Source organism: Aethalodelphis obliquidens, unplaced genomic scaffold (assembly GCF_003676395.1).
Source record: "Aethalodelphis obliquidens isolate GAN/ISIS:26980383/991018 unplaced genomic scaffold, ASM367639v1 scaffold8, whole genome shotgun sequence".
Taxonomy (NCBI): Eukaryota; Metazoa; Chordata; class Mammalia; order Artiodactyla; family Delphinidae; genus Aethalodelphis; species Aethalodelphis obliquidens.
Window position 1 is genome coordinate 59,486,798 of NW_020837952.1, and position 69,733 is coordinate 59,556,530.

The 69,733-nt window shown below is 50.9% G+C and overlaps 2 protein-coding genes across 6 annotated transcripts in view; both read left to right on the forward strand.

The window, feature by feature from the left end:
• Window positions 1–13,650: 13,650 nt before the first annotated feature.
• Window positions 13,651–32,590, forward strand: PNPLA3 (patatin like domain 3, 1-acylglycerol-3-phosphate O-acyltransferase). The gene is made up of 8 exons (XM_027108261.1): window positions 13,651–13,837; window positions 16,474–16,706; window positions 17,879–17,944; window positions 22,671–22,880; window positions 23,942–24,002; window positions 27,678–27,893; window positions 29,011–29,143; window positions 30,353–32,590. Exons 1-8 carry the CDS (start codon window positions 13,651–13,653, stop codon window positions 30,492–30,494), a joined length of 1,248 nt encoding a protein of 415 aa, XP_026964062.1. The 3' UTR covers window positions 30,495–32,590.
• An 11,669-nt stretch (window positions 32,591–44,259) lies between these two features.
• Window positions 44,260–69,733, forward strand: part of SAMM50 (SAMM50 sorting and assembly machinery component) — a 32,194-nt gene continuing 6,720 nt past the window's right edge. Inside the window, exons 1-12 of one of the 5 annotated variants that reach the window (XM_027107908.1) lie at window positions 44,260–44,471; window positions 48,986–49,096; window positions 50,522–50,623; window positions 51,441–51,528; window positions 54,531–54,637; window positions 55,116–55,246; window positions 55,484–55,571; window positions 57,941–58,069; window positions 58,568–58,639; window positions 59,414–59,500; window positions 62,022–62,092; window positions 65,032–65,099. In XM_027107908.1, the coding sequence (XP_026963709.1) occupies window positions 44,451–44,471; window positions 48,986–49,096; window positions 50,522–50,623; window positions 51,441–51,528; window positions 54,531–54,637; window positions 55,116–55,246; window positions 55,484–55,571; window positions 57,941–58,069; window positions 58,568–58,639; window positions 59,414–59,500; window positions 62,022–62,092; window positions 65,032–65,099 (1,075 nt within the window). In that variant the 5' untranslated portion in view covers window positions 44,260–44,450. Of the gene's footprint in view, window positions 44,472–47,481; window positions 47,609–48,985; window positions 49,097–50,521; window positions 50,624–51,440; window positions 51,529–54,530; window positions 54,638–55,115; window positions 55,247–55,483; window positions 55,572–57,940; window positions 58,070–58,567; window positions 58,640–59,413; window positions 59,501–62,021; window positions 62,093–65,031; window positions 65,100–69,733 lie in introns of those variants that run through there. The other 4 variants (XM_027107907.1, XM_027107905.1, XM_027107906.1 and 1 more) reach the window with 4 other exon arrangements.

The following is a 69,733-nucleotide window of genomic DNA, read 5'->3' on the forward strand; positions in this document are numbered from 1 at the left end:
CCGTGGTCCCTGCGTACCCTCCACCCCAACACACACGTGGGTTCTGACATCTCCGCACCACCCCCACCTGGGCCCAGCCCCACCCCCCAGCCCGTCACCTGGCGGGCTGATGGCCAGCACCAAGGTGAGCCCTGCAGGCACACTGAGGACGAGGGCTGGGGGCCATCACGCACAGACACTCACGGTGAGAGGAAGGGGCCAGTGATAATGGTGGCCAGGGGGTCGAGGGAGTGACGGGGCAGGGCTGATCTGACAGTCTGTGGAAGGTGGGCTTGACCAAGGTGGTGGAGGCAGCTGGGGTGGGAGCTGCATGTGGACCCCACCCTGTTGTAAACGCGCATTTCCTTTTTTTTTTCCTTTATGATGTGTTAGTTTCTGCTGTACCATGAAGTGAATCAGTTCTCTGTATACACGTATCCCCTCCCTCTTGGACCTCCCTCCCCCCGACCCTCATCCCACCCATGTAGGTCATCACAGAGCACGGAGCTGAGCTGCCTGTGCTGTACCGCAGGTTCCCACTAGCTCTCTATCGTACACAGGGTAGTTAAACACGCATTTCTGGCTTCTTCCTGTCAGGCCCCAGGGAAGCCGTCCAGCAGAGACGTCCTCACAGCACACTGCTGGTGGGGCTGCCCTCTCCTGGTCCCTAGGGGACCGGCCCTGCCTTGGGGCTGGGACCCGATTCTCCTGCTGCGAGGCTGGCTGTCCTGGTGAGCAAGACAGGCTGGCAACGAGGCCCGAGGTGAGGCTGAGGCCTCTCACGCATTCCTTCATCAGAGTCACCGAGTCCCCTTGGCCTGCCCCAGGGCCTGCGCCGGGCACTGGGGACAGAGATGTGGACCAGCCCACCTGTGTACCTGCCTCCAGGGGGGAGGTGGGGTAACTAAGATGTGCATGTGTACATCCAAGAAAATGTCACCTCCTCTGAGAAGCCCTCCCTGACCTCCTTTCCTCCTCCCCAACTGAGGTGGCCTTTCCCTTGGTGAAGAAGGAATCTGACTGCCTGGGTTCAAGCTCTGGCTCTACCTCTTGCTGGCTGTGGGCCCTGGGTCAGTCATTCCACCTCTGAGCCTCTGTTTCCTCATCTGTAAAAGGGGGTAGCAATATTACTTACCTCATAGAGTTATCGCAAGCATTAAGCAAAATCCAGGTACATCTCCTAGCATAGGGACCATTACATAGCATGCTCTCAATGGCATTAATACTAGCGACTATTATTGTTGTTGTTGTTGTTATTAAAATCACTATCGCCCTGTTATAGGACTTCCTATCCTTGATTATACATGTATGTGTCTTGGCCACTAGCCCATAAGCTTCCAGAGAGCAGGAACCACGAAGCATTCATTTCTGCATCTCCAGCAAATTTCCTGGCAAACAACAATATTAATAGTAATAACAATGGGATTGACCTATATACACTACTATGTACAAAACAGATAACTAATGAGAACCTACTGTATAGCCCAGAGGACTCTACTGAATGCTCTGTGGTGACCTAAATGGGAAGGAAATCCAAAAAAGACGGGATATATGTATACGTGTAACTGGTTCACTTTGCTCTACAGCAGAAACTAACAGCATTGTAAAGCAACTATACTCCAAAAAAAATTAATTAAAAAATGTTAAAAGGATAATAAAAAATAAACAAAATGATTCTGTACAATGCTGAAAAAGAAATAGCAACAGTAACAATAACCATCACACCATCAGTTACCATTTCTTGAGCATCTACTCCCTGCTGGACACTGGTCCAGGCACTCCAGGTGGACTCTCATTCATCTCAGCGACCCTCCCAGGAAGGGGGCCTCACCCCCATTTCTCGGCCCTGCCCCAGGTCACAGAGCTGGTACTTATGACCCCTATGCCATCCGCAAACCACAGTAGGTCTGGGGCGAGGTGGGGGGCCTCTGTGAGGAGGCCTGGGTCCTGATCAGCCCCCATGCACCCCCGAGGGCTGACTGGACCCTGCCCCTGAGGACATCACCCTGTCTGGGTGTCAGGGTGCTTGCTGGCCCAGAGGGCACAGGGGTGGAGCAGGGGTCTGTCCTCCCTCCTTCACAATTTCCGGCTCCGGGCCCTCCACCCCGAATGACATTTGGGGCCTGTGGACGTTCCCTCTACACCCGATCCTGGGCACTGCCACTCCCAAGCGGGATGCAGTGAGGCCCCTCCCATGCCCAGCTGCAAATGTCCTGATGGGGTGGGGCTATGGCCCTGAGCCGGCAAGGGGCTGGCCCGGAGTCACATGGCAAAACCCAAGTTGCCTCTGATTCTGCCTGAGGGGGGGCATCGGAGGGGCTTCCAGAGCCCCTGGAGGAGATGCTGGGATGAGGTTCGGCCCGCCTGGACCTCTCTCTGCTCCCGCCCGTTGCAGAGCTTTGCTTCATGTCAGCCTCGAGGCACAGACCTGGACAGTGGGTGGGTCTTCACCCTCTTGGGGTCACAGACACTTTAAGAGTTTAAAGAAAGCCCCTGAGACTTCCCCGGCGGTCCAGTGGTTAGGACTCCACACTTCCATTGCAGCGGGCACAGGTTCGATCCCTGGCCAGGGAACTAAGGTCCCACATGCCACTCGGTGCAGCCAAAAGGTAATAAATAAAAACAGGGAAAACGAGCCAACAAGCCCCGGGCCTTCCACACAGACTCACCGCGGGGCCACAGCATCAGGGACCCCGAGGCCTGTCCCCAGTCAGCTCAGAACCCGTCTGCGGCGAGTCCTCAGGGCCTCACCCCAAAAACACACTCACGTGCGTGGGAACAAAACTACCTGTGCCTCCTCTGCGTACGTGTAAAGAAGGATGGTGAAGGCCTCCTGGTTTCTGGACATCTCTCCGCATAGCAGGTGTGTGGATGGAGCGCTCTTTTGAAGAGGGAAATGTCCAGAAGGGTTGAATTGAGGGTGTTCCCCTTTCCCACCTGAACGTCCTGCACTAGTTCCTGAGAGGAACAAGCAGGGGTTCACTTGTCAGGGGATTGGGGTGCGGTGATGGGGTCGTGTCTCTCCTCTAACACAAATCTTAGATACCTAATAAGATGCAGAGTGTTCAGACACCCCCATTTCCCCACCAAATTCCACATTTGGGGAGACTTGGGTCTCTGCACTTTGTGCTGAGTTGGCCACTGAGCCCCCAGGTGCCGTGTGCTGAGCACACACCCATTTTACAGAGGCAGAAACTGAGGCTCAGCATGGGTGTGTGACCTGCCCAGGTCACAGTAATCAGCAGTCCAACTGGGCTCTGCCTGGCCCCCTGGCTTGGTGAGGGGAGTGGAGGAGGGCTGGGGAAAAGACCCCTGAGAGAGAACAAAGAGTGGCTGCAGCTCAGCCCGGAAAGCACAGGTAGGGGGTGAAGATGCAGCGAGACCAGCCCACAGCCCGGGGCGATGTTTGAAGCGCTCCGACTTCCCTCCACCGTGCACAGGCTGGACCTCGGCAGCCTTCCTGCATCCTGAGGCCAGCCCTACCTGGTCTGGACCTTCGGGTCTCCCTCATCTCCCCTCACTCATCTCGGAAGCCCCTCTGCCAGGATAAGGCCTCAGAGGTTACTTGGAGGGAGGTCCACAAGCATGACAGGATCCAGTGGAGCCAGGGTCACGGCCACACCCGCTCCAATGTGTGGAAAGAGTCAGAGCTGTCGCAACCTTAGGTTTGCACTTGATTGCCAAAGAGGGGCTGATTCCGTGGCTCAGGCATTGGCTTCTAAATGCTAAAGAGGACGGTAAGTGATGGGGGAGGGACGGGAGGCTGGCCGGTGCCTTCACGTGCCCCTCCCCTCACTGCTCCAAACCTACACCTCTCCGCAAGGTGACAGTCACGCCCTCCCCAAAGCCCCCGACACATGAAACAGCAATCGGTTCCTCCTCCTTGGGAAAAAGATGGGGACGCTGCCAGCTGACTCACTGTGCCCCATCCTGCAGGCGCCTCTCAGAAGGACAGCTGTCACACTGTTGCTGTCGGTTAAACATGTAACACGTACAGATTTTCGGTGAGAAGTCCTTGTCTCAAAACCGTGCCAGCCTGTGCTTGGCTGGATCTTCTAAGGACGAGTGGCCTCACTGTGCACAGTCAGTAGTGCCCAGTGTGGGCCATCCCCCAGTGGCCGTTTCGTGCCACACCACCCCTGCCCCCACCAGAAGAGCTGGGGGTGCCCCAGAGGGCCAGATGTGCTTTAAAAAGTAGAGCACAGGACTTCCCTGGTGGCTCAGTGGTTAAGAACCTGCCTGCCAATGCAGGGGACACGGGTTCGAGCCCTGGTCTGGGAAGATCCCACATGCCGCGGAGCAACTAAGCCCGTGCACCACAACTACTGAGCCTGCGCTCTAGAGTCCGCGAGCCACAACTACTGAGTCCACGTGCCACAATTACTGAAGCCTGTGCGCCTAGAGTCCATGCTCCACAACAAGAGAAGCCACTGCAGTGAGAAGCCCGCGCACCGCAACGAAGAGTAGCCCCCGCTCGCCGCAACTAGAGAAAGCCCGCGCGCAGCAACAAAGACCCAGCACAGCCACAAATAAATAAATAAATAAATTTATATCTATAAAAGCAGAGTGCTAGGCAACGCTGTGCGGAGAGCACTGAGGTGTGGGGAGAACCGGGGGCAGGTCAGTCATCCTTTGAAGGGCCCCCGGGCTCTGAGCCTCTGAAACACGGCCTCTGTTAAAAGAAGGAGAATTAGGTAATTAGGTCTCTGGAACGCACCCCTGATTTTGACAAACCCTCACCCACCTGCCTCAGTCCTGCCACTTAGCAGGTGACCTGGGTTCCTCCCTCAGAAACCAAGCTCTGAGTCAGGGTCTCCCTCCACTTCGCTCTCTTTGACAGCTAGAAAACTGCAGCCAATCCTTGCCCCTCTCCCGGCAGGTCCTTCATCCCTGCTGAGCCCCTTCCCACCCTGGCGCCCTCCCCATGGTCCTTAGCAATGCACCCCCGCCCCATCCGCAGCCTCCGCTCTGCTGTTGTGCCCTGGAGATGCTGCATCCCACCCAGAGGCAGCCTCCTTGTTCCTCCGTCTGCTTCCAGGCTGTCTCTCCTCCCTCCGTCCAACCTCCTATTGCTTTGGCTCCCAGGCCTACTTCCCCATCCTGACCTGTCCCTGTCACTGTCAACACCCGCTGCTGGCCTCATGTCCTGGCTCGCTGCTTCCTCTCCACCCCGCTCCGGTCTCCATTCCCGGACACTGTACATCCACATTCCACTGTCGCAGTCCCCGTGGGCTCCTCCGATGCCCTTGCCCTCCACCCCATGCCCGTGCCACACCCTCACCGCATCACCACCACAAACTGCTCCACGCCAGGACCCCATTCCAATCCTCTCATCCCAGGACCCTCACCCTTTCCTCTGCAAGCTGCTCCCTAGCTCCAGCGATGCTCCAGCCCCATGGACCGCCCAGACACTCACCTTACAGCTTTGCCACGAACCCACAGCTCCTTTCAGTCCTGCACTGCCCTGCTTCCTCAGCTTACATTCTTCTGGTCCGCTCGTTCAAAGACAAACTGAAGCATATTAAAACTGTTCAGTTTGGGGGACTTCCCTGGCAGTCCAGTGGTTAAGACTCCACACTTCCCACGCAGGGGGCACGGGTTCAATCCCTGGTCAGGGAACTAAGACCCCGCATGCCATGCGGCACGTCCAAAAATAAAGCAATAAAAATAAAAATGTTGAGTTTTTTGAGCAAAAACCAATTCCACTGGAGGAGTGCCAAAGGGGGAGTGGCTAGGAGCACCCCACCCACAGGAACTGGGGCGGGACCTCGTAGAGAAGACTTGGGATGCAAAGCCAAGCCAACGAGGACAGTGCTCAGTGGGCTGTACCCTGAGCCGTGGCCTTCCATGGGAAGCCCCGTGGGCTGCGTGTGATTGGCTGTCCTCAGGCTTCCATCTCTTCCCCTCGAGGCATTTATAGGCTTAGGTCTGGGTTTAGATTTGGCTGCTAATCTAATCTAGGCGAACCTGCGGGCTCCCATTCAATGAAGGAGCGCGGTCTCAGTCGCTCAGCATCTCCAGACAGCTCTGCACCTTCTCCATTTCTCTTCACCTCTAGGCACCGTCCTTATAACCCGCACCCTCCTCCCCACTCTCATCAGTGACCTGGTTCTTTCCAGAAAGCAGGCAATCCCTTCCCTGCTGACAACACTCACGCCCGTCCCCACGGCGCCTGTCCCCATCACAGTGGCTGATGGCTCCCCAGCGCGTCCAGAGGCAGTTGCTCCCTCGGCACCCTCCTCCTCCCACCGGGTCCTCTTCTCTAAGCACTGGCTCCATCGACCTCCGCTTCATCTTCCATACCATCCGCGCCTCTCTCCTCGACCCACACCTGCTGCACGCAAACACACGTTAAAACCAGCCTCTTCTAAAAGGCCCTCCCTCGACTGACCCCCACCTCTCCCTCCACCTTCTTCAGAGAGCTGACGCCCCTGGCAGACCCCATGCTTTCCCCCACCCAAACCCCCTGAGATTTTTGTCCCTCCCCGACACCCCGAGTCCCACGGCCACCTTCGAGATGGTCTTGTCTGCGTTGCCAAAGCCTGTGGGCAGTTACCTGCTCTCACTGTTCGTTTCAAGGTGTCTAGGACACCTGCTCTCTCCTTCCTCCCAGACCTCCATGAGGGACCACTGCAGGCTCTGTCTTCCCTGTTTCTCCGTTTACCCATCCTGGACGTTCTCCTCTAGTCTCGTGACTTTAAATGTCACCTCTACCCCAGCAACCCTCAAATCGTGTGCTCTGGCTTCTGCCCTGGCCTCCGGACCCGCACATCCAACTGTCGACTTGACATCTCACCTGCTGGTCCAGCAGCCTCTCCAGCTCAACGTGGCCAAGGCAGGATCCCCAGCTGTCTCTCCAAATCCTTCCCTGTCCCCTCTTTCCCTTCACACTCATCTCCAATCCACCAGTAAGTCCACTTTTCTCTACCTCCAGGGTACTCCTCAACTGCATCCGCTTCTCTCCGTTGCCATCTCTACCCCACTAGTCCGAGCTGCCCCCCTCTCCTGGGTGCCTGCATGGCCCCTAAGCGACCTGCCCACCCCCAGTTCCTCCTCCCCTCAGAGCCCCTTCTCCGCAAGCCGCCCCCAACCTGCTTCTCCTGGAGCCAATGGCCCCTTCTTAGAAGATTGTTTTTAAACATGTGAAATAAAATTCATAGACTCACAAAGGACACCACTTATTTTCAGCTACAATTATAAAAGTACATTTTAATTGTGATAGCATAATCGATGTGCTCCTTTGTTCATACATTAAATAAGATCTAGGGAATTCCCTGGCAGTCCAGTAGTTAGGACTCCGTACTTCCATTGTATGGGACACAGGTTCAGTCGCTGGTAGGGGAACTAAGATCCGGCAAGCGGTGTGGTGTGGCCAAAAATAAATAAATAAATAATAAATTAATTAATAAATACTTACTTTAAAAAAAAGATCTAGCGGGGGTCTTTTCAGACACCATACTTTCAAAGTAATAAGCGTAAATATTATCTTGAAATTCACAACCATCATATGATGTAGAAAGATCTGTGATTTCTATTGGGAACAAAGTCACAGGTCCTCGTAAGAGCATTACTGTCGTTTGTTTCCCATATCTGTGTCTGAAGGAAATCCCACATTTCAGGTGGAGGTTCTGCAAATGAAGATGTATTAATACCTCTTTCCCACCCAAGTTTACAAGCCTAATGAATCCTATCCACTGAGGTTTGGACTCCAGGCAGATCTTCCCAATTTGTAAATAAGACTGTGTCCCTCCCCTGCCTGAGCCCTTGAGGGCTTCCTACTGCCACAAGAATCAGATCTAGACTCCATACTGGGCCCTCCCAGGCCCCTGGTCGCCCAACACAGCCCCACTGCCAGCAACTCCCTCCCCTGTCCCCTTCTCCATCTTCCAGCCTCGAGGAGCTTTGCCCAGACTTGAGATTTATTAATCCAGCTCAGCTGTGTCTCCTTCTGGCTCCCCCCTCCCCCTCATTTTTCATAAGGCTCATCCCTCGTACCCCGCATGTTTTTGGGGCACTGGCATTCCGAGAAGTTTTCTCTGGTCACCCCAGTAACTGACTTCCCCTGACACTGTGTAGTTTATTTATTGTGATCACTGCTTCTTTTCTTTTTAAAAAAATTTATTTTATTGACATAGTTGATTTACAATGTTGTGTTAATTTCTGCTGTAAAGCCAAGTGATTTAGTTATACATATGTATATATTCTTTTTCATATTCTTTTCCATTATGGTTTATCACAGGATATTGAATATAGTTCCCTGTGCTCTACAGTAGGACCTTGTTGCTTACCTGTTTTATATATAGTAGTTTGTATCTGCTAATCCCAAACTCTGAGTTGATCATCCCCCCGCCCCCTTTCCCCTCTGGTAACCATGAGTTTGTTTTCCATGTCTGTGAGTCTGTTTGTATTTCGTAGATAAGTTCATTTGTGTCATATTTTAGATTCCACATATAAGTGATAGCATATGACATTTGTCTTTCTCTGATTTACTTCACTTATAGTATGACCATCTCTAGGTCCATCCATGTTGCTGCCAATGGCATTATTTCATTCTTTTTTATGGCTCAGTAATATTCCATTGCATATAACAACCACATCCTCTTTATCCATTCATCTGAATTTAGGTTGTTTCCACGTCTTGCGTATGCACAGTTTCTGTCTGCTTCCATATAGAAATGGACAATAGCCAGGTCATATATAAAAAGAGAAATCTGACCCACAACCTGCAACAACCAGCCCAGGACACCAATCTATCATGTTCGGTAGCCAGCCCGGGACACCTGCTGGGTAAGTTAGACTTGTAGGAAGTCAGACCACTATCTCCAGGAACCAGCCCAGAAAGTCAAACAATAACCCCATAACCATCGACCTCAAAGGACCAGGATCTGATTAATCATGGACAGCTTCCCTCATTTTTGTCCCTGCTTCCAACTTAGTACTGAAGAAAGCCAAATACACTCAAAAATGGTTAAAATGGTAAATTTTATGTTCTGTATATTTTATCATGACTGAAAAAAAAAGTGACTTAGAGCCAGAGCTGGGAAGCTGGGTGAGGGGCGGGGCTGAGGGGTGAAGTGAGGGGCACACGGGGCTGGTAGCGTGGCTAGGAAATGGCAGGCCAGGTGTATGGGGGTGGAAGGGCCACGGAGGGCAGGATGGTGGCAGGGTCAAGGCATCCGGCCTCCCACAGGCTCATCCTCAGGCACTGGGGGTTGGTAACCGGGTGAAGGAGGCCTTTCGCCATCCTGCCCTGCACTGTAGGAAGGGGTGACTGGAGCCAGCACAGCCAGGGCAGAGGTGGGGGCGTGGGGAGGCTCTCTGGATGTCCAGTCCCATGGAGGAAACAAACCCCAGAGTTCCCGGCACCTCCCACTCCCTTCCTTCTTCACAGCCGTTATGTTCTAGAAATTCACCAGTTCATCAGTGAATTCCAAATCGCTGCTCCTAGGGGAAATACAAGGTGGGGTTCCTGTGAGCTTCCGGTCACAACATTTTCATCAAGCGATCAACGTACAACCTTGTGTGATGGGTGTTTCTGTTTAAAGAAACCTTGTGTGATATACACTGATAATTCATTAACACTGAACTCACGGCCACCAGCACTATTACTCGTGCCGGAACGAAGCTCACCTGACACACGCATTTTCTCCGTAAGGCTGTCACAACCTCTTGAGCTTGGCAACACCAGATGGTTCTTAGCCCTAGGCTTGGGGCCCTTTTTTTTTTTTTTTTTGACTGCGTTGGGTCTTCGTTGCTGCACGCGGGCTCTCTCTAGCTGCGGTGAGCGGGGGCCACTCTTCATGGCGGTGCGCAGGCTTCTCACAGCAGTGGCCTCTCCTGCCGCTCAGCACAGGCCCTAGGTACACGGGCCTCAGCAGTTGTGGCACGTGGGCTCAGTCGTTGTTGCACACTGGCTCAGCTGCTCCGCGGCACGTGGGATCTTCCTGGACCAGGGCTCGAACCCACGTCCTCTGCATTGGCAGGCGGATTCCCAACCACTGCACCACCAGGGAAGCCCCCTTTATTTTCGGGGGGGCCCATTTTAAACAGCAAAGTCACCACGAAAAAGCACCAAAATGTGAAACAAACAAATAAACCAGCCACGAGAAGGACCCTTGTTTACAGCAGGGACCGAAACAAGTGGCCTCGTTTGACAACGGCTGGGAATGTGCGTATTGGGCAACTCCGATTTTTTGGCTGCTCTGCAGACGTCCATGAATGGCCGAAAACGAGCTGTGAGTATTAACCTGGAGTTACAAATATGCTTCAGCGAGTAGGCGAGTTTGCAAATAGACAACCCATAAACAATGAGACGCTCTGAGCATTTGTTTATATTCCGAGCTGGTCTCTCATGCTCGGCACCTTCTCATTGGTCTCCTGGCCAGGGGTCTGGCCATTTCTTATTCAATAAGATGAATAATCCTAGGACCATCCTCTTGAAGACTTACAGGCCAGGCAGACCCACCCCTGATATTTCCAAGTGTTGTGGGGTTGACCCGTGGTCCCAGTTTGTCTGGGACCAAAAGTTTTCCCAGGATGTAGGACTTTCAATGCCCAAACCAGAAGAGTCCCTGGCAAACTGAGCCGACTTGGACACTATCTGTATGTGAAAATGATCTAAAAGTTTGAAATCTCAATTATTTAATATGGCTGAAAGTTGAAACCTTATTAAATATTTTTATCAAGATAAAATCAGTTGCAATTCTCCTGTCCCATACCCACCTAGCTGCCAAAGTAAAAATGTATCAAGTTTCATGCGTTACGGCCAGGCCTGTGAATATACCAGCTTAATAGCAACATGAACTGCTTAATACTGCAAAGTATTCCTCAGTCTTCGGGTACAGCTATGGCCAAAACATCCCTTGTTATATCACAAGTACCATGAATTAGAACATGAAGGGCAGCAAGAAAATGGACACTTGCTATTTCTGGGTAACGCCACCCTGTGTCCTGCGACCTAATTGCCTCCAGGCTATCAGATGGAAATTTGATCCTTCATTCCTAAATGCTTGGGCTGCCAGTAAAGTTCTGAGTCCTGTGAGCTGTTCTAGCAAATCATAAGGGGGGAGTCGTGGGGTCCCCCGACGTTGGCATCGACTCAGACAGAAGTGTGGGTACCCCGGGGACCCGATTTGCCCCTGGCGTCTGAAGCGGGGCCAGTCTTGCGGGACCAAGGCCTTCACCCGTGGGGTCTGTGCTAACTCTGGGTAGCAAGTGTCAGAACTGAACAGAACGTTGGACACCCAGCTGGTGTTTCTGAGAGTCGTAGAAGTGGTGTTGGAAAAGTTATTGACATAATGGGTGTCAGAAGCATGGTGGGTAAAAACAGCTTACCCTGGGCTTCCCTGGTGGTGTAGTGGTTGAGAGTCCGCCTGCCATTGCGGGGGACACGGGTTCGTGCCCCGGTTCGGGAAGATCCCACATGCCGCGGAGCGGCTGGGCCCGTGAGCCATGGCCGCCGAGCCTGCGCGTCCGGAGCCTGTGCTCCGCAATGGGAGAGGCCCCAACAGTGAGAGGCCCGCGTACCGCAAAAAAAAAAACAAAAAAAACAAAAAAAAAACAGCTTACCCTGGGGACTTCCCTGGCGGTCCAGTGGTTAAGACTCCGCGCTCCCACTGCAGGAGGTGCCGGTTTGATCCCTGGTCGGGGAACTAATATCCTGCATGCCGTACAGCATGGCCTCCGCAAAAAAACAGCTTACCCTCACACGGTTACTTTCTCCCAATGGACCAGATAAGGAAGCTAAGCTACGAGGTAAATGATGCCTGCAAGGCCTAACTCACTCTGCTAGTGAGTGGAGAAGCCAGCATTTGTGTTCAGCCGTCTAATGTCAAAGCTCACAGACCCAGCCACAGCCTGCCCCGAGGGAGCACTGGGACATGGAACCCCTGCCCAGTCCTTTCTTCTCTTTGTTTGGGCAAAGGGCGAGTCCACTTGCTGTCAACATGCAGCCACGAAGAGGAGGTCACTCCTCAGCCCTGATCCTTTCTCACCTACATCTGGGTCACGCCAGGGAAGACAGATTTCCCAGGCGGCCTGCCATGAATGTGTGTCTGTGGATAGGAAGAGAATACAAATGCCAGTGGCTGGCGGCAGGATGACTCATCCGGGGCCTGCGAGCACAGCCTCTAATTCCCGCCCCGAGCCTGGCCTTCCTGTCATTAGTCCTAAGGGTAGTCATGCAACGCAGGAGGGCTGGCAGGTGCAGGATGAAGGGGTCCCAGGTAAGGGGAGGAGGTGCGAGATTGTGGCCCCAGCTGACCCTGACAACAGGCTCAGTTTTCCCACCCAGAAATCTCATTTCTGTCCCAGCCCTGAGTGTAGGGTGGGTGTGGAGGGCAGTCAGCCGAGACAGCCCTGTGGGTGCTGCCCCCCCGCTGCCCAGCAAAGCCAGCATGGTCAGGGACAGACAGAGGGACCAGCCCTTTCCTTGCTCTGGGCCTCAATCTATGAAGTGTCTGTGTGATGTCGCTGTTGGCTCAGGTGGTCACTAGGGCCTGCAGCATCCACGCCCTGGGATTCCGGTCCATAGATGGGAGACAGAATGACCTACCCTGGGGGTGTGCAGTCCCTGAGGCAGCCCAGCCTCAGCCTCTGCCCTGATCCTCGGCCCCCTGACACCTCCAGGCACAGGTTCAGCCCAAGCAGGGGATGCCTCAGACTTGGGAAGCTGTGTGGGTGGGAGGGTCATGCATAACCCCTGTGTCCAGGGGCCTCACAGGTGACATTTTGAATCCTGGCAGCATCTCCACCCGTCGTTTTACAGAGGACACGGTGGGGGGGGGCCTGATCCCAAAGTCCACACTCTGCGCTCCATGTGGGCCTTGGTGGAGAGGGGAGGGGGCTTCTCTGTCCACAAAACAGGGGGTAGGATGGCCCAGTAGCCTGGGTTGCTGGCTGTACAACTCTGGGCAAAGGCCTAAGCTCCCTGTGTGGGCTGCTCTGGAAATGCTCTGTGCAGTGTGGACACAGTGGTCAAGCGGACCCTAGACACTTCCTAAGGGCACCAGGAATCACCCAGGCCTGAGCCTCCTGAACTCCCATGGTCCTGCACTGCCCACCCCACCTCCCAGCACCAAGCACCTGTTATTCACAGATTTTTCTTAGAAGTGAAACTTTGAAAGGTAAGCTTCGTGTCATTATCATTAAATGAAAAATCTCTACCGCTTGCCGTGAACTGAAGGCATCATACAAAACCCTGCAGGAAATCAGACATGAAATTCTATTTAGATGCTGGTGTCTGCTGAAGGCTTGCTGACTCGTAAAAAGGGAAATGATAAAGCGTCAAAAAGATATTAACAACCTAAGTGGGCCGCTGTTAGTTTCTCCCTGGTTTAAGGGATGAAAAGGATCGGAAAGGGAGGTGTTTCTCTCCACGACACCCACTGTTATTGGAGCGTCGGAAACCTCTCTCCACCCTCACGCGGGCACGGGTCCTCCCCTCTCCTCTGCCCGGGTCCAGGCCCTCCCAGCCCTCCGCCGCCCGCGTGCTGCCCCAGCATTGGGCGGCCCACCGGCTACCTCGCCTGGTCCGAGCGGGGGCGGGGCCGGCCGGGTGACGTCACGCCGGGAATGCCTGGGGTGAGTGCACCCGGGCCGGCTGAGAGCCAGAGTGGGCGCCGGGCGGAGACGCAGCGCTCTCGGACCCCGGACGCCCGACCCGCCGCCGCTATGTACGACCCCGAGCGCGGCTGGAGCCTGTCCTTCGCCGGCTGCGGCTTCCTGGGCATCTACCACATCGGGGTGACCAGCTGCCTGAGCGAGCGCGCCCCGCACCTCCTGCGCGACGCGCGCACGTTCTTCGGGGCCTCGGCCGGGGCGCTGCACTGCGCCTTCCTCCTCTCTGGGATCCCCATGGGTAGGTCCGGGCCGCCGCGGGGCTCCGCGCGGGGAGGGGGCGCGCGGTGGAGCCGTGATTGGAAATGGAAACTGCGGGGTACACCCGGGGTCTCCCCAGACAGATGCCTCCTCCAGTGCATCTTTTTGCCCTGCACCGGGGAGCTCTGTTGCCGGGCCTGGGAGGGGGGCGCGCCGGGTGAGCGGCTTTTCTGGGTGTGGGAACCCGGAGCGCCTCCTCGCCTCGACACCCTTTTGGGGCTTGAAGAAAGCGCCCCCAGACACAGCCTGGGACTGAGAGCCAGGTTGTCTCAGAGCGACGGGGAGGAGGGAGCGCGACGCCTGGGGTGGGGGGGCGGGGGGCGGGGAGGGGGGGTCGGAGGCCCGATTTGCCCTGCTTCCGGCCAGGCCAGGAAGGAGGTTTTGGCCTGTGGCCCAGGGTGGCTTCCTTCTTCTCTCTGGGGACCAGAGGGACTGGAGACCCCCGGCCCCGGGCACCTTTGATCTCTGCCCAGCTCTCGTGGGAGCTCTGGGGGCGGCTGGGTGCCTCTCAGGTAGAGGGCAACTTGCTGGTTTGGATTGAAAGAGGGTTGGGGAGAGGTGTTTTGTGGAGGGGGGGAGACGGGGGTGAGGGGAGGTAGGAAAGTTGTCTCTTCCTTTTCCGGTGTTTGAGACCCTTTTTGGGGGCTGGACATCCCACATCCCCTCCTCTTCTCGCCACCACACCCCTGCTCAGTGCCCTGGAAACGAGGTCCTGTGCATTTAAATCTTGTTCTAGTGAAGCATCTCTGTAATCGTGGGTACCAGTGGGAGGGGCGGACTGGGGCTTGTGGCCAGCTGGCCTAAATTACTAGGGTATGACATCCTTGGCCTGGGATCCTAGCCAGGGAGCAGGGCCTGGAGCAAGTGGCAGCATGGAGCTGTTGGCATCCAGAGGCCCCCAGACAGGAAGATAATGCACCTTTTCATTAGCCCCTGTTTGTCTGGGCTTCCTTAACGGTTTACTCTTTACTCTACCCAGGGACTGCTGTGTCGGACGCTGGCAGCAGGAATCCCTTTAGTAAGCACAGCCCTGCCATTGGATAGGATCAGGGAGCAGACCCTGGGCTGATGGAGAGGTGGAGATTAGGAGAGGCCACCGTGGCCGCCTTCCCCATCGAGGGGGAGAGGAGCAAAGGGCAGGAAATGTGACCTCAAGGAGGACCAGACTGGCCACCTTGGGCTTGAGCCAGCCCTTGTGTCCCAGAGTTGTGACCTGGAGACAGCCACATGGTCAAATGTTTAATTGGGACCAGATTCAAATGCACAGACGCCAGCACGTGAAGTGCCCTGACTCCAGCGTAGAGGGCGTTCCTGACAGGCAGAGGACAGGTGCAGCCTGGGGTTGTGTCCTGCAGGGGCTGGCTCGGGACCACCAAGTCCCTGGAAGGTGGATCTAGAGGTCCTGGCAAGAACGGCTCCGGAGGTTCTGGGAGCCCCAGCTTCCTGCTTTAACTGCCTGTCTCACTTGGGGACCGCCGGGGAGCATTTCCCAGGGCCTGTGACTTGGGCATGGCTCCTGAGAGCGCCTCCAAACCCAGGCTGACTTGGCAGGAGAGACTGGCAGAACCAGCCAGCTGTGTGCAATTTTGTGCCTTCTGTCGGGGCTCAGTGGGGCCACATGTGCAGGGAGAGCTGAGTGGAGGTCGGAAGCGGGTCAGGACCTGCTGATGTGTGTCCGGCCTTCTGCATCCCAGGATCTCTGGATGACTAGGGCTCGGGCTGGGACAGGTACTCTGTCCAGGGCAGTGCAGACCAGCCAGAGGGGGCCAGGCCAGTGAGTGAGGTCAGTTGGAGCATGCACGTGCCCTGTGCCCACTGGATGGTCTGGTAATTGTGACATTAGAGGTTAAGAGTGAAGTCTAGTTGTTTAGTAGGTGCTTCGTCTAGGTTGAGCACCTGTAGATTGTAGTGTATCTAATCTTCTCTATTTCCAAAAGGTAGTTGAGTGTGGTCCCACGTTAAAAACATGCAGTCTGAGACTCAGAGAGGCAGTGAAGTGGCTTAGTTTAGCGGCTCAGCTAGTAAGAGGTGGAGGCAGGATCCAAACTCAGGTCCAAGGCTGCGCTTGCTGTCTGCTCCCTTCAGTGTTAGGCCCATTCGTGCTCAAGGTCCGACGCTGTGAGTGCCTAGCTTCTGGCCTTGATGGAGGGCTGGAGGTGAGGAGAGGGTTCACGGGGCCTCTGGAGGCTCGTTCCTGTGGCCGGGGAGGGCCTAGAGCACTAACTAACAGAAATAGGCCTATCTTACCTTTCCTAGTAGCCGCATGGAAAACGTAAAAGGCATAAGTGAAATTAATTTTATTTATCCCAGTCCAGCCAGAATCTTATCATTTTCACATCTAATCAATATAAAACATTATTCATGAGATACTTTACATTTTGTTGTTGTTCTTGTTGCTCTAAGCCTTTGAGATCCAGCGTGTCTTTTACCCAGCTCAGTTTGGGCTAGCCACATCTCAGGCCCGGGAGCCACACGTGGCTGCCGGATCGGACAGCCCAGGCCTAGAGAAAGGGAAAGGTCAGCAGCTTCCCTGCTGCCAGGTTTCTGGTCCTGCCACAAAGCATTCCCATCTCCAGGGTGGTACATTCCTTTGTATACTTGTCTCTCTCCGTCCAGAGCAGACATTGCAGGCCCTCGTGGACCTTGTCCGGAGCGCCAGGAGCCGGAACATTGGCGTCCTCCACCCGACCTTCAGTTTGAACAGGGAGGTCCGAGATGGTCTCCAGAAACACCTCCCAGACAACGTCCACCAGCTCGTCTCGGGCAAAATTGTCATCTCGCTCACCAGAGTGGCCGATGGAGAAAATGTGCTGGTGTCTGATTTTCGGTCCAAAGACGAAGTCGTGGACGTAAGCAGTTTGCTTATCTGGGTGTTGTCAAGTCATAAAGACCGTTTCATTTCAGAAGCAACAAAGAGAGGGCTGTCGTAAGCCACCTGACCCGTTCTTTTCTTAAGATGCAAAAGAACCTGGTTGCGCACGATGCTGGCTGTAGCTTCCTGTACCAGGGTGATATGAACTGAGGGCATCCAGCGGTCTGGTCCAGAGCATATGCAAAACTGGAGTGTTCCAGGACACTTTCAGTTTCAAATAACCCCTCCCCATCCTTCAAGGCTTGGCTTATGACCTTTTGCTCCAGGGACCTCCTCCCACATGTGTCCCTCCTCCCATCGATGCCTGTTCCTTCATGAGGACCCCTGCAGTGAAGTCCCACAAGGGTGGGAGTGTGTCTTGTTTGCCTCTAGCAGAGAAGCTCACTGGCAATATGAAACTACCACTTAGTTTGGCCGAGGCCTTTTATGAGAATTGCTTGGATATCATTTCACTTAACACAGGTCCCTACGAGCACGCAGCCTGGCACGTAGAACCAGCAGCTTCTCAGCAGCCAGTGTCATCTTCCACTTAACCTTGTTTGTGGAGGCTTCCTCTAGGCAGCCAGCACCTGTGCGTTCCCACGTGAGCCCTCTCTCTCACTGCATCAGTGTTACATCCTGCCTGATGCTCGCTAGCGTGGCGCGACTCGAAGCGTGGGCCCCGGACCAGCAGTCGCAGCAGCGGCATCGCCTGGGAGCTTGTTAGAATTGCAGGCTCCCAGGCCCCGCCTCCAAGCTGCAGCATCAGAACCTTAGGGGTGGGGCACCGAGTCTGTGGTTCGCCACGCTCTCCAGGCGATTCTGATGAACCTCAGCGTTTGCAAAGCCCTGATCTAGCCCCTTCCCTGTCAATCAGCTAGTCACCAACTCTTGGTTCTGTCTCTGATGGCCCAGTGTGACCCTCGTGGGGAGCAGGGGCAAGAAGCTACAGTCTGCAGATGGTGTCGTTAGAGAATTGGTACTTGGGCCTGAAATAATAAGTGTGTAGGTTGGTTCATGTTCGTTCAACCATTTATTAAAGCACCTCCTCTGTGCCAGGAGTGTTTTCAGGCTTGTTGCTCTCCTAGCTTGGAGGAGAATTATAAAGACCCAGGGGAACAAAAGGCAGCCTGCTCTGGGCTGTGGTTTCACTCCCTTTTGTCTCCACAGGCCTTGTCTTGTTCCTCCTTCGTGCCTTTCTTCAGTGGCTTGATCCCCCCCTCCTTCAGAGGCGTGGTAAGTCCGCTTTTAAACTGTGTTTGAGGGAATTCCCTGGTGGTCCAGTGGTTAGGACACCTCACTTTCACTGCCAAGGGCCCGGGTTCGATCCCTGGTCGGGGAACTAAGATCCAGGAAGCCAAGTGTCGAAAAAAGAAAAGAGGCACTGGGCTCAGGTACCCTGGGCCCCTGAGACCTGTCCCCAGACGCGGAGGCTTTTTGCCTCTCAGCCTTCAGACAGAGATTCCATAGCTGGCCCCCTTCCGGGCTCTGTGGGCAGCAAAACCAACTTCGTGTAGAATAATTAGCTGGTTATCTGTAAGGTAAGCTCTTCAGTTAATCTTTTTTTTCTTTTTATTTTGGGAATTTTTTTTTAACATCTTTATTGGAGTAAAATTGCTTTACAGTGTTGTGTTAGTTTCTGCTGTATAACAAAGTGAATCGGCTGTATGTATACATATATCCCATATCCCCTCCTTCCTGCATCTCCCTCCCACCCTCCCTATCCCACCCCTCCAGGCGGTCACAAAGCACGGAGCTGATCTCCCTGTGCTATGCGGCTGCTTCCCACTAGCTACCTATTTTACATTTGGTAGTGTATATATGTCAGTATTACTCTCTCACTTTGTCCCAGCTTACCCTTCCCCCTCCCCATGTCCTCATGTCCATTCTCTATGTCTGCATCTTTATTCCTGTCCCACCCCTAGGTTCATCATAAGCATTTTTTTTTGATTCCATATATATGTGTTAGCATGCAGTATTTTTCTCTTTCTGACTTACTTCACTCTGTATGACAGACTCCAGGTCCATCCACCTCACTACGGATAACTCAATTTCATTTCTTTTTATGGCTGAGTAACATTCCATTGTATATATGTGCCACATCTTCTTTATCCATTCATCTGTCAGTGGACACTTAGGTTGCTTCCATGTCCCGGCTGTTGTAAATAGAGCTGCAATGAACTTTTTGGTACATGACGCTTTTTGAATTATGGTTTGCTCAGGGTATATGCCCAGTAGTAGGATTGCTGGGTCATATGGTAGTTCTATTTTTAGTTTTTTAAGGAACCTCCGTACTGTTCTCCATGATGGCTATATCAATTTACATTCCCACCAACAGTGCAAGAGGGTTCCCTTTTCTCCACACCCTCTCCAGCATTTATTGTTTGTAGATTTTTTGATGATGGCCTTTCTGACCGGTGTGAGGTGACACCTCATTGCGGTTTTGATCTGCATTTCTCTAATGATTAGTGATGTTGAGCATCCTTTCATGTGTTTGTTGGCAGTCTGTATACCTTCTTTGGAGAAATGTCTATTTAGGTCTTCTGCCCGTTTATGGATTGGGTTGTTTGTTATTTTGATACTGAGCTGCGTGAGCTGCTTGTGTACTTTGGAGATTAATCCTTTGTCAGTTGCTTCGTTTGCAAATATTTTCTCCCATCTGAGGGTTACCTTTTTGTCTTGTTTATGGTTTCCTTTGCTGTGCAAAAGCTTTGAAGTTTCATTAGGTCCCATTTGTTTATTTTTGTTTTTATTTCCATTTCTCTAGGAGGTGGATCAAAAAGGATCTTGCTGTGATTTATGTCATAGAGTGTTCTGCCTATGTTTTCCTCTAAGAGTTTTAAGTGTCTGGCCTTACATTTAGGTCTTTAATCCATTTTGAGTTTATTTCTGTGTATGGTGTTAGGGAGTGTTCTAATTTCATTCTTTTACATGTAGCTGTCCAGTTTTCCCAGCACCACTTATTGAAGAGGCTGTCTTTTCTCCATTGTATATTCTTGTCTCCTTTATCAAAAATAAGGTGACCATATGTGCGTGGGTTTATCTTTGGGCCTTCTATCCTGTTCCGTTGATCTGTAGTTCTGTTTTTGTGCCAGTACCATATTTTGTAGCTTTGTAGTATAGTCTTAAGTCCGGGAGCCTGATTCCTCCAGCTCCATTTTTCTTTCTCAAGATTGCTTTGGCTATTCGGGGTCTTTTGTGTTTCCATAACAATTGTGAATTTTTTTGTTCTAGTTCTGTGAAAAATGCCATTGGTAGTTTTATAGGGATTGCTTTGAATCTGTAGATTGCTTTGGGTAGTATAGTCATTTTCACAATTCACTTAATCTTCACATGAGCACTGAAACAGGTGCCCAGTGGCCTATTAAGGTATAAGATGCTTAAGAGTCAGTTACTCACTTAAGGTAATAAGTTGTTTTTTTTTTTTCTTAGCTGCATTGGGTCCTCGTTGGGGCATGTGGGCTTTCTTTAATTGCAGCAAGTGGGGGCTACTCTTCGTTGCCGTGCGCGGGCTTCTCATTGCGGTGGCTTCTTTTGTTTTGGAGCACGGGCTTCAGTAGTTGTGGCACGCAGGCTCAGTAGTTGTGGCTCGTGGGCTCTAGAAAGCAGGCTCAGTAGTTGTGGTGCACGGGCTTAGTTGCTCTGCGGCATGTGGGATCTTCCCAGACTAGGGCTTGAACCTGTGTCCCTTGCATCGGCAGGAGGATTCTTAACCGCTACACCGCCAGGGAAAACCGGTAATAAGGCTTTATTCATAGGGGTTGAGGGTTATAACCCTCTCTGGGTCTGACTCTATCCTTTTCAGCCCGTGGCTTCGGGCAGAAGCTGCCAACAGGGCTGCAATTTGGTTCCATTCGACAAATATGTAAACACACGTGGCTAGTCCCGAGCCCTGCCTCTGGTGGAAAAACAGAAGTTGAGGTGTTTGTCCTGCAGGCTCTGGACTGGATGCTGGGCTGTGCTGGACCACCTGGCAGCCTCCTTCTAGGGCAGCAGTTATCAGATGATTCTGTCCTCCCACCCGGGAACATCTGGCGATGTCTGGAGACAGTTTAGGTTGTTACAGCTGTGGGAGAGAAGACACAACATCCCAGTGTGTCAGCAGGAAGGCACTTTAGAAACCCTCCTGGTTCATGCTTTAACAGCAGCACGGTTCTCAATTGGCAAAGCAAGTTGCAAAGGCAGGTTACACGTAGCCTCGCTCATGCCCCAGAGCATCGCCGGGACAGACACATACTTGCCCCTATTTACAGATGAGAAAACTGAGGCCTGGAGCAATTCTAACAGCGCCAGCCTGGCAGACAAACCTAGAATCACATGTCTGCTCTAGCCCACGTTAGCTGGACTACTTTGGACACATTTCTTAACCTCTCTGAGCTTGAATTGGCAAAGGAGGGTTAATAATAATGAGGGTTAACAGTAGCGCACAGGTGTAGCATTGTTGTGGGAATTACATGCGGTAATGCAGTGAAGATGCGGCATAGAGCCTGGCACAGGTAAGTATCCGGTAAATATGGGTGGTTTTGTCATTGTTGTTATCTTTCCATTTCCCCCAGGCTGCTCCAGCTGTGGTGCACACACAGTCAACCCCCTCAGTGTACTCAGATGAAACCTGCCGATAATTAGAGCAAAACGTTGAGCTTCCACTGAGCGAACTCAGAATGTTCCTGTAGAAAAGTTCAGGGTGGAGGGAAAATTATACAGGACAGAGGAGTCATTGGACTTTATCCCTTGAGTGAAAAAAGAGTGGATATATGGATATATGTATATGTGTAACTGATTGACTTTGCTGTACAGTAGAAACTAACACAACATTGTAAATCGACTAGACTCCAATAAAAACTAATTTTAAAAAATAAATAATAATTAAAAAATAGTCAGCTCCTTCCTCCCTCCTCAGTCTTAACTAAAGATTCCCGACATTTGGTCCTGTGTCCCTTTCTGCCAGTGAGGGTTTTGATGCCTTCCTGTATCTTCCGTAGAAATCACATGGCGACAATTTAGAAACTACTGCTGTGCGTGCACATCTAATCATTTTTGGACTCAAGGCAAGAATCTCTTGATAGCTAAGCCATGGCTGAACGTGCCTGATTCTTTTTTCGACTTGTTTTAGGCCAAGGTGTGCCCTGAGATTTCTCCCTTTGGAAGGATTGGCTGGGGAAATTCTCCCAGTTGTGATATTTGAAGGCCCCCCCCTGTCTGTGGGCACCAACAGCTGGGCTATGATGGTCGTGGGTTTGGGAATCATTCTAGACATTGGTTTCATAGGTGTAGACTCAGTCCAAATTGTACCAAAACCTGCCTGCCCCAGCCTGGCCGTGGGCACTAAGGTTGTTCAAGGATATGGCTACAGGAAAACTGATTCTCACAGTACTTACCCCAAATGCACCTTTGTTGTGGGATAAGATGCCATTTTCAGAGAGCTCGAGTCCCAGGTTCACTGCGTCATTTAAGTCTCCAGTGCAGCTTCTCATTTCCCAGGTGTGGACGGGCTCACGGGTTAAGTGTCTTGTCCGAGATTCCTAAAGCAGCAAGGCCTCTGGAATTGAACCCATGACCGTCTGTCTCCCTTAGGGCCAGGTCTACATCACACTCTGTCCCCAGTGCACACAGCGTCCCTGGTCTAAGCAAATGACATGGGTATGCCTAGGGATGCCCACCTGGGCTCGGGACTTGGCCGTCACAACGTGGGCCAGACGCCAGCCTCCGTCTGCCTCTTGGCCAGGCACTTTTTTGTGCAGTGTGCAAACTACACAGCAGCATGTGGCAACCCTGAGCGCCAGCCTACAGCCTGGCCTGGCACAGAAATGCTCAGTAGGGATTTGCTGAAAGAGTGATCCCAGAGCCCCTCACCGTATCTGCCTGCGGCTCTGAGAAGCCTCTGGCCATGATCTGAAACACACAGAAAACCCCAGCCCAGAGCTTCTGACAGTATGTACTTTTTTTTTTTCTCCCTTAAAAGCGATACGTAGATGGAGCAGTGAGTAACATCATACCCTTCTTTGATACCAAAACGACCATCACTGTTTCCCCCTTCTATGGGGAGAGTGACATCTGCCCCAAAGTCAAGTCCACGAACTTTCTTCACGTGAACGTCACCAAGCTCAGTGTACGCCTCTGCTCCGAGAACCTCTACCTATTAACCCGGGTGCTATTCCCTTCGGATCTCAAGGTGAGGGGGCCTGGGGGCATTTAAGCAGCGCTGCTGTTCAGATCCCACCTCCAGGGGCTATAGCTTAAGTATGGGCAGCCTGGATAGTAGGATTTTTTTTTTTTAATTACACCAATGATTCTTATTTGCATCCATGGTCAAGAACTACACTGCGGGACTTCCCTGGTGGCACAGTGGTTAAGAATCTGCCTGCTGAGCAACTAAGCCCATGAGCCACAACTACTGAGCCCATGTGCTGCAACTACTGGAGCCGGTGTGCCTAGAGCCCGTGCTCCGCAACAAGAGAAGCCACTGCAATGAGAAGCCTGTGCAATGAAGAGTAGCCCCCGCTCGCCACAACTAGAGAAAGCCTGCGCGTAGCAATGAAGACTCAGTGCAGCCAAAAAAAAAAAGAACTACACTGCACTTGGTGGTTTAATTTTTTTTTTTTTTTTTTTTTTTTTGGCTTGTGAGATCTTCAGAGATTGAACCTGGGCCCTTGGCAGTGAAAGCTTGGAGTCCTAACCACTGGACCGCTGGGGAATTCCCAGTTGAATCTTTTTTTTGACTGTCGTTGTAGCGTGGTGGACCTCATCACCCTAACGTAGTAAGAAAGTGGGTAGAATCTGCACGGTGCCAGTTCTCTGGGGAGAAGGAAGGCTGTGCCACGCGACGTATACGTCAGCGTGTGCTTGCGGGGAGAGGGAAGGCTGGACGGCGGGATTGGTCTGCCCATGCGGTTTGTACACCGAGGAGCAAAGGAGGCAGCTCTTACTGTCCCACGACAAGTAGATCAGGCCCTGGTGTTTGTTAGGGTGGAGGCTCGTCCAGGGACCCAGGGAGACCAGAGAAACCAGCACCCGTCATGCTGGGGTACCAGCTGCACGGAGGAGGTGTCATTCGAGCTGAGTCCCGCAGGAAAGCAGAGCCCTGTCCCACCCCGCGGCGGCTGCGCTGGGCACGCGGCAGCGGCTTGGAGCTTGGGGGATTCTCGGCTTCGGGTCTGCCGGCTTCGGGTGCTGTTGAAAGGAATGGTGCCGAGCGACTGCCCCCTGCAGTTAATTTAATTGATTTGTCCACAGGTGCTTGGAGAGCTGTGCTGTCAAGGATATTTAGACACGGTCAGGTTCTTGGAAGAGAATGGTATGTATGGTAGGGCAACTGAAGTGCCCCTTTAACAAGCTTTCTGTTCACAGTCTTGGTCCACAGTCCTGACTCCATCACTCAGCGCTCAGCACCTTCACCCACCGTCTCGCTCGGCCCTCTCATGAGTCCCGCGAGATAGGAAATATTTGCCCCGTTTTACAGATGGGGAAACAGGCTTGGAGAGGCAGCCCAGGTCCGCACTCCACTCACTGGGGAGCAGAGCTGGGACCTACCTGAACCTGGATGTCACAGCCCTAGGGCTATTAGCTCTCCCTCTGCAGTGTCACCTGTCTGTGTGCTGAAGGCAGTTCCTTTGTTTTTCTTTTCTGCTTTTGGACAATTGTGAACCTTTAGTTTGATAAAGAAGGAAGATAAACAGTTTCTGGGCCGCAGGTGACAGAATAGCTCCCGCTCCCTCGAGGCAGGTGTGGGCCACGCCCACTAGCCCAGCTGTGTTCTGGGGAAGGTTCCTGCCTTTGACTCATCCTGGCTCGTCCAGGCTGGGGGACTTGGGTTCTGGAAATGTTAGAGTGGAACCAAATACGTTTGGGGCTATTTTTCTTCGATACTAAAGGTTGGTTCATGCATTAATCCTCTGAATTAGCCTTTGGCCAAGACCAAGGAGGTGGTGTGGTTCACGGGACATACATGTATTTATCTACTCAGAAAATGTTTACTGCATACCGTCTAGGTGCCAAGCAATTGACGACTCCACAGCGAACAGACGGATGTGGCCCCTGCCCTCCTGGAGCTTAGTCCCGGGGTTGTTGCCGAAATATCGGCTTCCCGGTGCACCAATGCCGAACAGAAATACAGAGACAGAGATTTTGGAGGAAGACAGAGATTGCTTTATTTTTCTGCCAGGCAGAAGGGAAGACACGGCAGCCTAGGGCCTCAAGAACTGTGTCCCCCTCCTTCAGGAATCGGAGAAGATTTTATATGTGGGGCTCGCAGTCTGGGGTATATGATAAGGATCAAAGTAGTGAAGGTCTTGCATTCTTCTTCTTCCTGCATCATTTCAAAATAGTCACAGCTGGCCTCATGTCAGGCAGCCGGGTAATTGGGTCCGTTTGTCTCTGGGTTATCGGCCTGTGACCTTTTTTCTGAAATGCAGATGCTGCAAGGGGTGATCTGCTACAAGGGAGTGCAGGATGTAATTCACGTAATGTTAAAGAGTAGTAGGTTAGCTTTGTGAAGTACAGATCTAGTTACAGAAACTACGGGTTAGTAACAGTTAAGAAACACGACTAGGAGTGATGAACTCTTTCAGGCCACGTTATGATTCTTCTCTTTCTCTAGTCTGTTTCACTGTTCCCTTTATTTTCCTTGTTCTCAGGAGAGGGAAAACTTCATTTCTATTTTTGCTGCAACATGGTCGGGGACAGATATGTCAAGAGAAGACTGACGGTGTGCTCGGTTGCCCTGGCAGGAAGATACAGGATGCTGTAGGATCACACAGGGAGCGAGGGGATCTGCAAGGCAGGGGGAAAGCAGGGCTTCAGGAGGGTGTGAATCCGTGTTGACACTCTGAGGGCGAACAGGAGCATTCTAGGCGTGGGGGACATGAACATGAGGTGCAAAGAAGGCGTGTGTAACTGGAGTGGCGGGAGTGGGGCACCCAGAGAGATGGACAGAAAGGAGAGGGGCGGGAATGGCAGTAAGTGAAAAGTTGAGGGACAAGGTTGGGCCTCACGGATGGGGTGAAAGGGTCTGCATCCCACAGCAATAGGGAGCCACGGAGGGCTGCCGGAGTGGGAGTGAGGGTGGTCAGAGGGAGCTTTGGAAGCCCCGCCCCCGGCCACAGTGCAGAGAGTGTGACGGCAGCATCCAGGAGGTCAAGGAGGCCGCCGTGGGCTTGGCCGGGGTCACGGCAGCAAGGGTGGTGGAAGGGGCCCAAGGGGACAGGACTTGGAGGCAACCAACCAGAGATTCGGGAGGAGGAAGACTTAGGGATGAAGACCTGGCCTCTGGCTTCTGCAGCTGGCACTGGGGGAGAGGGGCTCTGCTCAGGGTTCGGGCCCTCAGGAGGGCGAGGGTTCTGCAGGGAAGCTCAGGCCCCGTGTGCCGTGCCCCGGGGGCACATTTGGGTGGTTGTGCAGGAAGCACAGTGATGTCAGAGTCCGAGGTTCTGGAAAGCAGTCTGGACTGGGGATGAAATTTGGAAGCAACATGGGAATAAAGCACAGTGATGGACCCTGTGGAAGTTACTAGGTGACTTTGGGCAAGCCACCTCCCCTCTCTGGGCCTCCGTTTCCACATCTCCAGCAGAAGACATTTGGATTAAATGACGCCAGGTGCTTCTTAGTAATTCTAAAGACTGGCATGCGGCTGGGTGTTTGTGGCATCGGTGCTGGGTTTGGGTTTAATGATCTAAGAGAGGTCCTCCCTCTGCCAGGCTGGCCGCCTCGGGGTCCTGCAGAGGATGCGTGGGGCTGGGCCAGGTGTCCTCTGGGAACAGATTCTCTGAAACATGCCTAAGGGAAAGTAAGTCCCAGGGTGTGAGCTGTGTGTCTAAAAGAGGCCAGAAAGATCCAGGGGAGCGTAACTGGGAGCTGTAACTTGGGAGCAAGGTGTGGGCATCCAGGGGCAGCCCCTGGTCTTTTTTTTGGTGAATTCTTCTTCTTGCATCCTCTTTTATTTTTTTTTAATTAATTAATTAATTTTTGGCTGCATTGGGTGTTTGTTGCTGCGCATGGGCTTTCTCTACTTGCGGCGAGCAGGGGCTACTCCTCGTTGCGGTGCGCGGGCTTCTCCACGGGCTCTAGGAGCGTGGGCTTCAGTAGTTGCAGCACGCTTGCTCAGTAGTTGTGGCTCACGGGCTCCAGAGCTCAGGCTCAGTAGTTGTGGTGCACAGGCTTCGTGGCTCCGCGGCATGTGGGATCTTCCCAGACCAGGGCTCGAACCCGCGTCCCCTGCCTTGGCAGGCGGATTCTTAACCACTGCACCACCAGGGAGGTCCAGCCCCAGGTCTTTTAATCTGAGGTTGGAAGCAAGAGGTGAGCCGAGGCAGGCGTGGGCATCCGAAACTACCTGTCCCACTGCCCCCACCCAGTGTGCGAGCAGGAACCACCCACTGGCATTGGCTCCTGAGCCCCGGCACCTAGGGCAGGGCCTGCACAAACCCCCGACCTAATGCTTCCTTCGAGGCCGTGTGACGGAAGGGTGCCGTCTCTGACATCACATCTCGGTTCGATTCTGGCTGTGCCACGCATTGGCTGTGTGGCTTTGGACAAATCTCTTAACCTCTCTGTGCTTCTGATTCCTCAGCTGAAAAGCGGAGATGATGGTCGTGGTAGCAGTTGAATGGCTGCTGCGGGGCCTGGACCGCTGGCTTAACCAGTGGTTCCGTTACTATAAATTAGTTATAACCCTTAGCTTTGAACATCAAGAATCTACACGTGGCTCCAGGGCCCACACAGCTGGTGAGTGATGGAGCCAGGCGCCCTCGTCACACCCACCCGGCGTCAAAGCCCCGCACTCCTTTCTCCCAGCTAGGACTGCCTGCCCCAATGCAGGGGGTTAGGGTTCAATCCCTGGTCGGGGACTGATCTCCGCCTTGTACTAATAACAGGCCTGCAGCTTCCCTCTAATTTGGTGGGCAGGTGTGTGTGAGTGAGTAATGACCCTGCCGCCCGAAATTACCTGACGGGTTTGTTCCTGTGCCCTTCGCAGGCATCTGTGACAGGCCCCCTCTGTGCCTGAGTGCATCCCCAGCAGAGTCGGAAGTCCTTGAGGCCCCCCGGGAGCACGGGAGCCTGCAGTCTTCCCCGAGCATGGCCGCCGGGGAGGCGAAGCCTGAGGAAGCCACGCTGCTGGATCACCCACACCTCAGCATCCTGCCCTGGGAAGACAGCACCCTGGAGACCCTGTCGCCCAGGCTCACCATAGGTGCCGGCTCTGGGGGCGGGACGGCAGAGGCTCTCTGTGACCCTTTATGAGGCAGAAAGGGTGGCTTCCCTGTGTGTTGTGGAGGAAGGTCATGCCGCTGCGTGGGAAGAGATGGGGTGGACCGACCAGGGCAGGCCCGTTGGGACCCGCACCGCCCAGCACGGGCCTCCCATCCCCCTGGGTCCTTGCCCAGTCTCCCTTCCCATGGGGCCTGGCCAGAGGAAAACAACCTCCAGCTGAGTTTTGTGTTAACTGGCTGTGCTCTCTGCTCCTAAAGTCCAGGCACGCTGGATATTGTGGGGGGGACCCCCGGAGGTGGCCTGTTCTTTGAGAACGCCGTTCTCCGCCTGTCCTCCCATCTCAAAGCCTTTTCTCTCTCGAGGAGCCCCTCCTAATTTCTCCCTCCCCGCAAAATCACAGTTTTGAACCTTCACTGAATCCGGTTATTTTATCATGTCATCGATTATATAATGGATAGACGAATGCACCGTCCAGCTTCCAGCTGGGCATTTGGGGAAATTCAAAGATGAACGGCACAGGGATTTCCCTGGAGGTCCAATGGTTAAGACTCCGAGCTTCCAATGCAGGGGGTTAGGGTTCAATCCCTGGTCGGGGGACTGAGATCCCACACACCGCAGGATGTGGCCAGATAGAATAGAATAAATCAAAGACGAATGGGATGCCCGGTTCTTGCCCCTGAGGCACGGACACCCCAGGAGTTGCACTAACCAGCAGCTGCTCAGATTCCTGCCATTTGAGGCACCGGGAGGTCATTACAAAGGGGAAATAGAAGGCTAGGGGGTTCCAGGCAGAAGAGATGGAATCCAGCTGCAGGTGCAAAGAAGAGCTCATAAAACTGGGGCCAGGGGCACTTTGAGAAGTTTGTGTATGCCTCCAAAAGTAGCCAGTTTAAAAGAGAGTCTCTAAAAGGGACCCTGTACCCTGTAGAGGATCCAAGGGCTACTTGGGCACGTTCCCCACCTGATCTCATCTGTGGAGCTTCGGCTTCTTGGGCTGCCAGGATTTGTATGTTTCACAGACATTCCAAGCACCCCCCGGGGAAGCTGGTTTGGTTTTTACACTGGTGAGAGACAGACCTCCCAATTGTATTTTTCAGCCCTGAGGGAAGCAATTGGAAACCAAGATGGGTACATAAACAAGATGTGCAACTTCTTACCAATTAAGGTCATGTCCTACCTGGTGCTGCCCTGCACGCTGCCCGTGGAGTCTGCGATTGCTGTGGTCCAGAGGTGAGCGCTTCACGTGGCTTTGTGGCATCCTCATGGAAGTGGGGCGAGGATTCAGTGAGAGAAGCAGTGGAAGGCCCTCGGCCTGGGGCCTGGCTCCTTATACATTGGGGTGGAGTTCACTGTCAGCGTGGAACACCTTGGAAAGGTGCCTCGTTGGCAAGCCCCTGCCCACCCCTCCTCCTTTCCCACTGCTGTTACGTGTCTGTCACTTCTTGTAGGTCTGCACTTCTATTTTGGGATTTTTTTTTTTTTTTTGCGGTACGCGGGCCTCTCACTGCTGTGGGCTCTCCTGTTGGGGGCACAGGCTCTGGACGCGCAGGCCCAGCGGCCATGGCTCGTGGGCGCAGCCGCTCTGCGGCATGTGGGATCCTCCTGGACCGGGGCACGAACCCGTGTCCCCTGCATCGGGAGGCGGACTCCCAACCACTGCGCCACCAGGGAAGCCCCTATTTGGGGATTTTATTCCTGGTATGTTGGAGGGATCTGAGGCCAACACTGGGATGCCTACTGGATTCCTGAGCGTTTGTTTCCCCTCAGTTTTCTTCTGATGTACTTTGGTGTTTACTTTCTTTTTAGCGAGTTAGTCAACATGTCCCTCAGTCCATCTTTCAAAGTCCCGACCGTCCTTCAAAATCCAGCTCAGTCCTCCAGCTTTGGCCATCCTCCCCGGAGCCCCTCTCCATGTGCCAACTCAGCCACCCATTCCCGCACAGCCTTGCCCTGGGTTGAGGGCTGCTCTGGCATTTCCCAAGGCCCGAGATGTGGGGTCCTTTTCATGTCCTGGGTGCTGGGAGTCTGGAGGGCAGCGGTCAGGCCTCCTTGGGGGCTCCCTCTGCTGCGCTCGCACGTGGCCAAGCCCAGAAGACCTGGGCGCAGGGGGCGGTTCTCGACCGCAAGATGCTCTGCGTCGGTGGCCATGTTGCCACAGAGGAGTAGGATCCTGGAAAACCAAGGTCTTTTCCTTTTATTTCCACGTAAGTCCCTTGAGCGTTCCCAAATCAAAATATGGGCTCATTTTCCTTTGGGCTTTTAGGTTGGCTTGTCTTTGGGAATTTATCACGTCGGGGTTAGAAGTGACCCCAGCAGCTTCCCTGGACCATGATGTCGTTGTAAGATGTCTGCCTTTGGTTAGGGCTTGGTTTTGTTCTTTTTGGTTGATTTCTCTTCCTGCTCATACGACGTGGGCGTCTCTCTGTTTTATGCCTGCAGACTGGTGATGTGGCTTCCGGACATGCCCAGGGACATCCAGTGGCTGTGGTGGACAACCTCCCAGATTTGTTCTCGAGTGATGACGCGTTTGCTCCCTGTGGAGCCCTGCATCAAGGACACAGGACAAAAACTCCTGAATTAACCAAGCCCGCATAGCAACGGTTGCCATGGGCGCTCCTAATCTAACCGCACAGCCCCACCACTCCACAGTAGGTAAAGTATTCGCCACGTAGCAGCCTCGAAGCACCCTGACCAACCGCCTGATGCCATCCTGCCAGCAGGAATTCTCTTTGTCTTCAGGCTATAAAAGTTGGCCCCTAGCCCACAGAGGGGGCGGCTCTCCGTGGTCTGTCAGGAAGTGGCCCGCTGTATCTGCAGCGCCCCTCACTAACTCTGCACTTTGTTCTCAGTAAACTCACTCTTTCCTAAGATACTTCGTGTCTGGAAATTCTTCTTCCAGCCCACGTGCGGACCACGACATTTTGGTGGCCTGTACGGGGATATCTCCTGGCGGGATCTCCGCCCCCACCTCCTCTCCTCATTCCTTGGGACTCTCTGTGAACAGGCAAGCTGCCGTGGAAGCAACGGAGGACTCTGGCCAGGGCCACACCCTGGCGTGTTCCGAAGGCTCCACGGCTCGCTTCGCCCCAGTAACTGCCGCCCAGACGGCTGAGGATCCCTCTGTCTTTCTCCCGACTGAGGACTAGGCCGATTGGCATCGTGCAGGCACGGGTCAGGCATTTAAAAGCCGTTAGGGCGCCTGCCGCTTGAAGACACCCGTGAAAGGATAAGGGGGTCACGGAACAGACCAGGCTGTTAGAGCGTCTGCCCCCAGCAAGACAACTTCCGTGCAATGCGAGGCACACACTGGTTCAAGCAGAACACTGAGCCCCCGCCCCCTGGCCGCCGCCTTCCCGGCAGGACTACAAGGCCGATTCCTCAGCCTGTCTTCTCTGTTACTTTCACCTTTTTCTCAGTCCGGATTGACTTACAGGAGCCTAGGCATTGCCTCGGAGCCATCCCCGGAGTGCCTTTCACGTTTCAGGGAATCTCCAAACGGTGAGTCACCTGGTGGATCCCGGGAATCTCCTCTCCTTCCTTTCTTTCCCTGCCTGAGTCGCATGGTGCCTCAGTCGCACGCTCAGGGGTCACCTCTCACGGTCGGACGCGATTGTTGGGACGGTCGGCCCATTTTGTGCCTTAGTCGCACGGAGAGATCACTGGGACAAAGGGGACGCCTCTCTGTCAGCCGGTGACTCTCAGTACCCCCGTTCTACGGCGTACAGGCTAAGAATGGGTTCTGTGATGTCTCGGGAGCCTCCCTCGGACTCACCCCTCGGCTGTATCCTCAGGAACTGGGAAAATTTGACCCTGAAAATCTCAAAAAGAAGAGGCTCATTTTCTTTCATAACACGGCTTGGACCCAGTATAAACTGGGGGACCGCGAACAATGGCTTCTTAATGGGACACTAAATTATAACACGATCCTCCAACTTAATCTCTTTTGCCGGAAACAAGGAAAGGACTCAGAGGTTCCTTACGTCCAGACCTTTATGGCCCTTAGTCAGAATCCGGAGCTGAGGGACTCATGCCGCACGTGTCTTTCTGTTGCCACCTCATCCCCCCGACCCCCTCTGCCTCCCTCTCCAGCAGATCTCCTAGGCGGCCCTCCACTCGACCTTTCCTGTCCCCCACTTCATGAACCCTCATTGCTTCAGCCCCTGCACCCACCTCAGCACAGCTCCCCAGTAGGTACCCCCTTATCAGGGCGAAAGCCCCCCTCCCCTCCCCACACAAGATCCAGGACTGCCCAACGCCAGGAAACAGATTCTAATATGCTTCCCTTAAGGGAAGTGGCAAATGGAGACATGGGCACTATCAGAGTCCATGTTCCCTTTCCCGTGTCTGACATTTCCCAAATTCAAAAACAAGTTAGGTTCCTTCAGTCAGGGTGGCCACAGTATTCTTTAGACTCCGGAGAAAATTGGTTAAGATAAAAATTTGTTGAAATTGCAAAACCAGTTCTTTATGCATATGCAATTAGGGAAAGCTAGCTTGTTGAAATATCTTTTTCAGAATTCTGACCCTGAGAGAACAAAAAATATGCCTAGGAGAAAGCTTGAAGTTAACTCTTATCATGTCCTTGAACTACAAGCAAAGCCCACTTTGCCTGAGACTTCAGCCTTGGGTTAATTAGTAGAACTTCAAGCCAAGAAAAGAAAAAAAAAAAAAAAAGAGGCAGGGGCTTCCCTGGTGGCGCAGTGGTTGAGAGTCCGCCGGCCGATGCAGGGGACATGGGTTCGTGCCCCGGTCCGGGAAGATCCCACATGCCGCGGAGCGGCTGCGCCCGTGAGCCATGGCCGCTGAGCCTGCGCGTCCGGAGCCTGTTGCTCCGCAACGGGAGAGGCTACAACAGTGAGAGGCCCGCGTACCAAAAAAAAACAAAAACAACAAATCAAACAATTCTAAATACAAGAAAAATTAAGCTAAATAAATTTCAGATTCACGTGAACTGGGGAATATTCAATATTAAATTAATACCTGGTATTAATGTTTAAGTTTATTGATCTAATTAATATAGACATGTCTTTAGAGTGATCAAGATTAAGTATAATACTTTTATTGTGCCTAGGTTTAATATAAACTAAATAAGATGTTACTATAACTGTCACAAATTTGTCAGCAATGAAAACAACTCAATGTGAAGAAACTTTTTTTTTTTCGGTAAAAGTCTTTTGTCATTATAGACACTAACAGTTTCACTCTAATGCCTTTGCAAAATGCTTCCTCTTCAAGAAGATTTATAAAAAGGACTTTTGGATAAATACAAATTTCTGACTTTCAGACTATAATGATAACTAGGTAAGAAATTGAAGAATTCTAATGAAAAACCTGATGGCTTCATAAAAATGTTAACAGAAAGGATTAATTACAAATGACTGAATGAACCGGTAAATATGGTTATAATTTTATGGGTTCTATCTGAAACATTACTGGTTTGAATCTGTGTTTTCCAGGTGTAAGGAAAACCTTCCCCTCAAACTAATTCTGACTTACAGTAATTTGGTAAATTATACCTTTGTAAGCAAAATTGAAACATTTACATTTTTCGTCTGTCTGCTCACTCCAGAGATGGGAAACTCTTAGGTTCCCAGCAGCTTTATCAGGTAAATTAGGAAGGCTACCTCACTAACAGGTACAGAAATCTCAAGGTATTTTGGGAACCTTGAAAAGGGAGGAATTCACCTAGATCTGGTAAGCGAAATCTGTTACAAGCCCTTGGTGTGACTTTCCTAGCCCTGAGAGGGCGTTTAAAAGTTCAGTCTGAGACTCCTTATGAAAATTTCCCCAAGCAAAAAGCCTATATGATAATAAACTTAAAAATAAAAAAGTTTATTGAGACCAGGCTGAAATTTGGTTCTCTCTCTATTGAGAACGAAGTTTTCTTGGAATGCTGCTTTTAATAACAAACTATGTAAGTTCCTTTGTCTTTAAGTGATTTGTAGTTACTTTTTTTGTGTGTGTGTGTGCCGTACGCAGGCCTCTCACTGTTGTGGCCTCTCCCATTGCAGAGCACAGGCTCCGGACGCGCAGGCTCAGTGGCCCGTGCGCGGCACGTGGGATCTTCCCAGACCGGGGCACGAACCCGCGTCCCCCGCATCGGCAGGCGGACTCTCAACCACTGCGCCACCAGGGAAGCCCTGTATTTACTTTTAAAATCTTTTGTTACTTTAGTAAAGTAAATAAATATTATTTCACAATCATCTATGAAGATCGCGGCACGCATAGATAAAGTTCATTCTGCTTCTACAAAAATTAACCCCTCATTGCCAGACTTTTGCCATCCTGATGTCCTTAAAACATGACAACAGTCTACTCCTAAGTCAGGGAATTTAAACTGGGTAAACAATAGCTGTCAGTCAAACAGTCGGGGCTGTGGAAAATCCAAGAGGGCTGCTTGGCTTTTTCCAGCTCCCTGACAAAGCTCATGTTTTTATTTGATGGGATAAAGCCTTCCCTGGCTGCAGGGTTAATTCCCTCACAATGAAAAAAAAAAATTACATTTCACTGAATATTAAATTCTAGTTTTGTTAATTAAGGTCTGTGTTACCAAGACTCACTTCCCAGTTAGTTCCTTGCTGTCATATTGCTAAAAAGTTTAATTGAATTATTAAAGGACACTCTTAAGTTTGTTTCTAAAGCTTATCTCAGTAATCTCTTTTCGTATGAAGACCAGGGGCCCCACGACCTACAATCAGGGGATTATGCATACTGGAAAAGACATAATTTAAAGGACTGTCTGCGAGCTGGATGGATGGGGACCCATTGGGGGCTGGCTAAATGACTCTCTTTGTAACTACACCCTCAGTTTTAATCAGACTAGCCTGGAGTGGGGTCCCTGGTCAGAGGAGGATGAATATGATGTATTACATGAAGGTAATTTCAGTTTATTTTGGGGAAATTCAAGAAAAAATGCGACTAAGAAATATATTAATGAAGACCATATCCCCATAAACAGCTCGGTCTGGGGAACTAAATATGTGGGGATCGGTGTGACCACCAGACACTTACTTAGTTTAACCTCCCAGCAAGATTCTCCTCCAAAATATAACATAATTCAGCTAATATTCAGAAATTTGTTATGCCGATGCCCCTGTCACACTCATAGTCAGTCAGAGCCCAGATTCTCCCCTTTATGTATAGATGATTACTTCCTCGGAGTTTGGCCTTCCCAATATAATCCTAGGCCATAGGACCCCAGTCTGTTTCCAGAGGAAAACTCCCAAAAGGTCAGGGCCTGGCTCTGGGGACCCACAATGGGGGTATCCTTGAGGGGCACCGGATTTTCATTTCTGTGCGGTAACGGGGTCAATCTGGATCTTCCCACACTTTGGAGGAGCTCCTGCATGATAATTGCTGTGGTCCCAAGGCGACCATTATGACTGCAAAGGATTTAGCTTCCTTAGGAGACATTCCCAACCTTGGGTCCTTCCTCCAGGAGGCCTTAAGACCTGTCCTGGAGACAAAAAAAACGAACCGCTGATTGGGGGGGACATGCTTACGATAACCCAATTTTTGATTGCCCCGAATTAATGCATAGTGTCTTCAGAGGGCGCTCCTGGTTTGCGGGCAGGAGAGCTCCTCCCCTTAGAGAGGAGCGTTCTCCATCTCACCATTAAGCTCCAGGAACCTTGGAAGGCTACGGTAGCAGCCACTGAGGAACAGCAGTCAGCCGTAGGCTCTCTGGCCAAGGTGGTTTTACAAACTAGGAGGGCCCTTAATGTTATAACAGCTGAGGCGGGTGTGTCTGTGCCCAGCTAAATGAGACAGGCTGCTTCTATATTAATACCTCCGGCCAGGCTGAAGAAGACCTCCAGATTCTAAAGAAAAACATCAAATTAATAGGAGATTTAAAAGAGAGAGCAGGACAGGGCCCCAGCTGGCTTTCCAGCCTCCTCTCCTCTCTGGGGATCCAGATATGGACACGGCTATTGCCCTTGCTGGGACCATTTATCCTGATAGCCCTTGTTTCGTTGTTTGGTCCCTGCATTATTAACGCATTATCTAAGTTCATTTCCTGACAGGTTCAAAAGATTCAATTCCAGATGGTGCAACAAGGGTACCAGCCAGCTGGCACATGGACTGCGTCGGAACAAGCTGCCTTATCATTCCACGGGCCCTCATCTCCCTCCATAAACACACCCTGACAGAGAGCGGGCATTGGGACCCAGGGCGCCACGACGCCCCTGTCCAGCAGGAAGAAGCTAGGAACGGTCATCGCCCCTTTCCCCAGTGACCTGGGTTCCTATGGCCCGAGATGGGGATAGGCAGATAGTCAGTCATGAGCAGGGTGTTAAGGGGCCAAAGATTTGGCCCATATATAAAAAGAGGGGGGAATGTGGAGCCCTACGTCAAGGACAAGGGGCAAAAACTCCTGAATTAACCAAGCCCGCATAGCAACGGTTGCCATGGGCGCTCCTAATCTAACCGCACAGCCCCACGACGCCACAGTAGGTATAGTATTCACCACGTAGCAGCCTCGAAGCACCCTGACCAATCGCCTGATGCCATCCTGCCAGCAGGAATTTTCTTTGTCTTCAGGCTATAAAAGTTGGCCACTAGCCCACAGAGGGGGGCGGCTCTCCGCGGTCTGTCAGGAAGTGGCCCGCTGTATCTGCAGCGCCCCTCACTAACTCTGCACTTCGTTCTCAGTAAACTCACTCTTTCCTAAGATACTTCGTGTCTGGAAATTCTTCTTCCAACCCGCGCGCGCGGACGCAACACTCCCCGCTTCCACGCAGATGATTTGGCTGTGGGGCTGTGAGTCCGACAGGCACCCTCTCATCTGCTCAGGCCTCATGTGCCATTCTAGAAACGTCGTCGGGCCCCGGATAGGTGGCAAGGAGCTTACCCTCTGGCGCAGGAGGTCCTGTCTTATGGGAGGCGGCTGAGCAAATCAGAGGTCTCAGAGCACCTGCTGAAAGCTAATAACCAAGACTTAGCTGCACAGGATGCGGTGAAGCCCAGGGAGGGGGCGGGGAAGCGCGTCCACTGGGCCTAACTGACGGCAGAGGGGAAGAGAGCCGGCCGATGGAGCTGGGGCAGGGCAGAGGGACAGGTGCAGGTCAGGGAGGGTCAGGTAGCATTGGTTTGCCTAAAGGAAGCAGCTCTGTGTGCTGGGAGCACAGGGAGGGGTGGAGTACGGAAAGACAGGCAGGGCCTCTCAGAGTGTGTGTGTGTTGGGGGGCGGAGGGTGGGATGAGGTGCTGTTAATGCAGATTCCCGTCTGAATCACGGTCTCTCCACATGGAACCCGGCAATCGGCGTCGTTAACGTGGCCCAGATGCTGCTCCTGCTTTCTGAATTATGAAAACTAATTCGGAGGAAGAAGGGCCTGGTGTCAGTTACCAGGGTGGGATCTTATCCTGAAGATCGTGGGCCTAGGCTTCCTCACGTGTACCATGGGGGTGACCCTCCTCTCATTGGGTTTCTGTGAGGCTTCGGGGAGCCCCTAGCACAGTCCCGGCCACGTGGTGGGCACTCGGGAGAGGAGCCCACGGTTGTTTTCGCTATTAGCAGACACGGAAGTGTTTGAAGCAGGGAGCGGAGGGATCCGGTTTGCTCTGGGAAGTGACGGTAGTGGCCACGTGGAGGAGGCCGACCACCCGCAAGTGGACTCGCTGCCCACTCAGCTGTCCTGGTGGAAGGTCCTAGAATGACTGGTGTTTGGAGGGGGTGTGGGGTGGGTAGAGGGAACCCTGTGGCTGGGGGCTGGGCTGCCCTTTGTGCAGTCTTGGGGGTTCGAAGGAAGAAAGGAGTAGGGTCCCATCTTTGCGTACAGGAAGCAGTCATTGTGGGGCGAGGGGGATGCCATCCTCCAAGGACACCCCGGTTAGGGGGGCATTAAAAGATGGTTACTTATTTACATTCTGGTACATCTTTTTGACCTACTCTAAATATTTGAAAGTTTTATATTAATTATAAGGGAATCTTCGTATTTCCTGTTGAATTATATATTATGGGAATCAGCGAGATATTAATAGAAGAAGCCTTAAAAAAAAAATCCAGTTCAGGGACTTCCCTGGCGGTCCAGTGGTTAAGACTCCGCGCTTCCACCGCAGGGGGCGCAGGTTCGATCCCTGGTCGGGGAACTAAGGTTCTGCATGCTGTGCAGTGTGGCCAGAAAAAAAAAGAAAAAAACTCCAGTGCACGAGACGTTCACCCTGGCACCCCCAGGTCCTCACCTGTCCTCTCCACTTGCAGAGCCCTAATGGAGATGAGCGAGAGGCAGGTACCCACCTTCTCTCCAGGGTGGTAATTTGTTGGCAAGCACAGTGCAATATGACCCAAGGTGAAATGTGTGTGTCTGTTTTTCTTATTTATGCATTTGAGTATAACAAAAAGAAAAGAAACAATGGTAAGCTCAAAATCGTAAATGTTGGCCCAAAAAGTTGCAACTCTCACCCACACTGTGTATGTGTCCTGGAGTTGCAGAACCAGCAAGGTCAAACCCAGCACTCCACTGCGAGGACGTACACTTTGGAGGAGAGTGTGGTTCTGGGGGCAAAGCCTGCTCGAGACTTGATATGTTCATGAGCACCGAGAAGGCAGCGGCTGGCTGCTCGTGAAAATACGGGGTCGTCACGCGATGCCGAGCTGAGCTCCTCGAGTTTGCAGGGGCTCCCGTGCTGGTAGCGCTCCCTCCCTGAGTGAGGCAAGGCTGTGAGTGGTGGGCTTCCCCGGCCACCTGGGCCCCAGAACAAAGCACTATCCCCTATGCTGAGCTGGCCTGGAGTGAGGGAGGTGTCGCCTGCCTGACACCCACCTGGACTCCTGGTGACACACCCTCATACCTTCCCCGAGCCCGACTGTCAGGGTTCGCAGTGGCCTTTTCCGTCAGAACCACAGCATAGGTCTAAGCAGATACAACCGCACTTCAGCAGTGTTTTATGGTAGCCAGGATACTTCCATGTAGATAGTATTCTATACACCAGTTCTGTGATCATTATAAGGCAAGAAATATGTTAAGATAGGATTACATGGGACTTATTTCTTGCTACTTTTTGTAATTATTCAACCTTCTTATGATGAGCATATGTTTTATAATTTTTAAAAAATGGACAGTGAGTCAAGGAAGTGTATTACTTTCTTAGAAACAGCCAAGGCTGCCCTCCCACCTGTGCCTTAAATGCTACCCCATCTCCTCGTCTTTGTGCCCCCAGAAGTCACTCACCCCACATCCTCACCAATCCCCCGACCAAGGCCCTCACCTCTCCAGCACGGCTGGTTTCTCATCAGCATGCAAAACATGCTCACGTTCCTCTCACCTTGTTAAATAAAAGCCTGCCTCTATTTATGGTCCATTTACGCCCTGGGGAATCATCAGTGCAGTCTGTTTAATGCCAGGGAGCAACAGTCTATCTGGTAAACAGCAGAACTTGGTGCAAAGCATGAACCCAGTCCTGTTAAAAATGAAGACATGTGTGGGCGTGTATGTGTCGGACAGAGACTGAAAGGATGTATGCCAGGACACCGACGGTGGTTAGCAATACGCCATTATCTGTAATTGCATTGTATATTAAATTTCCAAGTATTCCCTTCATCGGAAAATCATTTATAATAAACGTGATGGTGAAAGTGCTTTCCCTCGTCCCTGCGTCTTCCGTGAGGAGCCACAGCGCTGCTGTCCTTGCCTCACAGCCAGGCTCCTTTAAAGTCCCCTGCGACCTCCCCACCCCAAGGTTTATGGTCCTGCTGCCCCAGACGGCCCTGCCGGGCCAGGTGGCCTCCACATGCTCTGTCCTGGACACGGAGGGCCAGACACTCCTTCCCAGATGCCTCTCCTTCCTCTGGGACTGCAGACTCCCCGATGCCATCCTGGCTACCGGGCTCTTCCCCAGGGCTGGGGCGTGCACACAAGCACGCCTGGGGAGGCCTCGCTCACTCCGAGGAACCCCCTCCCCCCTCCGGTCTCTGGCTCAGGTGAGGGCCCACCTACCCCCCCTACCTACCCCCCCATCGGCTCCCCAACATCCTCCCTCCAGTGCAGAGCCCCTCAGCTCCCTCATCAGCTGCCCTGGTTCTATCAACAGCCGAGTCACCTGAGCCAGGAACTGGGGACGCACTGAGTCCCCCCACCCTCTCCTCCAGCCCGCCCCTGCCTTGGGCTGCTGCAACAACTTCCTGGCGGGCTCCCGTGGCCTGCACCCCGCCTCAAACCCGGACAAGTCACCCCCACCTCCCCACACGGAGAAGCCGCCTTCCTCCTGGGCATCCCTCCCTCGGTGCCCCCAGGCAGCTCGGAGCCTGGTCCTCCAGCACCTGCCTGCTCACCCCGGGCTTCTGCCTCATGCCAGTGCCCGTGCCCTTTCCTCTCACCGGCTCACCTTCACTCCTCAGGCAACAGGTGCTGGGGACATGGGAGATGGAGGCGAGCCCCCACTCAGGGTGCCCGCCCTCTGGGAAAGGAATAAGGAGACCCAGGCTGCAGCCCCAGGGAGTCCATACCACAGAGTGCCCCAAACTAAGAGTAGGGGTGACCTCTGCAGCGATCTGTGAAGACCCAGCATCCCTTCCTCGTGGCCTCTGAGATTTGGGGTTTGACTTTATCCAGGGGACCAGTGTAGTCACTAATCTTCATTCCTCTGAGTGACGGGACCAGATCAGCACTTCATAAACCACATCTTCTGGAATGTTGTGTCCTTGCAGATGGCGCTAGGGATTTTATCAGTTAGGATAGACGGGGTTATGCTGTGTTTAACAAAGACTCCCAGACTCCCAAAAGGTTCACTCCTCAGACTACACGCCCATCGGACTTGGCTGACCCAGGCTGAGCCTGTCCCAGGCCCTCGAGGGTCGGGGTGGACGGTGGGGGAGGAACACGGTGCTTAAAGGTCTCCATCCAGAGTGACACCTCTCCCTTCTGCCTATAGCTAGTGGACCAAAGCAAGTCACATGGACGGGGGAAATGCAAGTAAGTCTACCTTTTGCCCAAAAGAGGAACAGCAGAGATTCTGGTGAACAGTGCCACTGGCAGCCACAGAAAACCTCAAAACCCCAAAAGTCTTTAAGACAGAATAAATAACCCAGGAAATACCGAGTTAAAGAAAGCGAAATGCAGGATTTCTGAGAGCCTTTAAAATGTTAATGGACAAGGAATTCCCTGGCAGTCCAATGGTTAGGACTCCGAGCTTCCACTGCAGGGGCCACAGCACGGGGTGGTTCCTGGTTGTTGGAACTAAGACCCCGCACACTGTGCAGCGAGGCCAAAAAAAAAGTGAATGTACGTTGTGACTGTCAGAGAGGGTAGAGCTGTGTCGCTGCGCTCCTACCGTGTCCTCTGCCACCCTGGCCCTTGTACACAATAGGGCTCTCAAATGCTATGTTTGGCTCAGGGCTCTTGCTGTAATATGCAGGCCAAAGTCATGGCTTCTCCTTGAGAGGAGGCTTATTTAAGAGAATAACAAGGAAATGCAGGAAGAAAAGTCTAGTTTATTCAGTGTTTACAGTGTGCCAGGCCCCATGCTTTAGTTCATTAAATCCTCACTATACCATTATGCTTTAAGAACTACTATCCCCATTTTACAGATGAGAAAACTGAGCTTCAGGGAACCAGGGGCATGAATTTTTGAATAAGTGTCCAGCCTCTGTGACTTGTGCTTATAATTTGTTTGGTCTCCTAGATTATCTTTGGAGATCTCTGTCCAAGTTTTCACACCTAAAAGTCTTTTGAGTTTGAGCTGGGGGTCAGTGAGACCCGTGAAGCCCCACTTTGGTGGGCCCTGAGCCCTGGGCACTCGGAGACTTACTGGGTAACAACTGGGCAGTGTTTTGAGCTTCTCCCGCTCAGACACCTGGTGGCTGCAGCCTGTTATGTATGCCCCACCCACCACCCCCCCTTTAAAAATTGCCAGAAGAGGGGAATCCAGGGTCGGGAGGCTTCTGAGCCACCATCTACTCCAGCCCACGCCCCCCACCCCCTCGAGACCCTGGGACATGTGGGTATCATTCAGAGGTGGCTAAGAGCCAGAGGTGGGACCATGTCACACTCTCTTTTGTTTGGGTCCCACCTGGATTTAGGGTAAGTCACTTAGTCTCTCTGGCCCTAAGTTTCATCTTCTACAAAAACCTACCTTACTGTGTTGGTTAGATAAGACCATTTACGAAAAGCGCTTGGCACCTGGCCTGGCACATGGGTATAGGGACAGCTAATCCTTGGGGGGGGGGGCACTCTCCCTGGGCCAAGCACAGCTTTACATCTGTTAACTCACTGAATCCTCAAAGCGATCCTGTGAGGTGGATGCCATTACTACCCTCACTTTACAAAAGAGGAAACTGACCCAGAGAGGTAGGGGCCCTGCTTACAGCCACACAGCTTAGCAGTGGTGGAATCACGGCTGAACCCCAGCCAGCGGCTCTGTCCATAAAGCCAGCGTCATAACCACTAAACGGGAGCTAATCTGGTTGTGATTCCCTGGCAAGTGGTGATCCAAAATGGCTTAAAAGCCTGCAAAAGCCCAGGACCTATTACCTCCTAGTGTGAAATGCAAGCCAATTAAAAAAAAAAATCTTTTGTACAACTGGCAGGGTCCTTAGCAATCTCATTATTTTATGGTGGAGAAAAGTGACCCTTAAAACGGGTGTGACTTGCCTGGGGTCAACAGCTAACTTATAGCCCAGTTCTTTCATCAGCTTGCAGCCTCCTGAACACATGCCCAGGCCCAGACGTCTCTCGCCGCAGGCCTGGCCCTGCACACCTTTCCCCTTCTCGTGCAAGGCCGTCCTGCCTGCCTGTATCACGGCCCTGCATCCTTGTCCCCCATCTCCCGCGGATGCCCTGCTGCCGCCTCTGCCTCCCCTCCTGCTGAGCTCCTCTTCCACCCATTTCTGGCCAAGTTCCTTATAAGCAGGTTCGCGGCCCCATGTCTTCAAAGACGTTAGAAACTAGTAATGAAGTCAGACATGGACATAGAGGGTTTTTTTTTGGTGGTACGTGGGCCTCTCACTGTTGTGGCCTCTCCTGTTGCGCAGGCTCAGCGGCCATGGCTCACGGGCCCAGCCGCTCTGCGGCATGTGGGATCTTCCTGGACCGGGGCACGAACCCGTGTTCCCTGCATCGGCAGGCGTACTCTCAACCACTGCGCCACCAGGGAAGCCCTAAAGAGTTTTTTAAAATGAGGGGTTCTTAAACCTAGTTGTCAAAAGAATTACCTGGCACGCTTTAAAAATATTCAGATCTCCAGGTTCTGCTTTCCAGAAGTTGGTTCAGTAGGTCAGGGCTGAGGCCCAGGAATGTGCAATTTCAATGAGCAGGGTGTGTCGGTTTGCCCTAGCCTACGGCAGGGGAGCAGTAATTCAGCAAATATTCACCAGGTCCCTGCATCACGCCAAGCACTCTGCTAGCCTCTGGGCTCGTGGAGGGAACCAGACAGACTGGTCCCCACCTCTGGGGACTGATAGCCCAGCTGCGAAGACAGATGGATAGGTCACCTGGCAAGGGATGCAGTGTGGGAAGGAGAAGGGCCTGGGAGGCAAGAAGGGGAATGTGGACTTAATATTTACCCCAGGGATGCTGGAGGACTTCCGGTGCTGCTAATCAAACAGAAGAGAGTGTCAGGGTCTCTGGGAAGGGGTGGAAACATTAGTGCACATGATACTGAAAATCCTTCTCTCATTTTGTCTCTTACTTGTTTCTCTCATTGCATTTATCGCCACGTGACTATTACTTACTATATACTGTCTTCTGAGCGGGGGAAAGCTGTTTCCACCACCCAAACGAAGCCCCAGGGCTGTCCTGTTCTCCGATGTGAGTGGCCCCCATGCGAACCCCCGATGACACGCACTGACATTTACTGCAGTTGAAAGAATAATGGTCATTTATTCGCTGCTCACTAAGTGCCCTGCCCTGCGCCAGGCGTTAATAACACTCTCATGCGAGCCTTGTAATCCATCCCTGCGAAGCAGATAAGGCCGTCACACTTCATTTTGCCAATGAGGAGGCTGAACCCTGTGGGGGTTCAGTGACTTGAAAGCTCCGTGCGGCCAGCAGGAGAGGAGCAGGGCGCCGATCCGGATTTGTGCGGCTCCAGACGCCGGGTGAGGCCACTGTTGCAGCCGCGTGTGCCGAGCCTCGGCCAGAGCGCGGGGACAAGCGCTGCACCATTGGGCCGAGGTGCCAGGAGGGTTAAGGGAGACACGTGAGTGAAGTCCCGGCGCGCCCACCAGCTGGTCTGGTCTCCCCCAGGGCAGCTCCGGCACTCCCAGCAGGACCCTCACGCAAGGCCCCCACCACGCGCCAGCAGCTTCCCGGGCGCCACAGAACGCTCGGCGCTCGGACGGTCTCCAAGTCGCAGAGCTTCCCGGGGTAGGCGTGAACATCCGGGTCATAGATTCTTAAGGACCAATGAGTGGAGGAACCGTGAGCCAGGAGGCGGGGCGAAGGCGGGACATGATGGCCGCCCCCAGTCAGCCGCGTCCGGGGGCTTGTGGGTGTTGCACCAACCGGTAGCTCCGCCACTGGGGACTCGCTCTCTGCCTCACCCGCCGAGACTTCGTCGGGCCAGGGCAGCTCTGGGAGGCGGCGGCCAGAAGGGGAGCCATGGGGACAGTGCACGCCAGGGTAAGAGGCCCAGAGACCCGCGGGCTGCGTGACCTCTGGGTGGGCGCCGCGGGGGACGCCGTCGCGGCTGCGGCCAGGGTTGCCCTAGTGAGGGAACTGCAGGGCTCCGAGGCCGGTGCGGAACTGGGCCGGGGATCTCTGCCTGTAGCGCCCCAGCGCTGGGCCGCCGCGGGCCGGGTGGAGGAGGCCGCAGAGATGCCGCCAGCAGGTACCGCAGGCTTTCGAGCAGAAAACGGATACTCAGAGGAGGGGCGTGACTTGCCCAAGGTCACTTAGCGAGGCAGTGGCCCGGAAAGAACTCTCGGGCTTTGCGTGATGTCCTACAGCGGAGGAATAAGTTCTTTCTGTCCTTAGCGGTTTCGGGCGTCTTAGTTCCTTACCCGTCACCTTTTCCGAACTCTCCTAGCCGCTCCTGGGGTCTTGCTAGACTCTTAGAGCACGAAGTAGTGTCTTCCAACCCAGACCCAGCTAGGAGTCCTCGTGTCTCTTGGTTACCGTGCAAAGACGGAACCTCGCTGAGCTTTAGTACCTCCTTTTAAAGTGGAGGCAGTGATAGTACTGCCGGGCTGTTAGGAGAATTGAAAGACAATACACGTAAAGCACTTGCTCGGGTGCTTAGCGTGGCACCCTAGCTGCCCAGCTGCTCTTTATCGTAATCTTAACTGAGACCCAGAGAGTGACTGTTTGTCCAAGGTCACACCGTTAGAGCCTCAGAATATGCTAAAACTCAGACCTCCTGAGTCCCAGCCCTCAACACAACTTCTCTTCTACGACGTTGATTGTTTGAGTTGCCCTGCTGAGAAGTTGTCAGGAGTTTCCCAAAAGAGTTTAGCACAGACTTCTCAGCCTGGTGTGCGGGAATGGACTTAACTTCCATTTCCAGATACTTCCTGCAAATGAAACACCGTTCCTCTTTCGACACACTCTTTGGACCGTGCTGTTGGGCGGAGCTTCCTCTCTCATCACTCACCCCCACTCCCATCTTCAGCTGGCAAAATAGTCCCATCTTTTAGAACTCAGTTCAAGTCACTTCCTATATGAACCTCCTTATCTCTCCTCATTTGGGATGTGTTGCCAACCTCCTTGACATTTCTACTCTGGTGCCCTGTCTTAGCTCTGCATTTTTGACTTATCCTTTTAAAGTCTAAGTTTCTAGATGACGGTAGGAGCTGCATTTTACTTGCCTTGCATCCCTTGTAGCATCTTCGCAGAGTAAGCATTCATTCGTTTATTCAGCTAATATCTACCGATGGTCAACTCTGTGCATGGTGCTCTTGTAGGTGCTAGGAGTACAGGAAAAAAAGGTCTCTGCTTTTATTAAGCTCCTTTGACACTAAAACTGCTGCTCCTTTGATGAATGTATTGACAAGAAATAATTTCAGTTCTTTAATTTGGCCTTTACATTTCACTAGCCAGCGTTGTTTGAATTTTGGTCAGGACTCACAGTAAGAAAACATCCCATATTTGCTGTCTGGTACCTTCATGCATATGTGAAACAAAAGTTTTCTGAAACAGTATTTACCTTGATACCTCTTATTTTTTCTTGTATTTTCTCTCTGATTCTAGTCTATAGCACTCTAAGGATGCTGCTCATAACTCATTAGATTTATTTCATGTCCTGTTTCTCCAGCTACCACTGCCTTGCCTAGTGCCTGGCACGTGGCGTTCGATAAAATTTGTCGACTCACTAGTAGACCGATCTGCTTAAAGGTTAGAGGCTAGATCCAAATATTTATTTTAATTCATTTCACTAAATGCGTACCCGGACACTGGAATGTAAATTCTGTGAGCGTGAGGACCTTGTAAGCGCTTGTCACATAGTGGGTGGATATTGGAGAATGAATGAATCTCTAGTAGTGAAACAGTTCATTTAGGACATCAGGCTTTGGTGCAGTGGTGAAACTGTAAAGACATCACCTTTTGAATTAAAGGCTAAATTTCAGATTTAAGAATACAGATGGGTCTAGCATGTCTTTGGTGAGGTGTGTTTCATGCTTTTGAGGTTTTAGGAACCGTAATGGAAATTTTTTAGCATAGACTTTATGCCCAAAGTCTTTTTGTCAAGCATTCAGATTCAGAAGAATGAATATGTGCGTATATTCCTAACCATAGTATATGCTCTGCATAGACAATCTGCGCATCTATAATATACTTTTTTGCACTACATAAACTTAAATACAGAAAGCATATTCATGAAATGTTGCATTAAAAAGTTACTATTGGGCTCCCCTGGTGGCGCAGTGGTTGAGAGTCCGCCTGCCGATGCAGGGGACGCGGGTTCGTGCCCCGGTCCGGGAAGATCCCACATGCCGCGGAGCGGCTGGGCCCGTGAGCCATGGCTGCTGAGCCTGCGCGTCCAGAGCCTGTGCTCCGCAACGGGAGAGGTCACAACAGTGAGAGGTTCACGTACCAAAAAAAAAAAAAAAAAAATTTACACAACAAAAACGAAAGGATAATTATGTGAAATAAATTCTGTTTCTTTGCCCAGCATTATCTTCCCTTTTTACTTCTGTAGATAATCCACTTTTGCCGCTGAGGGAAGGACTGGTTCTGTCTTATGCACGGCTGCATTCCCTGCTCTTTAGGGGACAGTAGGCACTCAGATGTTTATGAAATGTGAGAACAAAAGAAAAAATCATTCACTCACCCATTCCATAAATATTTGAGTATTTCTGATATAGCAGGGCAGATAAAAATAAGAAAAAGCAGTACCTGTAAGGGTCATAAATTTCCTCCAAGAGGTGCCGTGTGAAGGAGGGACTGATTCTCCCTGAAGAAGCCAGGGATGGCTCACAGAGGAGATGGCACTGAAAGTGGTTCTTTCAGCTCTTTCGGGGGAGGCAGGTAGTTAACCTGGGCGGAGAGAACCAGGTGTGCACAGACACAAAGGTGAGGGTCGGGGGTGGTGGGGATTGAATCTGGAGTAGCAGGTGGGGGCCGCATGGTGGAGGTCCTCACGTGCCCTGCTAAGGAATCTAGTTGCATGTGCCCCTGAGGGCACCTTTGAGGACTCTTGGAGTCTTTTAGGGCAAGGATGGGAGAGAGGACATGGCGCTGTCAGGCCATTACCTTTCCAGAGGACCAGTGGCATGATGGAGGATGTGCTGACAAGAGGCCGTGAACATTCCAGGGAGAAGGTGAGAGGGGCCCCGAGTCCCCACTGCTCTTCATTCTGCAGATGTCAGACACTCCTTTGCGCTTCAGAAGTGCTTATCTGTAGAGAACTGGTGGAGTGAGGAAGCAGCCGGATACTAGTTCCCATAGTTTTCCCCAGAGTTGCCTGTTTCTCCCATCACCTGGTGCCACACTAGACCTTCTGAATCCATTTCCACGAGTGTCTGGCAATCCCCGTATATATGTAATAAATACACACTGTTATGTGTTCATTATTATACATACTATTATATTATCATGTCTCCATAATTATTATTATAGAATCCTTATTCAGAAGATGCTAGAATGCTTTTGAGACAATGTCAGTTCAGACTGAAGGAAGGGACTGCTTTCTGGCTGGCCCGTTTTATGAGCATATGCAGTTCCCCTTAGTGTGTGAGACTTTCTGAACCAAAACGAATTATGAGTCCAGAAACATATTTTTTACTAATTTGGCTGGTTAATATAATTATCCTAGAATGTATCCAGTTTTGATTTAAAAAATTAGGATACTTTCTATGACGGGAAAGCAAAAAAAAAATTTTTTTTTTTTTGGTCTTCAAATGGGCATCAGGTGTACAGAACTAGGTGCGGTATAGTCCTCGGTTCATGGCACAACTATCGTAGGTTTGTGCCTGACCCTTTTGCTGATGAAGTTTCGTCTTTGCTTTATGAATTAACAATACTCTGGACAGCGAGGGGTCAGCGCCAGCCTAACACCTGTGCGTCGACAGGCACTTATGCTGCCCGTGTGCCCCCCACCCTGCTGCCTTCAGCCCCAGAGGGCACCGCGGTCCTGAGTTTTCTGGGGCACCGTCTAAAGACAAAACTAAAAGCTTTTTTTTTTTTGGCTGTGTTGGGTCTGCATTGCTGCGCGCGGGCTTTCTCTAGTTGAGGCGAGCGGGGGCTACTCTTTGTTGCGACGTGCGGGCTTCTCATTGCGGTGGCTTCTCTTGTTGCGGAGCACGGGCTCTAGAGCGCAGGCTTCAGTAGTTGTGGCACGCGGGCTTCAGTAGTTGTGGCATGTGGGCTCTAGAGCGCAGGCTCAGTAGTTGTGGTGCACGGGCTTAGTTGCTCCACGGCATATGGGATCTTCCCGGACCAGGGCTCGAACTTGTGTCCCCTGCATTGGCAGGGAGATTCTTAACCACTGTGCCACCAGCTCCGGATGCGCAGGCCCAGCGGCCATGGCTCACGGGCCCAGCCGCTCCGCGGCATGTGGGATCTTCCCGGACCGGGGCACGAACCCGCGTCCCCTGCATTGGCAGGCGGACTCTCAACCACTGCGCCACCAGGGAAGCCCCCAAGCTTTTGTTTTTTAATATGAGTTCATTTATCTGTGGTTCCTCCCTCCCTTTCAGAGTTTGGAGCCTCTTCCAGCCAGTGGACCTGATTTTGGAGCATTAGGAGAAGAAGCTGAATTTGTTGAAGTTGAACCTGAAGCTAAACAGGAGATTCTTGAGAACAAGGATGTGAGTATCCTGTTGAGGGCTGGATAGAGTTGTTACTAGAAACACTCGCTTCCACAAGCCGCTGGGGAAACATAAAGGGATTAACCTGGGTCAACACCTTTATCAAAGGAGAGTTTGCAGCCAACTACATTTCAGAAAGACTGGACACTTGGAGAAATAGTTTCTGGTTTTAAAGGAATCGTTTTTCCTTGGTGATTATTTACGTGGCAAGTGTAAACAAACACATTTTTGAATTTATGTTACCAAAAAAAAAACCCAGAAGTATTTCAAAGAGAAACTCAAATTATGCTTAAGGTTATTCTTTGTTCCCTGCTCCCAGAAAACAGACCTTGGGTCTTGAATAAAAGTTTTTCTAAACTTGGTTGCCTTTGAAATTAAATACGGTGGGAGAAATGTAAGCACATTTTTCATTAATTCTTTTTTTTTTTAGATGTTGGGGGTAGGAGTTTATTAATTAATTTGTTTTTGCTGTGTTGGGTCTTCGTTTCTGTGCGAGGGCTTTCTCTAGTTGTGGCAAGCGGGGGCTAACTCTTCATCGTGGTGCGCGGGCCTCTCACTATCGCGGCCTCTCTTGTTGCAGAGCACAGGCTCCAGACGCGCAGGCTCAGTAGTTGTGGCTCACAGGCCTAGTTGCTCCGCGGCATGTGGGATCCTCCCAGGCCAGGGCTCGAACCCACGTCCCCTGCATTAGCAGGCAGATTCTCAAGCACTGCGCCACCAGGGAAGCCCCCATTAATTCTTTGCTTAAGATCTTAGTGTAGTCTTCTGATCACCTGTAAGTCATGCATTTCCCTACCACTGCCCATTATCCCTTCTTGATTTGTCTCTGTTGCTCACTACCATCTACTGTACTGTGTATGTTGCCTGTTTCTCTCCCCTTTAGAATATAACCTCCATAGAGGCAGGAATTTTTATGTTTTGCTCACTGCTATATTCTCAGTGTTCAGAATGATACTTGGTTCATAGGTAATCAGTGCATTTTTATGAATGAAGTGAGCATTTATAGACAGGTGAGAGGCTCTGAGCCAGCATTTATCAGGCTATATTGAAATCCACACAAGATCTCTGGTAAAATACATGCCGTTACTACACCAGGTCACAGTCAGCGTCATCCAGAGGCCAGTGCTCGGGGAACATTTGGGGAAGGATGTGTAGGGGACCTCTGCACCGTGCCTGGGTTTAAGACTGACCTGGACCTTGGTCACCTGGCTGCAGAGACCTTGCTGATCTCATTCACAGGAAGTAAAGACCTAGTCAGTTCAAGTGACCAGGTTTTTGAAAAGGTGAGGAATTAAGAAGCGTGGATCATTAAATTAAAAAAAAAAAAGTCTTTGAAACTAATTTCAGACATTTGTCTTTAGCCTCGATGCCTGGTCTCTTGCCCTGTCTGGTACTCAGTAATCTGCGTCCCCTTGTCACGTCTAGGTGGTCGTCCAACACGTTCATTTTGATGGGCTTGGAAGGACTAAAGATGACATCATCATGTGTGAAATTGGAGATGTTTTTAAGGCTAAAAACCTTATCGAGGCAAGTATTCCCTCTGCTTGGCCTTCTTGTCCATTCCCTTCTGAAGATCCCATGAAGCTCTGTGTGCTCACACACTGAGTACCCCGCCCCAGCCTCCATGGATGACCTTGCCACCTACGCTGAAGGGGGCTGAGCCCCCTCAGTTCCCAGAAGCCTCCCACATACTGACGTGCGTTTGCCTTCGCCCTTATCCCGGAGAAGAGGTGTCTGTCCGCCCGTCCACGGCTGGCCCCTCTCTGTGTTCCTCACAGCCGTCCCAGCGCTGCCGTAGAGCTGGTGGCAGTAGGTGTTGACCCTTCCCGCACCCCGTTAGCACTCAGTGTGCTTCCCCTTGAGGGCCCTCAGCGACCGGGGGCGTGGGCTCCCACCCTCGCCGTCTCCTCGGGCCTTTACTCTGTTTATCCATTGGGGTCTTTCCCGGGTTGCACTGTCGTCTTCTCCTCCATGGCTTCCTTCTGTCCTTCTGCCCTCGGCACCACATCTCCCAGCCTGGGCAGAGTCGCCAGCAGCCTCCTGAGGCCACGCCCAGCTGCCTTCTCCCGGTCCCCGTTTCACTTGACCTTTCAGCAGTGTTCGGCCATTCCCACTTTAAAAAACTGTATTTTTTTTTTTAAGCTTAAAGTAACTTTTTACTAAGTAATCTTTTTACTCAAGTAACGGCTCACTTGTCTGGTCTTAGTGGGGCGCTCTTCTCAGGGATCAGTACTTCACACCACATGCTAAGCCGCCGGCCTAAATGCTACAGCCACCATTTACATTCCCGGATCTCAGAGGAATACAGTCTCTATTTTTATTATTATTTTTTTTTCTCTTACAGGTAATGAGGAAATCTCACGAAGCCCGTGAGAAATTGCTTCGTCTGGGAATATTTAGACAGGTGGATGTCTTGATCGATACATGTCAAGGTGCATATTATGGTGCGGTTTCTGTTTGATTCCCTCCGTCCTCCAGGATCACAGACACCTTGTGTCCAGGCAGAGAGCGCCTGTGGCCTCAAGGGAGTAACTGGATCTTTACGTCAGGCCAAGGGAGGATGGGTGACTTTGAAGATGCTGTTGTCTGAGCCCCTGGATGGTACCAGGGCTCCGAGAAGGATATCCTTCCGAGAAGGAGAGAGCCAGGGTTTTCTGAATAGCCCACCCCAGCAGGTGTCCGGATGGGCTCCTAGCAGACTCCACCTAAATGTGTGTTATAGAGGAGGGCAGTAGGAGTCAGATTTCACTTTTGGTTTTTGTTCATTTGCTCGTTTGCTGTGTGATATTGGGCAATTCTGTCCACTTGGTCAGTGTTTATTCTTTCGTTAATGAGTCCCTGCCATGGGGGAAGACAGTAGCAGACAAGGCATAGTCTCCTGAAGGAGCTTCTGGTCAAGTGGGAGAGTGTCGGGGACAGAGAAGTGAGGACAGTTCAGCTGGTAAGTCGTGCTATAAGCGGGGGATGCTGGAGGAGGAAACTTTGCCTCTCCTGGTGGGGCGGAGGGAAAGACGGATCAGAGATTTCCCGGAAGGGGTGATACATAAGCTCAGACCTAAAAGATGTGTGTGAGTTCGTTTGAGGAGTGTTCGTTTGAGGAGTGTTCCAGGGAGAGAGAGAGTGTTTAATAGGCCCAGGGGCCAGAGAGAGAAAGGGTCATTGGGTGGACCACAGGGCTCCGTAGAGCCAGAGTGCAGATGTGGGGAAGGAGAGTGATGAAAGATAAGGCAGGAAACTGATCAGGAGACTGCATCGTGAAGGACTCACTGCGTGGCTGCAGACTTCGTTCTGAGTTGAGTAGACATCTGCTGAAAAATGCACATGTGGAATGAATCAAGGAACAAGTGAACTCTTCAGGATTGAGTGGAAGATAGTTTTGAGAAGATAAAAATGAAACAGTAGGGCTTCCCTGGTGGCGCAGTGGCTGAGAGTCCGCCTGCCGATGCAGGGGACGCGGGTTCCTGCCCTGGTCCGGGAAGATCCCACATGCCACGGAGCGGCTGGGCCCGTGAGCCATGGCCGCTGAGCCTGCGCGTCCGGAGCCTGTGCTCCGCAACGGGAGAGGCCACAAGAGAGGCCCGCCTACCGGGAAAAAAAAAAAAGATTCATCTGTGACTGAGACGCCAAATACCAGTGGCTTAGGCAAAAGAGATCTCTTTCCATGACAGGTGGGAGACCACCATCTGGGGCTGGTGTCGTCATAGCTCTGCTCCCTGAGGTCACGACCTGGGGCTGGTGTGGTTTTCTCCTGGTGCTTGTCACTTCACCGTCTCTAGGGTCCCCTGGTCCCTGCGATGGCTGAGCACCGTTCCAGCCTCAGGAAGGAGGAAGGAGGGGTGAAAGGGCACACCACTCTCCACGAGCGCCTGTCCCACGTGTTGTACACGGTTCTCCCCTCTCATCCCACGGCCACATGGAGCTATAGGGCAGACTGGGAAGTCAAGTCTGTGTGGCCACGGACCCAGCCAACACGCGAGGATTCAATTACGATGAGAACCGTGGTTCTCAAAGTGCACCCCCAACCAGCAGCTCTGCTCTCCTGGGGACCTGGCAGAAAGGCACATCCCACTGAAGCCGTCCGGCACGGCGGGCCCTGCAGGTGACTGATGCGTGCTGAAGCATGAGACCCGCTGGACTGGTACGCAGCGAGAAGGGGTGCTGGGACACCACCGGCTGTCTCTGCCCCTTGGAGTCGCGGTAGTAATAACAGAAGTGTCTGTGCTGGGCTCCGTGGGGAGGGTTTCTGTACACGACCCAGTTGGGGCCTTACAAAAACCTGGTGAAGTGTCATGGTTATTCTTCTAGAAAAAAACATTTTTCAGCTAAGGAAACAGGCTCAGAGAGGTTTAAGTGACTTGCCCCGGTTGAACAAATGCGTGACAGAGTGGCCCTTGCCGCTGCTCCGGAGGGCTTGCTTCGTGGCAAGCCTTGTGGGTGGCATTTAGTTTCAGCGCTCTCCTGTCTGTCGTAAATGTGACGTGTATGTGGTCAGCTGGTCCACTTCTGTCAGTGGTTCTCCTCCCTGGCTGCCTTTAGAATTACCCGGGAGCTTTTAAAAAAGAATGGACGCCATCCATTTGTCGAACACCTAGAATGTATAACGCCGAGAATGAAGCTTAGTGCAAGTCACACTTTAGTTCATAGTAACGTCTCACTGTTAGTTCATCAGTTGTAACAGACGCACCACACTAGTGCAGACTGAATGAGAGGGGAAATGTGTGTGAGGGGGTGAGAACTTTATGCTCAGTTTCTCTATAAACCCAAACCCGCTCTGAACAGTAAAGTCTGCTAATCAAAAAGAAAAGTGGTGTCAGGGCCCCACCCTAGACCAGCTGAATCTGAGTGTTTGCGAGCCAGTGCCTGGGCGTCTGTGAGTCTGACAGCTCCCAGATGCGGCTGGTGTCCAGCCAGGGCCGCAGGGTCAGCCCCGACCTTTCTGAGGGGCGCCCAGGCTCCTGCGGCGCTCAGCCCTGCTCCCCTGCCCCCGGGGCCCACAGTGGCTAAGGGGTAGCTGCACTGAGCTCAGGCACCACGCCCCCCGCTTGAGGAAGGACAGGAAGATCCACCTCCTCCATCTGTGTCGACGTGTTGCTTCTCCGCCAGGGTTCCTAGGGCCCCTCTTGTCACAAGAATTCCACGTTGTAATGTCAGCTGAATTGAGGCCCCAGGTATTCTCAAGGGCCTCACTAGTAGGGGAACAAGTACGTTTGGCAAATAATGTAAATCACGTGTGTTTAAGTATGCTGCTGCTGCTGATTCCTTGCAGCAAAGTCCGTTTTTGATATCTTCCGTTTGGCGTCGAGGTGTAATGGGATTTTGTGTGTGCGTGTTCTTGGGCTTCAAACCCAAGCGTTTTGTCGTTTACAGCAGTGGGACCAAACATAAAACTGCATACTGGAGCTGTCTGAATTGTTTCATCTTTTTCACTTATTAGGTGACAATGCTCTTCCCAACGGGTTAGATGTTACCTTTGAAGTAACTGAATTAAGGAGATTAACGGGCAGTTATAACACCATGGTTGGGAACAACGAAGGCAGCATGGTGAGATACAGGTTTTTCCCTTCCTAACAGTGGAACTTTCAATCGTGAGCTTTGAAAACATGACTGATGGTAGTTTGGGAACTCTTTCACGCCCCTCAACCTTTATTTGTAAACTATCCCATGGTCCTCATTCATCTTAGAGTTGATTATAACATGCTTTGTTATAAGTGTGGATTGTTTGGGAGTGATGTGGGCATATCACATGTTCATATTACTAGTTTCCTGTTGAAATTCCCCTAGACTCCAAACCCGTAGAGTTGACTTCTCTGAGCTTCAGTCAGAAGGTTTAGCCTTCTTGAATTCACCAGGTGTGTGCGCTCAGCGGAGGCACGCTTGAAGGATGAAGAGCGACCACAAATGAAGGGCAGACCCGCATCTGCAGTTTTGTTCTGTTTGAGTGAGTCCCTTAGCTCACGCAGTCTTTCTAAACAGTTATCATTCCTTCCATTTAAACCCCTGCTATTTTTTTTCCTCCTAGGTACTTGGCCTCAAACTCCCTAATCTTCTAGGCCGTGCAGAAAAGGTGACTTTTCAGTTTTCCTATGGAACAAAAGAAACTTCGTATGGCCTGTCCTTCTTCAAACCACAGCCTGGACACTTCGAAAGAAAGTAGGAAGCCAAACAGATCATTGAGTTCAGTGGCCTTGTTTAAAAGTTAAAATAGGTGGCTTGTTTGTGAAAAGAAACTCTGCAGAATCAGCTGACCCTTCTGCAGTGTTACAACAAGCCCGTAGATTTCCCCATGAAGATGAACCCCTGAAGTATATTTTTAAATCTGTTGATTTAAATGTGTACAAGTTATAATCACTGTTTCAGCTTTTAAAGCTCTGTCCCATTGTCTCCTAGTTTCTCTGTAAACGTATATAAGGTTACGGGACAGTTCCCTTGGAGCTCACTGCGCGAGACAGACAGAGGAGTGTCAGCCGAGTACAGTGTAAGTAGCCTTTCAGTCCTTCCGTTCGGACACTGGGACCAAAGAGTCTGTTGATTGATTGATTCCCAAAGACAGCAAGTGGGGGCGGGGCCGGGCGCGCACAGCCACTGTGTGGTCCGATGCTCGGAGCCTCAGGCACTGCTGCTGGGGTCGCCCTCTGTTCTCTGCCCTGCCGGCCGGGCACCTCTTCACTAGCCGAGTGCACGTGCCGGGGCCAGAGAGTGGCTAATCTCCATGGTGGCAGCTCCTTTGACCTGGTCAGATTTCTTCCCTGCTCCTGACTTCCTGGGACACCATCTGTTTGTCCTTCCTGTACCTGCTAAGATCGAAACCTGACAGCCAGTGAAAGTCACTTCAGGTTTCTGGAAGCTTTCATCATTGGTTTACAGTCAGTTGACGTCTAGCAGGATGCAGCGCGTGGAGTTACTATCGTTTGACCATTTCTTGGCTTTACGATGAACGCTGCTCTTTCTTTCCTTCCTTTCTAGCTCATCCTTATTCCTCCCGTCCTGTTCTAGGCTTTAGTTAACGAGGAAAGACCTTGAGACACAATCCCGTATAAAAATAGTTCCCCAAGTCTTCAGACCAGCAGCCTCGGGCTCACCTGCAAATTCATGGTCCCGAGTGACCTGCTGAGTGAGCATCACCAGGAATGGGGCCCAGGAAACTGCCCCTCGTCGCCCCTGCCCCGTGACTGTGGTCTGAGAGTCCCCAGTCCCTGCCCAGGCTTGCCTCCTGCTGTGCGCTCAGCCCCCTGTGGGCACTCGAGACGCATCAGCCACTCATGCTTCTTACCCTTGCAGCCCAAAGTCATGAAAACTGAGTGCTCCGAGGTAGCCAGGAGGGCGCAGCTCAGGGTGGAGACGCATGTCCATTCTCACCTCGGTGTGGCCGCCCTACTCCATGTGCAGGGGATTGCCCTCAGACCCTCCTGCCCAGTGCTGGGGACGCGGCAGCCGACACCCTGGCAGACACTCTTCTCTCCAGCCCTGCCCTCCCGCAGGACGCGGAGGCTACCGACAGGGTGGGAGGTTTCTCCCCACCTTTCTCTCCCGAGTCCCCTTTTATCTCTTTCTTTTAAGCCTTTTTGAAAGAGCAAATCCTCAGGAGAGTAGAAACACCTTGTTTGTCCACACGGGATAGAGATGCAGGACGTCAGAGTGTTGGAATAGGCCGCGAGGGAGGGCAGGCAAAGGGACGCAAGGGCTGGAGCTCCTGCAGCTGCAGCCCTGCCGTTGGAGAGCAGAGGCTGCCGAGGAGAGAACCGCATCCTCCTCGTGTGTCCTCGGGGTCTGCACCAAGTAGGTGCTTGCTACGCAAGCCCAGAGGCATCATCTGGGCCCTGCCTCGTCCTCCTGCTGGGAATCCAGAGACACAGATGTGTCTCCTCTGAGCAGTAGTGTTTCTCCCGTTAAGAGCTGCCTCATAAGGGAGGGAGGAAGGCTTTACGTCAGCTCTCCCCCTCCCACAGGCATTGGGAAAGTAGCTGAATCTTGGGACCCTCATTGCAGAAAAGGCATCTGGGCAGGCCTGCCCTCCCACTGTCTGCCTCCCCAGGGCCTGGCCCGGTGCCTCGTGGCGGCTTCACGAGGAATCGTGCTGAGGTGGTGGCCCCACGTTGTCACCCTGGAAGCCACGTGGGCTGTCTGGGCCTGAGTGCCACGAGAATGCCCAGCGTGGGACTCCCTCTGGGGACTGATGTGGCCTGGCTCCCTTGGAAGGGTTGCATCACTGTTGTCCTTCCCAAGGCCACCAAACTACGTCATTCGCTCTTCAAAACCAACCTGGGCATTTCTCTAAGACGGAAGTCTAAGACAGGCTGGCTTGGCTTCGAGGGAAGAGGGTCAGGCCAAGAGGCGGGTCCCACTTGCCCGGGCCCCAGCGTTCACTTGGCTCAGGCCTCTCTGGCCGCAGGGAGGAAGCTCTTCACTCATGTGTAACCTTGTCCCCTGGCTCTTCTCCAGGGGCTGATGTGGGTCATCTGGGTCACCTCTCCTGGCTGCAGACAGCCGGCGGGGTGTGTGTCCGATGGTCTTAGACTGGAAAAGGAAGCAGTCAGTTACAAAGCTGTATGCAGCTTTCAGACGAGCCACCCCGTCTCCGCACCCAAAGCACAGCCCTGCCCCTCGTGCAGTTTTTCCCTTTGATCGTGGCCATGGCTTTCTCCCCTCCTCCCTCCTGCCTGCCTGCTCTGTTCCCTCCTTCCCCAGCTTCCCTTCGTCTCTTCCTGTCTCCCATCCATCATTAAAAACATTGTGTCTTAGCTTTTCGTCCGTCCATTTAGTGCCGCCTCATCCCAGGACCTGACTTGGGGCGGCCCCCTGTCCGCGCAGCACGGAGGGCTGACGGTTTCCCGTGTTTGCCTGCAGTTTCCCATTTGGAAGACCAGCCACACTGTGAAGTGGGAGGGCGTGTGGCGAGAGCTGGGCTGCCTTGCCAGGACAGTGTCTTTTGCGGTCCGAAAAGAGAGCGGGCACTCGCTGAAGTCATCTCTCTCGGTAAGGGCAGATGTGTAGATACTTTGACGCAGCCGTGCCTTAAGTTGGGGGAATAGCCTTCGCCTGCATCGGGAGGGATTGAGAAGCGTCACAGTTTGGGAGACTAAAATGGTGCCTCCTGGTCACTTGAATTTCTGGACACAACCGCATGTCATTTTTTCTAAGTAACATCAGAGGTAACGGGCAGTGGCGTGCGTAAGAGCTGACTGTGGCATCTTAGTCGGGAGCTGGCTGAGTTGACTGGTCAGGGTGTCGAGCTCCCTGAGAGAACAGAGCCGGCAATGGGGTCGGAATGGCCCACCCAGTGGATGTGACTTGTTTCCCCGACTCTCCCAGGTCCCTCACATGTAACATGGGGTTTCCGTAAAGATTAAGTGTCAGAAGAGTTATGGAATGCTTAGCACAGTGCCTGGCATACAATTAGTGCCCAGTGAGTGTGTGGTGTCGTGTCAGAGGCCTGTTTGAAGTGCAGACGCCCCCGATCCGTGTTTCTTTCAGCACGCGATGGTCATCGACTCTCGGAACCCTTCCATCTTACCGAGAAGAGGTGCTTTGCTGAAGGTTAACCAGGTAGTATTCCTTCCCCTGTGACCTCTGCAGGCTCCGTGACCCTGGAGGGATAGGGCATCATGCAAGGGTAGTCATGTTTTTAATACTGACATTTTCCTCTCATTGTGAAAGGCTTTCTAGAATGGCTTGCAAGGGTGTCCGTCCCCGTCGGGGTTCCTAGCCCTGGATTTGCTCCCTGTAGCTCAGGCTTCACCTTCACAGAGCACAGAGTCAGGATAAGGTTCCAGTCTCTTTGGTGGTGTCAGTTACTAGGCCAGGAGGAAAGTTGTGATTTGATGGGAGTGACTTCCCTGGTGACCCTGTAACTCACATGCCGGGAGGGCCTGACAGGTGACCTCGGGGAGAAGCGGGGCTCCGACACTCTGTTTGCCTGATCTCAGTGTCAGAGGAGCAGCTAGAAATCAGATTTTCATAGGAAATGTGCCAAATTGTAAAAGGTAGGCTGATTTTTTTTTTCCCCACAAACACTGATTAGGCCAAACAAGCCGTATCGTCCTTAGCAAGCTCTGTAATGAAGTGTTGATGTCGCCAGTGTTTTGCTCTCACACGTAAGGAATGCCGTTCTCTGCGGTTACTCAGTGTGTTTAGTGATTGTGTACCTCTGTCAGGCCCCTGGTACCGTCCAGAACAACTAGGACGTAGCTTCTAGGAGACAGAAGTGGCGTGTTGCCTTTCTAAGCATACAGAACAGCAGACTTAACCGCAGTGGCGCTGTTTAGAACCCTCTGTAACAGGTCTGTTGGCTCCCTTTGACCTGAGGACCCTCGCCCACAGGAGCTGGCAGGCTACACCGGAGGGGATGTGAGCTTCATAAAAGAAGATTTTGAGCTTCAGTTGAATAAGCAACTCATACTTGATTCAGTGAGTATCTCGTCAGAACATTGTCACCTGTGTTTTTATCTCTTGTTTTTGGAATCTTATTAGAAGATCTCAGTTCCCAAATATCTAAAACAGTAAAGAGGTCAGAACACTGATGCTTGAAAGTCAAGCGCTTAATCTTTTCAGTTTAGCCAGACTTGAAGCTACCTTGGGGAGAAGCGATGAGCAGTCCCTTTAAAACTCATCTGTCAGTCATTGTACGTAAAAGAGCCCCTTCCCCACTTATCCGCTCAGGGCTGTCAAGCACGTGTGTCTGGAGGACAGGGCTGCCGCTTTCTTCGTCTCCTGCTGTTACTTCCAGAGAAATTCTGTGTCTTCACCTTGTTTTGCTAGGTTGTCAGGGCTCTGGGTGCCTCCAGGAGTTTCTGTGTTAGCCAGTTTGGTTTAGTTCCTCCTGATTCCCTCAGGACCTTAGGAGTAAGTGACTGGATTCAGACCGAGGCAGTGGAGCCCCAGGCTGGGAGACACCATGCTTATTCTCCAGTCTTCCCAGCGCCCGGGCGACTGAGGGACGGCTCTCCACACCCCCACCGCCTCCTTAGACCCTGGGGACCAGGAGTGAGTTTTAATGAAGTGGGACATGCTTTTGTTTTAGAATCATTTATCACTGCTGCCGGTCAGTCCTGGACTCAGTGCACTTCAGATTTGGTTCCTGCCTTTCCCCTGCCACTGCTCTTCTGGAGGCGGCCAGGGGCTTCTCGCTCAGTTCGGCGAGCTCTTTCTGGTCCCCTTCTGTGCTCCCTCCATGGCGCGCTGTCAGCCATTGTTGACTCCATTACGACTGCTTCTCCTTCCACGCCTCGTTTTCTCTTTCTCAGCCTCCTTTCCCCCCATCCATGCACCCACCCGCCCCTCCCTCCTTCCCACATATACTGGCTCCCAGGCACTGTCGGGGCGCTAAGAATACCTCAGTAAATAAACACAGTTCCCGTTCTTGCATGCTAGTGAAGGAAGACCTGCACGCAGATAGATGTATATACAGTGCGGCAGGGGTTCACAGGTGACGTGAAGAGCGATCCAGCAGAGTTAAGGGACAGAATGCCGCCAAGGGGGTGCTGCCTTATCTTCGAGGGCCAGGGGAGGCGTCTTGGATGAGGCCCGTAGCACTTAGAGCGACTTAAGGTGAGACCCTCAGTGGCGTCTCCCCAACAGCTGGTCGCCCAGAAACAGCTGAGGGAGCAGGGCGGGCTGACCAGGCCCAGGGTGCTGCCCGCTGAGCTGAAGACAGGTCGATGAGTCCTAGTGACCGGCCGTGGAGTTTCAGCTGGGTGAGGAGCGGGGGAAGGGCAGGAGAGAGCGAGGGGGCCGGTCCGCAGGTCCTGCTGGCACTGAAGGCTTGGGGGGCTGGTGCTAGAGGGAGCAGCTGGAGAGGTCTAGGTGCTGGGGGGGCCTGGGGGCCTTGGGCCCTCGTGGTCGCCGAGGTCAGCGGGACACGAGGCCTGGTGGGCTTGTCTCAGGTGGAGAATCAGTCCTCCTTGTTGCCCCTCCTTAGGTTGGGACCATTAGGCGGGGGGAGGAGGACAGTGTGCCGGGAGCGCCCCGTCGTCAGGGGAGCTGCTCGAGAGCGCGCGCGGCTCTGGCGCCTCGCTGTGTTCCGCGGCATCTGTCACGCTGTCGAACAAAGACTTGAATTTCTCAGAATAGAGCGTTCGCTTGGCCTGCTCTGCCCACTCTGTCCCAGTTTTCGTCTGTAATCCTTCCTACGGAAGCTTCTAAAAAGGAGACATCTGAGCAGCTTTGAAGGACGTGGGACTTTGCATGTCCGAGAGAGGACAAGGTGGGCAGAGGTGTGGAGATGTTCAGGAGAGGTGGGTAGGTGGGGGCCACGGCGGAGGCCTGGGGTCGGGAGCCCAGAGAGCATCGTTGTCGTTTAAGGCATCCCTGGGTCAGTTCTGTGCATGGATTACGTGGGTGTGGAGATTGGATCCCTGACCTAGGGTTAGGTCACTGCCCCTGACCTGTTAGAGGCAGGGCTCCGTCCCCGAGGGTTGGATTGGAAGTATGTCTCTTTGCATTTCTTAAACGTAGCAGTCTTGCACCCGCTACCTTCCTTCTCCTGAGATGCCGTGCGCCCTCAGTCCTCTCAGGTTTTGAGGCCGAGCCAAAGAGGCCTGGGTGGATGCAGAATCCCTTGTCCAGGGCCCTGGTCTCCCCCTTCGGGCCATGGCTTGTCCCACTGGGTTTGGCTTCTCGGAGAGGAGGGAGCTGCCCTGTGTCGGCACGGAATCCAGGCCCTGCTTAGGCTGTGGGCTTATGTATAGTATGTCTTTATTCGAAATTTGAAGTTGCCAGTTATAAAAGTATCCACAAAACACTTCGAGCTGTAGTTCTTCCCCTGCAGGAGCCAGGTGTTCCCCTTCCGCAGCCCTTGTGCCCCGACCCAGAGCTCTGCACGCTGCAGGCACTGGGCACGACCAGATCTCAGGGTGTTTTCTGTCTGCTAATGCTCGTTGGAAGGAAAGAAACAGTGGAAGAAAACGGTTGTTTGTTTATATTTCGATAGGTTTTTTCAGCATCTCTCTGGGGTGGAATGTTGGTACCCATTGGTGATAAACCGTCAAGTATTGCTGATCGGTAAGTAATAAATGAATGGGTGGTTTGCACATGGTTTCCTTTGGATCTTCCTGCTTGGTTTATTAGAAGATATTTTAGAGAAGTTTAACTATTTAGGAAAGCAGATATTTCAAATTTTAATTTAGTTTTATGTTTAAGCTGATTTCAGAATACCCAGTATACCTCATACTTAATATTTTTCGCTTTTGGAGCAGAGAGATACTTTATTATACTAACAATTTTGTATTCTCTTTGAGTATGAAAGAATACAGTTCATACATGTTACAGAAATATAAAAACAGAGAAACATTTAAGGAAGTGAAAGAGTCCTGCTCATTGATAAGCGGAGTTAACATTTGGGACTGCGGTCGACTCTTGAACAACCTGAGGGCTAATCCCAGTGACGCTTGTAGTCGGCCCTCCGTATCCACGCTCCCTCCACAGCCAGCGTCAGCCAGCCACTGGTGGTGTAGCTGTAGCATCTGCTGTTGAAGGGTGTCCACCCGTAGGTGGACCCACGTGATCAAACCCACGTTGTTCAAGAGTCAGCTGTATTTCCTGTTAGCCAGTATTTTTGCGGGTGTGTATTTGTGTGAGCGTGTATACATATAAATTCACGTACACATCTGTATTAAAGTGTTGAGATACTGTATTTTGCATGCAATTTTGTGTCCTCCCTGCTTTTTAAAAATTATACAGTAAATCAGTTCACCAAGTCATGGGAAATTTTTCGTAAGTAGCATTTTAATATTTCGTTATTTGCATATACGTAGCACCGTGAAGAATCTAACTTTGTAAATAATTTTTGTTCCTTTTTGTTTTCTGAGGACAGATTCCTCAGTGTGGAATTACTGTCTCAAAAGAAAAGGAATGTTTTTAAGGCTCGCAAAGAATATCGCTGGAGCCTGCTTTTCCGAAAACCTGCTTGTTTAGGAGTAGCTTCTGCTCCAGCCAGCAGAGGGTGAAGTTGTATTGTTGCTATTATTAGTTGCTATTAGTAGAAATAGCACAATTGTCTTGGGGTCAAGGAGCTCTGTCTTTAATCTCGCATTAGGTAAACTGCTGCTTTAGCTCAACCTAGTTCGGTCTACTTGGATGGCAGTTTGGGGGTAGAAAAAATTCTAATTTCTAAACTCTGAGACTTAACAGTTTCACCTCCGTGAATCTAAGGTACAGAAATGCATTCATAAGAGTACAGAGATTTATGTACAAGGGTGTCCATCGGGGGCATTATTGAGACCAGCAGAAATTCTAAAACTACCCGTAGGGAAGTGATTAAATTCAAACACAGCCATTCTAAAGGGACTGTGTAATCATTAGAAAGGATGAGGTAGGTGCCCCTAAGTTAAAGTTTGCATGGAAGTATGTTGAGTTGCTTGCCCGCTGATCAGGGGCAAAGCTTCTGTGTGCACGTGTGTGTTTGCAGGTAGCACCAGGGGTCTGGAAGTCAACCACCAAACCAGTGACAGTAGTCACTTCTGGAGATTGGAACACAGTGGACAGTAGGGAGGGGAAGAGCCTTTTCACTTTTTGTGTTTCCTGGATCATTTTAATTCTTTCAAAAGAATGTGTGTGATTTATCATTTAAAAAAAATAATAAAGGGACCTTGCTCTTTGTTTCTATAATTAATGTTAATGAGGTATTCAGAAAGGCTTTGCTTAGAAATCCCAGATAGTAAAGACACATTTTTAGACTTTTAAACTCAAGTTCAAATGAATAAATTCATAAAGGCTTTTATCCAGTGGGACAATGAGAAAAACAGTGCCCTGTTCCCTTTGTGCTGAGACGTGGGACGTTTGTGGCACCACAGGTCAGTGAGAGGCTGGGGGTGGTCAGCTGACCAGAGGTCAGCTGGGGTGGCTTCCATGACAGTCGTGTTGGAAAGACCATACACAGCTTCTCCGGTCATTTTAATTCATTATCTAGTAATTACCATGGTCTAAAATCGGGTTCTAAGAAGCTGTTAGATTTTATAGCAAATAGATGGGATTTCTAATTTTCTTTTTTTTGGCTGCGTTGGGTCTTCATTGCTGTGCATGGACTTTTCTCTAGTTGTGGCGAGCGGGGGCTACTCTTCGTTGCAGTGCACAGGCTTCTCATTGCGGTGGCTTCTCTTGTTGCAGAGCACGGGCTCTAGGCATGTGGGCTCAGTAGTTGTGGCTCACGGGCTCATTAGCTGTGGCACGCGGGCTCTAGAGCGCAGGCTCAGTAGTTGTGGCGCATGGGCTTAGTTGCTCTGTGGCATGTGGGATCTTCCTGGACCAGGGATCAAACCCGTGTCCCCTGCATTGGCAGGCGGATTCTCAACCACTGCGCCACCAGGGAAGTCCCTTTAATATTTTTTTATTTCATTGTTTTCAGTTTAAAAGAGTATGATAACCCAGTCCATTAAGGAACACAAGGAATTCATTAAAAAAAATTTTAACATACACTTTTTTTCTAATTAAAAATCACTGTAATAACATAAAAAAATTAAGATAACAATAATTCTATTTTGGTCTATTTCCTTCTAGTATTATTTTCCTCTTATTTGTAAAATTCAGATCATTACTATTATATAATTTGTATCCTGCTTTTTTAAAAAAACTTAATTAATTTTTAACTTAATTATTGTGAGCATGTAGGAGGCTGTTTTGAAAAGGTGCTGCGTGATGAATTCTCATAGACTCCAGATAATTCCTTTATAACAGACAGTCCACCTAAGTGTCTATTTGTGCCTTGTATCTCACCTGTGTCCCCAGAAGTGTGACGTGTTTGTTTAGATGTATAGTCTTAGGTTAGATTACAAGCTTGGGTCTTTATGAAATTTACCATCCTCCCGTGCGTGTTCCTAATCCTGAAATGTTCCACCACGTGGAGATGTGGACGACCCAGTAGCAAGTGTGCGCCTTTTGCACTTTTGTCATGCGATGGAGACTTTCTCCATCGGCTTTGCTCTGACATCTGCATCCTCTTCCAGGTTTTACCTCGGGGGACCCACAAGTGTGCGAGGGTTCAACATGCACAGCGTTGGGCCACAGAGCGAAGGTCTGTCGTTCCCCACAGCACACCAACTTGAAAAAATCGAAATTACGGTTACTTCTCACTTTTGAGCGCATGTATTGGTTTAAATCACCGCAATAATAGATACTCGTATTTCACCAGTGGAATTGGCACCTAACAGCATCCACCACACAGCAGGAACAGAAAGGTGTTTGTTGAGGAAACTGTAGAAAATGAGAAAAGATAGCTAAGCAGAAGATACACAACAGTCGCTTGTGATCCCATTGGCCAGAGATGACGTGTGTGAGCATTTTGTTGTTTAGACATGCACATCCGTGCACACGTGTGTTGTTTACATAACAGTTCTAACCTGTTTCTCCTACAGTAACAGTAACAGTGTATGAATAGATTTTTATAGGAATAAGTACTTTATCATTTTTAATGGCGGCTTATTTCATCTTACTGACAAACTATAATTTTTTTAAACTAATGCACTTTATTAAAAAAGAGTTTTTTAAATATATATATAAAATAACTTTAATATTATAGTAAACAATAAACATGCATTGTTTTTAAAAGACTTAGAGAAAATACAGCTAAACATTAATTATGGTTTTATCTGGGTGATGGGAATTATGAATAATTTTAATAAGCCTTTTAAAATGCATTTCTGCACTTTCCAAATTTTCCACAAGTTTACATTAAGCTTGTTTGTTTATTTATTGAGGTATAGTCAATTTACAATATTATATAAGTTTCAGGTGTACAACATAGTGATTCATAAAATATTGACTATATTCCCTGGGTAATGGACTTTATTTTTGAGAACACTTTTAGGTTAGCAGAAAAATTGGACACAAAGTACAGAGTTCACTGTACGTGCCCGTAGCATCCTTTATTATTAACATCTCGCATTAGCGTGGGACACTTATCACAATCGATGAGCCAACACTGATGTGTTACTACTAACTAAATTCCATAGTTCACATTGGGGTTCACTCTTTGTGTTGTAAAGTTTCATGGGTTTTGACAGTTGCATAATAGCATGTATCTACGATTACGGTATTTTATAGAATAGTTTCACCACCCTAAAAATTCACTGTGTTCCACCTATTCATTCCTCCCTCCCTTCCTCCTCCTCAGTTACTGGCAACCACTGACCTTTACTATCTCCATAGTTTTGCTTTTTCCAAAATGTCATATACTTGGAATCATACAGTATGTACCCTTTTCAGACTGGCCTTTTTGACTAAATAATATGCATTTAAGTTTCCTCCATGTCTTTTTTTTTTTCTTTTTTGGTCAGTGTACTTCTTAAATTTTTGTTTATGTGTATATATGTATTTTTTTTTAAATTAAAGTGTAGTTGATTTACAATATTGTATTAGTTTCAGGTGTACAATATAGTGATTGAGTCCTCCGTGTCTTTTTATAGCTTGATTGCTCATATCTTTTTATCACCAAATAATATTCCATTGTATGGCTGTACCACAGGGTGTTTATCCATTCACCTATTGAAGGACATCTTACTTGCAGGACATCCAATTTTTTGCAATTATGAGTAAAGCTGATATAAACATCTATGTGCAGTTTTTTATCTGGACATAAGGTTTCAGCTCATTTGGGTAAATACCAGGGAGTGTAATTGCTGGATTGTATGGTAAAACTATGTTTAGCTTTGTAAGAAACTGCCAGACTGTCTTCCAAAATAGCTAACGTTTTGCATTCCCACCAGCAATGAATCAGAAAGATAAAAGCCTTATCATTTTTAATGGCTGCATATTTCATCTTCTTGCCTTACTGCGATCTTTTTAAAAATCCAAGTTTTAGACACTTAGTCTGTTTTCTTTTTTCTTACGTTTATATAACAGTGTATCAGTGAATAAGCTAACTGAATCTTTGTGCTCATCTATAAGTTTTACTTTATAATATAAAGTTCTAGGTGTGGAATTGCTAGGTCAAAGGATTTTGAGTATCCTTGAACATCCTTAAGGTTTTATATTGTCTCAAGAAAGCTTGTCTCAGTCATACTCTGTCCAGCAATGTGTGAGAATTCTGGTTTCTGGAACTCTCTCCAGTACTTGACATTATATCAGAGGATCTCCACGTGTTATTAAAAACTACAAGAACATCATTTAAGTAGATTCGTGTTATGACATTGTAAAATATTCTATCCTGATTTTCTTAACTTTTTCTTTACATCTTTGTTGTTTCCACTTTATATTATTATAAATAGTGATTGCTCTGGGCCTAAATTTTTGTACAAAATATAAATTATTTCTCTTCATTTGTTTTTAGAGTGCTTTATTTATTTATTTATTTTTAAATTTTTTGCGGTACGCGGGCCTCTCACTGTTGTGGCCTCTCCCGTTGCGGAGCACAGGCTCCGGACGTGCAGGCTCAGCAGCCATGGCTCACGGGCCCAGCTGCTCCGTGGCGTGTGGGATCTTCCCAGACCGGGGCACGAACCCGTGTCCCCTGCATCGGCAGGCGGACTCTCATCCACTGCGCCACCGGGGAAGCCCCTAGAGTGCTTTATTAGTGTGTCTTTTTTTTTTTTTGAAAAGTAACATAATTTCTTTTTCACTATAACAAGTATTATTTAATGACTAGATGCAAGTTTTGGAGTCTTCCATTTTCCTGAAAATTAAAACACAGTGGTATTTCATTTAATTACCTATTAAAAGGCTATTGGTAAGATTATATGAGCAAGAATATAAATTGCTGTAACTTTTCATGAAAAAATTTGACAATATTTATCAAGAGCCTAAAACATATATATATATGTGTATATATACAAGGACTATTGATAATAGAAGCAAACTGAAAACTGGAAGCCCAAATGCCCATCAACAATAGAATAGGCAACTAAACAGTGGTGTCTTCACACTGTGGAATATTATACAGCAACGAGGATGAACAAGTTAGAGCCACTGGCTGGGTGGCATGAACAGGCCTCAGAAACATGCCAAAACAAACCCAGATCCAGAGGATGCATACTGCATGATTCCATCTGTGCAGAGTTTAGAGAGTGGGTAAAGTGATCTGTAGTGTCGGGGGAACAGGTAGACAGGAAGTGCTGTACTTGGCGTGGGTGGTGGGTAGTGATTAGAAAGGAGAACAGGGCCTTCTGGGGGGCTGCACTTATCTGTTGCTTGGTCTGGTGTGTTCTGTGCCTGGAAATTCACTGTGCTGTACACTTAGGATGTGTATACTTTTCTATGTGTATATTATACTTCAGGGTGGTTTAAAATACCTGTGTGTGCAAGGAAGCCCATCACGGGTTAATGTCCACTATCAAGAAATTCAACACCAACATGACAGTAGTCAAGGGGTAGATCATTATTTATGTTACATATATGTGATTATTCAGGCATCAAAATCACATTTTCAAAGAATATAAAGTATAAAAGGAAAGTGCTTGTAATATAGTAAACTAAAAAAAAATATCAGGGGGCTTCCCTGGTGGCGCAGTGGTTGAGAGTCCGCCTGCCGATGCAGAGGACACGGGTTCGTGCCCGGGTCCGGGAAGATCCCACATGCTGTGGAGCGGCTGGGCCCATGAGCCATGGCTGCTGAGCCTGCACGTCCGGAGCCTGTGCTCCGCAACGGGAGAGGCCACAACAGTAAGAGGCCCGTGTACCGCCAAAAAAAAAAAAAAAATCAGGACTGAAATGTATAAATATAAAATGACTTACATTTTGTTTTCTTATTTAATTATTCATTATAATTCATTGGATGCAAGAACACCAGATGTTAGCTGGTTATCTCTTAATGGTAGAAATTAAAGGAGGATTTCCTTTTTTTCTACTTCCATACATTTATCCCATTTTGTACAATGAGTATATTACTTTTTATGATTAGAATAAAATAGGTTATTTAAGAAAAGAGAGGAACATTTGCTGGGAAACGAGAAGCAAACCCAGCTGACCTCCTACTTCCAGTCCGTTCTTTGTTTCCTCTAGAACTTCAGTATTAATAGTGGTTGAGGAGATGCTGGGGCCTTTAAGTGAATAAGCAGTTCATTCCTTGAGGTTAATCTTGGAGACAGCCATATTTTTCTTTTTCACGGTCTGTCATTTTGTATTAAAGGGACTGAGGCACTTTACAACTAGTATTTTGTAACAAAGTACAAGCATTTCAGGGTTTTTTGTTGCTTGTTTAATGTTGTGGCTCTTTATAGTAAAATGAAATGGTAGGGACAGTTCTAGAAATAATGCAAATTATACTCTCAGTGGATCGTCTTGAATTTTGGCAAAAGTAACCAAAAAAAAAAACCCAAGTGGTCATGAACCTTTAAAAACGAGCCTCTTCTCTGAAGATGTTGAGCTGAGACAGTGTCCTTGTGCAGCAGGGAGCAGACACTGCGTACCTTTGGATTAATAGCATGTCCGGCCACTTCCAGAAACTGCAGAGACATTTTCTTCATTTTGTCTCTCTATATTGTGGTCTTGACATTTTTGCAGAATAATGCATTTCATGTACCAAGTGACAGTGATCTGGTCACCTGCAGTTGTGGAAAAAGTGATTCCCATGAGTTTACTTGTTTTATTCCAAGCATTTTACAGATATGGTAAATTACTGGCTTCATTCTTTCCTAAGTTACCCATTAGCTTTTTTTTTTTTTTCCAGTTAAAGCAAATTATAAAACAAACCAGGAGAAGAAGAAAGATTATTTA

What these genes read in the sequence shown, in the direction of transcription:
- PNPLA3 (XM_027108261.1), top strand. Translation starts at nt 13,651, where the DNA reads ATGTACGACCCCGAGCGCGGCTGGAGCCTGTCCTTCGCCGGCTGCGGC. An exon ending in GTCGCCCAGGCTCACCATAG is followed by an intron (nt 27,894 to 29,010) that starts GTGCCGGCTCTG and finishes TGTATTTTTCAG; the next exon opens with CCCTGAGGGAAGCAATTGGA. An exon ending in GCGATTGCTGTGGTCCAGAG is followed by an intron (nt 29,144 to 30,352) that starts GTGAGCGCTTCA and finishes TTATGCCTGCAG; the next exon opens with ACTGGTGATGTGGCTTCCGG.